General features: G+C 34.9%; 2 protein-coding genes and 1 long non-coding RNA gene across 8 annotated transcripts; all 3 read right to left on the bottom strand.

The window, feature by feature from the left end:
- Nucleotides 1–17,059: 17,059 nt before the first annotated feature.
- LOC133821673 (brassinosteroid-related acyltransferase 1-like) lies at nucleotides 17,060–22,979 on the bottom strand. Its single transcript, XM_062253836.1, has 3 exons — nucleotides 22,369–22,979; nucleotides 19,961–20,458; nucleotides 17,060–17,827 (listed from the first exon to the last, which is right to left on the bottom strand). The coding sequence occupies exons 1-3, from the start codon at nucleotides 22,855–22,857 to the stop codon at nucleotides 17,318–17,320; spliced, it is 1,497 nt and encodes a 498-aa protein (XP_062109820.1). The 5' UTR covers nucleotides 22,858–22,979; the 3' UTR covers nucleotides 17,060–17,317.
- Nucleotides 22,980–37,763: 14,784 nt separating this feature from the next.
- Nucleotides 37,764–39,390, bottom strand: LOC133821672 (uncharacterized). The gene is made up of 3 exons (XR_009887735.1): nucleotides 38,875–39,390; nucleotides 38,670–38,763; nucleotides 37,764–37,961 (listed from the first exon to the last, which is right to left on the bottom strand). It is a non-coding gene; the product is annotated as an uncharacterized LOC133821672 (long non-coding RNA).
- A 9,593-nt stretch (nucleotides 39,391–48,983) lies between these two features.
- On the bottom strand, nucleotides 48,984–56,250 carry LOC133824417 (histidine kinase 4). Of its 6 annotated transcripts, none has more exons than XM_062257297.1 (12): nucleotides 55,527–56,250; nucleotides 54,583–55,003; nucleotides 54,138–54,371; nucleotides 53,861–54,030; nucleotides 53,384–53,602; nucleotides 53,108–53,294; nucleotides 52,959–53,010; nucleotides 52,621–52,850; nucleotides 52,054–52,152; nucleotides 51,131–51,837; nucleotides 49,860–50,363; nucleotides 48,984–49,638 (listed from the first exon to the last, which is right to left on the bottom strand). In XM_062257297.1, exons 2-12 carry the CDS (start codon nucleotides 54,919–54,921, stop codon nucleotides 49,380–49,382), a joined length of 3,000 nt encoding a protein of 999 aa, XP_062113281.1. In that variant the 5' UTR covers nucleotides 54,922–55,003; nucleotides 55,527–56,250; the 3' UTR covers nucleotides 48,984–49,379. The 6 variants fall into 6 exon arrangements, with proteins under 6 accessions (XP_062113281.1, XP_062113280.1, XP_062113282.1 ...); XM_062257296.1 differs by having other exon boundaries at nucleotides 54,583–54,998; XM_062257298.1 differs by having other exon boundaries at nucleotides 55,773–56,250.
- Between the last annotated feature and the right edge of the window lie 15,839 nt (nucleotides 56,251–72,089).

Genomic DNA, 72,089 nt, shown 5'->3' with positions numbered 1-72,089 from the left:
TATTTTGTGAGATCCGGAGCTGAAGCCTGCGAAGCAAGGCTTACAACGGTCGCGGATCTTGCCATCTTTCGCCTTGCGGGACCCGGAGCTGGAGCTTGCGAAGCAAAGCTCTACAGCGGTTGCGGAGTATTCTGCAAAGGACTTGTCAGAGAGTTGGGGGTGTTTCGGCGTAACTCTCTGAATGTGCCCCAACCCCCAGTCCTGTTCATCGCTGGGCTACAGGAGATAATTTTCATGATGCATAGTGGCAGGCATTTCAATGGCAATTTTCACAAAAACACATAATGCGCACATGACACGCAATGCAAGTATGTTTATGGCAAAAACACATAATGCGCACATGACACGTAATGCAAGTATGTTTATGGCAATAACAAATTAACCTAAGCTTAACAATTTAAAAAATGCTAGCATACGAGTGGTGTTCTGCGTATATTTTGTTCAAGGGGCGTATGGCTATGCCTTAGCCATGTATACCCCCCCAAGTGAGGGTGGGGTCCGGACGTCTCCGGACCGCGTGGTCACTTGTTAAAACGCAGCTTTGAACACAGGGATAAAAAGTGCAGTAAAAGTGGAGTGAATCTCTCCGTGTTTCATTAAATTAGCCTGCTAGGCACGTGTTTTATAGCAGGGAGGATTATTTCCACATTTTTCACTTTTGCTAATTTCACCAAGGACTTCCGACTAGATAGTCCGGGGCCTGCTGGTAGTAACGGCGGAGGTGCTCCGCGTTCCAGGCGCATGGGACTTTAGATCCGTCGAGTCTCTTTAAGTGATACGTCCCATGGCCCACTTTTTCTTGTACTTCATAGGGGCCTTCCCAGTTGGGTCCGAGGACTCCCACTCCTGGATCCTGCGTAGCAGGAAATACTCTCCGGAGGACAAGATCCCCAACTTCGAATGTACGGCTCTTGACTCTTGTGTTAAAGTGTCGGGCTATCTTGCCTTGGTACATTTTTAGTTGGACCTGCGACTGCTCCCGGAGCTCTTCGATCATGTCCAAGGACTCCTGGAGAAGGGCGTGGTTCCGGGTAGGGTCGTAGGTGTCCTGCCTGTGAGAGGGGATCATAGTTTCTACTGGGATGACGGCCTCGCAACCAAAGGTCATGGAATAAGGTGTGTGCCCCGTCGAAGTTCTCTCTGTTGTGCGATAGGCCCAAAGTACTCGCGGAAGTTCTTCCGGCCAGTGAGCCTTGCAGGCTTGGAGTTTTTTCTTCAACGTGGTCTTTAATATTTTGTTTACTGCCTCCACTTGCCCATTAGCTTGGGGTCTGGCAACTGCGAAAAAGCTTTTGATAATTCCATGCGAAGCACAGAAGTTCGTGAAATGTTCACTGTCAAATTGCTTCCCGTTGTCGGACACAATTTTTCGTGGAAGCCCAAAACGACACACTATATTCCTGATGACAAAGTCCAGTGCTTTTTTTTAGATGTGACCGTGTTCATAGGTTCAGCTTCAGCCCATTTGGTGAAGTAGTCTACCGCGACTATGGCATACTTCACTCCACCCTTTCCAGTTGGAAGGGAACCTACTAGGTCAATGCCCCAAACGACGAACGGCCAGGGGCTGGTCATTAAGGTAATTTCTGTAGGCGGCGCTCGCGGAACCTTGGCGTACCTCTGGCACTGCTCACATTTTCTGACATAATCCACACAATCCTTCTTCATGGTGGGCCAGAAGTAGCCTTGTCGAAGGATCTTTTTGGAGAGGCTCAGTCCGGAGGTATGGTCGCCACAGAAGCCTCCGTGAACCTCATGGATGATGGCGCTGACTTCGGTTCCGGCAACACACCTAAGGAAGGGTATGGACAACCCCCTGCGGTAAAGCTTTCCATCCATAACCACGTATCAGGGAGCTTGATACTGGAGCTTTCTTGCGTCAGCTTTATCAGTGGGGAGCTCTCCGGTGGTGAGAAATCTGAGGATGGGTCCTATCCAGGAATGGGAATGGTCGATGATGGCATTTACCCTCTGTGTCTCGGTAGTGGGTGCTTCTAAGTGCCCGATGGGCACCAGGCCATATTGTTCGATCTCCGGGTCTGTTGCAAGCTTGGCCAGCGTGTCCGCGAGTGAGTTCTGGTCCCGGGGGACCTGGCGGATTTGGTAGCCTTTGAAATGCTGCAGTAGGCCGCGGGAGAGAGACACGTAGGCAGCCATTTTTTCACCTTTCGTCTGGTATTCCCCGGATATTTGGTTTACCACAAGTAGGGAGTCGCTGTATACTTCGATTTTTTGGGCTCCGACTTCTCTGGCCAGTCGTAATCCAGCTAACATGGCTTCGTGTTCTGCCTCATTGTTGGATGCTGGGAACGCAAAACGGATGGCGCTCTGGAGCTGATGCCCTTGGGGAGATATTAGGATGACCCCCGCTCCAGCTCCTTTTTCATTTGAGGCTCCGTCTACATAGACCTTCCATGTGGGAAATTCCGGGACAGGATCTTCCGGGAGGTCATTCATTCCCGAGCATTCCACAATAAATTCCGCGAGAGCTTGTCCTTTTATGGAAACACGTGGTTGGTAGTGGATGTCGAACTGGCTCAGTTCCATGGCCCACTTAAGCAATCTGCCAGAAGACTCGGGTTTCTGCCAGACTTGTCGGAGAGGGTGGTTGGTGAGTACTTTGATGGTGTGCGCCTGGAAATATGGCCTTAGCCTCCGCGAAGCAATTAGCAAGCAGAGGGAGAGTTTTTCGATCATTGAATATCTGGACTCGGCGTCCAGTAACCTCTTGCTTACGTAATACACAGGGAGCTGGATACGACCATCTTCTCGGACGAGAGCGGCACTCACTGCGTGCTCTGTTACAGCTAAGTATAAGAACAACGCCTCTCCTTCGACAGGTTTGGACAGAATGGGAGCTCGGGTTAAATGTTCCTTGAGGTGTTGGAAGGCTGCTTCGCATTCGGGGGTCCACTCGAACTTCTTGTTTCCTCGCAACACATTGAAGAAGGGGATACACTTGTCAGTGGCCTTGGATACGAAGCGGCTGAGAGCAGCTATCCTTCTGGTAACGCTCTGGACATCCTTATGCTTCCGGGGGGAAGGCATATCTATGAACGCCTTAATTTTCTCAGGGTTGGCTTCCACTCCGCGGGAGCTGACAATGAAACCGAGGAACTTCCCAGACGAGACCCCGAAAGTACATTTCTTTGGATTCAGTTTCATTCCATACTTTCGGATCACGGCGAAAGCTTCCTCAAGGTCGTCACTGTGGTCCCCGGAGGTCTTGGATTTTACCAACATGTCGTCCACGTACACCTCCATGTTCCTCCCCAGTTGGTCCTTGAACATCCTGTTTACTAGACGCTGGTACGTCGCTCCAGCATTCTTCAAACCGAAAGGCATGACCACGTAACAGTAGACACCCTTGTCCGTGAGAAAGCTGGTGTGTTCCTGGTCCGCGACATGCATCTTGATCTGGTTGTATCCGGAGTACGCATCCATGAAGGATAAGAGTTCGTACCCGGAAGTAGCGTCTACCATCTGATCGATTCGCGGAAGAGGGAAAAAATCTTTCGGGCAGGCTTTGTTTAGGTCCGTGAAGTCAATGCACATTCTCCAGGACCCATCGGGTTTCGGGACCAGAACTGGGTTGGCCAACCACACGGGATAGTGTGACTCCTGGAGAAAGCCTATGGACATCAGCTTGTCCACTTCAGCCTTGACGGCTTCGGCCCTCACTGGATCTAACGGCCTCCTCTTTTGGCGAACTGGAGTTGCAGATGGGTCTATGTTGAGTGCGTGGCACGCAACATTAGGATTAATCCCCGTCATATCAGCGTGGCACCATGCCAGGATATCCTGATTATTCTTCACAGTGGCCACGATCTTATCTCGAATGGCCGACGACAGGTTTTTCCCCACCTGAATGACTTTGGTGGGATCTCCCGGGTTGAGGATCACCTCTTCGACTTCCTCCATCGGTTCTATCGCTTTCTCGATCCCCACTCTTGGGTCGAGTTCGTCAAAGTATGCCCCTTGAGCACCCCCAGTTTCTGGTAATTCTTCCGCCAAAGGAACGGCAGCAACCGTCTCCTGGACCGTGTAGACGGATCGGACGGAGACGTTATAACAGCTTCGCGCGCTTCGTTGGTCTCCTCGAAGGGTGCCGATACGCCCATCGTCGCATGGAAACTTCAAGCATAAGTGGCGTATTGAGGTTATGGCCCCACAATCGATTAGGACCGGTCGGCCTAGGATGGCATTATACGCCGTGGGGCAGTCGACCACCACGAATGTGCTGTGCTTGAAGACACAAGCGTCGCTTTCTCCTCTGAGGGTGACTGGAAGTTGAATTTTGCCTAGTGGCATGAGTGCATCCCCATTGAACCCTTGAAGCTGGATGGGGCATGGGGTCAGGTCTGTCTCGGTTAATCCGATCGCGTGGAAGGCCGCTTTGAAGAGGATGTTTACGGAGCTTCCGTTATCGACCAAGATCCGTGAGACCTTCTTATTGGCAATCTGGGCTTCCACCACGAGGGGATTGTTGTGGGGGAAGTGCACATGTCGGGCATCGTCCTCCGTGAAGGTGATGGGAAGGTCCATCATTCGGGGACGTTGAGCAGGTGATTGAACCAAGGCGCACATTTCCCCGGTGTGTTCTAACTCCCTCAAGTACCTCTTCTGGGAGTTGCGGGTGCTTCCGGCAAGGTGCGGTCCTCCGGAAATGGTGGCTACGTGTCCGTCAACCGGTGGCGGAGCAAGGCCGGGCGGATATGGGTTGCCAGGTCCTGGAGCCAACAAGGCAATGGGTGCCGGAGCGGTTGGAGCAGGAAGCGCTGGGAACTGAGACCCGGGAGCTTGGGGGTGACCGGCTCCAGGAGCGCTAGCGGTCCCCCTCTGTCCCGGGGAATATGCAGCTCCGTGAACTACTCCCTGTCCGGGATAGATAATGGGTATCCTCACCCACTGACCGAGGTGTCCCGCTCGTGCCAGGGACTCGATCTCATCCTTCAGCTGAAGGCACTCGTTCGTGGTGTGCCCCACGTCTCCGTGGAACTCACACCTCTTATTGGAGTCTCGCGGACGCCTTCCTCCGTGAGACACTTTTGGGGGCTTCCTGTAGTCGACCATATTACAGGTTGCCCGATAGACATTCTCTCGCGAGTCTATCAAACTGGTATACTCCGTGAACTTGGGCTCATAGTCCTTCCGGGGTTTCTTTGAATGGTCTCCCCGGTTGGAGTTTCTTCCGCTTCGTTTGCTCCGCGATTGGCTCAAATTTCGTTCTGGGCCTTCCGCTTGCGGCTGCGGCAGGCCAGGAGCGATACTACATCTGGTTTGTACAGCTCCGTACCCAGAGAAATGGGTTTGACTCGGCGTCTGAGCAGACGCGGAAGGCCCATACACGCTTGGAGTGAACTGGGCTCCTGGAAGCGTGAGGGCTGGCGCGGGAGCTTGCGAAGCAAAGCTCGGCGCAGTCACGGAAGGCATTGGAGCTGGGGGAACTCCAAAGGCCTACTGGTAGGCATCCTCAAGGTTGATGATTCCCTGAGCTTTTGACATGAATTCGGACAGCGTTTCTGCCCGTCTCCTTTGCATTTCCCCCCATAGCAGGGAGCCGACAGTAAGGCCCGATTGAAGGGTGATCAGCTTCATGTCATCGCTGACCTTGGTCTTTGCAGCAGCTTCCATCATTCTCTGAATGAAAGCTTTGAGGTTCTCATTGGGTTGCTGCTTGATGTTGGTTAAGGAACCAACCTCCATGTCGTGGTCGCGGGCAGCAATGAATTGCCTCCTGAATGCGGACTGTAGCTCCTTCCAACTGTGGATTGATCCGGGAGCTAATCTTTTCCACCAATCCTCCGCGGACTTGGTAAGGGTGAGTGAGAAGCACATGCATTTGGCGTCCTCACTGACGCGCGCCACTTGCATCATTTTGTTGTATTTAGCTAGGTGGGTACGCGGGTCTGTCCTCCCCTCATATAATTCTATGTGAGGCATTTTGAAGTTATCCGGGAGGGACGTTTCCACGATCCTCCGAATACATGGTTCCGGGTCTTCCTCCTCAGAGTCTGACAGGGCCCCACTTTGCTTCCGGACCAGCTTGGTCAAGGCAGCAATCTGTTCCTCGAGCCTCTTTGTATCACTCTCCGGGAGGTCACGTCCCCGGAGCTTGTCATTAATATGATTTCGGAGGTCATCTCCGCGAGGCCGGGCCTTTTCTCCTTTGGCCTTTTCATACTTGGCCTCCAACCTTCTTCTTAGGTCCACCGTGGACCAGCTATCTTCGGAGTGCGAGTTCGCAGCCCGACCGTCCTGGTTGACGGAATCACTGGGGCGGTTGTTCCTTCCCCTAGGCCTGGGTGCCTTAGCACCGGGCCCTTTAGGCACGGAGTGCCCCCTTGGGGCTGAAGGACGTCTGGGCTTAGGAGCGCCAGAGACCTTCTGCGCGCGGGGGGGGGGGGGGGGGGGGGGCAGTCGGCCTGGTGATTCACGCCTTTAGGAGGTGCAGGGGCGTCAGTGCACACAGGCTCCCCAACTTTTTCTTTGCCCTTGTTAGGGGCGGCTTTGGATGGTTCAGCAGCGACTGGATCCGGCACGGGGGCATCAGCTCCACCTAGAACAGAGGCATCCTCGTCCGAGTCGCCTAGATCTCCGAACTTGCTTTGGAGGCGCTCCATCATGCGTTGCATTTTTTCGGAGACGTGCTCCTGCTCAGCAAGCTTGGCCTTAGTGACCACCAGTTCTTCGACTACTTGGACCAGTTCTGGGTCCTTCTCGTAGTAGCAGCCGTCTTTGTAGTAACCGTCTTGGACATACTCTTCTTCGTCTTCTAAGTATGTCGTATCTTCAGTACTGACCCGATCCTGGCGGGATGTCGGGTCTTCACCTTGGTAGTCCAAGGGTTCGTTTTGCACCGCATCTTCCATCATAGTATCGGGGTTGACCTTAGCATTTTTGTCAACCGCGGATTTTCTCGTAGTCACCATCTTTTTAGCACGGAGTGAATGCAAAAAACGTACACAGAAAAAGAGCTGACTAACAACTTGAGTTCAGCTCTCAATGAAAGCACCAAAATGTTTACCGAGTTTTTCGGAAACGAATACGAACGGAATAATAAAAAGACAAGAGCTATAGAAATGCAGAAATATAAATAAACAACAGTGTTTTTACGTGGTTCAGGCGTTAACGAGCCCTAGTCCACGAGTCGATGTTATTATCCCTGTAGAGAATTACAGTAAGATGGCTGGTGTATAAGAACTTCACACACTCACAGTGTTTCTCTCGGGTTCTCTTGAAGAAGATGAAGCTAGAGAGATTTTAGTAGAGTTCTTGCTATATAATTTGTTCGTCCTCCTCTATATCGTAAAATGAGGGGGTATTTATAGCTAGGGTTTTGGATTAGGGTTTTTCTCTACTCACATGAGTCTTAATTACACCAGCCATAAATAGGGAATACAATTACTATAGTAGCATGGCTACAAGACTCTATGTGGGTATATTTACGTGAAAGTATGGGGAATACACAAAGTCAGCCGTCTTTTCCAAGTTGTCAGCGGAACAGTAGGCGAAAAGGTACCCTTAGGCGTGCTGGGATGTGTGCGGCCTAGACCTGTCGGGCGTGTCAGACGGGATCCTGTGTCAGGTGGATATCATTCCAAATATACCTCCTCCATGACTCGACCGCTTGGTCTTGTTCCGTGCGTGGCACGGAACTGTTTCCGCGAAGACCACTTGAAGAGATTCTCCTGGAAGGAGCTTCCCCGAAGGATACCCCTTCGGGAGTCCGGGAGAGTTGACGAGTTTCCGTGTCGTGTTTGCTTGAAAGAGTAATCCGGACACTAAGCAGGAGAGGCGAAGCCTTTCTGTCCATCCGCAAGCTCTGGTCACCTACCGTGAAGGACATTGGTAATTCTGCTTCCCCGAGGATATCCATCTAAACGCTATCCGGAAATCTGGATAACAATTATTGTTCTTGCTACTCAAGAAATGGCCTCATATAATTTAAAAAAGAAAAAAAGAAATAGAAACTCCTTACCAGAAAATTGCTACACGAAGAATTAAATAAATCCTAACAACTAGCAAATCACTCACATTACAAGTTATCATTTACCAAAAGAAGAGCTGATGATATTCAGCACAGCAACTATATATGTATATATATATATAGCAGGAGAGGGAAACGTTTTCAGCACAGCAAGAGCAACTATATATGTATATATATTAATATATATATAGCAGGAGAGGAAAACGAATTGCTTGCTTCACATATATGTATATATGTGTATATATATGTATATATAATATAGCTTAACACTTACCAAGAGAACTTGAGAGACGGCAGACACAGAGCCTCTGACTGGAATGGAAGAGATGAACTTTGAAGATTGAAGAATAGAGAGAGAGGGAGAGTAGGCGTTCTGTTGTTCAGTGAGTGTGTGTGCCTCCGAAAAATGAAATGAAATTTAGGAGGGTTAGGGTTAGGGATACACGGTTGGGTTGGGCTAGGTTGGCCCAAAGAGTTGAAGCCCGTGGCCCGAGCCGTACATGCTCGGCCCGTTCCCATGTGTACCGATTGGGCTTCGGCCTGGTAAGAATCGGCCCAATTTGGTGTGGGTTGGGTTGGGTTGTCGGCCCACTACCATTTATGTGTAGCCCTACTCATGCATGCATACAATTACAAATAAATGACTACTATGTCATAACGGGGGCTCGCTGCCCTGAATAAGTGGTTAATAAGTCATACCGGGGCCCAACGCCCTAGGATCTGGGACTAATGAGTCACCCCGGGGGCCCGTGCCCTATCCTCTGTATCACCAACCTTAAAGCTGGCCCAGCGTACCTGGCGTTGTAATTTTCCCACGACCATTGGGTCAAACATGCGTATATTGCACTCTCGGTTAGGCCTAACCATGTCGACCAGCGCTCAACGCGATATTGCCGCCCTTGACTTATGAGCCAAGGCTTTTCAGTCAAATAATGCATACAAGCACATAGGGCTGATCATTGGGCGGGTTGGTCGGGTTACAAGGCATTTTTACCCGTCCAATGTCATAATCGGGTTAGCAAAAGTGACCCGTAATTTGCCCAATTAAGGAAAAAAAAAAATTTAACCCATCCAATAATTTGGGCGGGTTGGTCGGGTTAACCCGCCCAAACCGAAATGGTATTTTTTTTTCGGCGGGTTGGTTCGGTCAACCTGCCCAAACAAAAGTGGTATTTTTTTATTTTTTATTTTTTACATTTTTGTAATTTTTTTCTTTTAAATACTAGTACTAATAGTGTGAAGTTTATCTTTTTAAGCTTTAAACAATATTTTAAATTTATAGTAAAAAAATTAAAACAAAACTTAATTAATTTATATATTTATTTGAATATATTAAAAATAATAAATTAATAACAAATTCTTAATTGGGCGGGTTGATAATTATTTTCAACCCGCCCAATGTAACAATTGGGCGGTTTAAATTTTGGTCGGTTTATTCGGGTTGCATTTTTTGGCGTTTTTTTCGGGTTGGTTTGGGCGGATTATTCGGGTTGGGCGGGTTGTAAAAATTTATGCACAGCCCTATAAGCACACATCTTTTAATAGTTATCGTAAAGCAGAGCATTCACGCATGCTTAATCAATTAAACACTGACATAATCATAGTCATGTTCTTTCTCAGGGGCCCAAGCCCTATTCATAATTGTTAGGAAAAATAATATTGCCTCAATGGAAATGGTAAGATAATGTTACAACTCTATGCAAAATATTACAATGGACAAGATTGATTAAATAAAGTGTTACAACTCTATAACTGAAAATACAAATAAAACAAAGGAAATGAAGAAGATGATGAAGAAGAGAATAGTAAAGTACAACTCAAAACAAAAGTTACAAATAAAATAAAGTGTTTGGACCAAATGAAGAGATTACAACTCTTAAACAAAATATACAAGTAAATAAAACAAGAGAATAAGAAGAAGAACAATAGAATAAAAGGAAGAACATAAACCACAAACAAACTCTCACTTACACAACCTAAGTGAAGAGGATTGGGGATCACCAACTTGAACAAGGTTTAAAACCTTTGTCCAAAAGCTTATTTCCCCCTAACTCAAGCACTAAGGGATCTCTCTCAGATTTTGGAAATGCTTTCTGGAATAATCAAGCCTCAAGGTGTTTCTAGCCAAGTGCTCTAGTGGATAGAAATGGTGTGTCTTACAAGTGAGCATTAGGCTCCTATTTATAGAGTTTAGAGACACCCTTTGAATTTCAAATTCCACCAACCCCATGGCTGTTACCAATGATTAATTGGGTGTTTTATGGAATTAAAATAGAGAATTGGGAGTTACTAAGCTGTTGGAATCGTTCAAAGTTGGATAAAAAACTGAAATTATAGAAGTTGTCAGGCATTAGGGCCGCGGCGCTAGTTCCAGGCGCCGCGGCCCTCAGTCAATTTCAGCAACACATTTTTCAGTTTTTTTCCAAAACGTTCCAATTTATTCCCACTTGATTTTGTAACTTCCATACACAATATGGGAGTTAAAATCACATCTCTATCAGCCATTTCTCATATGGCTTTAAGAAATTCATCTCAATATTGTGTAACAACAAATCTACACAATAATGGGTGATATTTAGGAGTTACAAATTTGTGATGAATTTGTAACACCAAATATGTTACATGTTCGGATATTTCACATATATCCAAATAATGTAACTCTCTACTATATGTTACAATATGTGACACTCTATGTCACATTTATTTAATCTAAAACATTATGCATACGTATAAATCATGGTGTCTTAACCAATCAAACACAAACACAGTAATAACTATATTCCTTAATGGGGTCAAGCCCTACCTATGCAAACAAGGCAAGCATTCATTAAACAATTATCCAGGCACAAAGCATTTAAGTATACCCTAAATCACATTCATTCACAAGGGTCAAGCCTTATTCACAGTTATAATTAATAATCGGGTCGAGCCCTAATCACATATATCACGTATTGGGTGCAGTTTTCTTACTTCAGGTTCGAGTATAGCGTAATAATAAGAACTACCCTCGAGCACGATCCCGATTCCGAGCCTCTAACGATAACCTAGTCACAATCATAATATAGGATCCCGTCAATAACGAGCAATAAAAGGCTTCTGGACCGAGTCCTAGCCTTTGGGATGTCGAATTCTACTACGAATTCTACTAAACCGGGTAGCAGAATTGATCCCGAGCCCTTAGGTTTGAGTTCCCGTCACTAAAACCCTAAGGTGGCCAAAGCTGCCTAGGCAGGCCGCGACCTACCCCTAAGGGCCACAATACGCCCCTTAGAACTGAGATCCCCCTGTCTGGGGACAAGACACAGGCTACGACTTGCCCCATAGGGTCGCGGAGCGCCTCTGAAACAGAAGCCTTGCTTGGCCCTGGGATCATATAGGTCACAGCGCCCCAAGAACAGGGCCGCGACCCGACCCTACTGATAACTCTACAAAATAGAGTTATTTTACCATATTTTATATGATAATTGTTGCTTAGTTCTTGAGTTTTTAATTGATTTATTAAGTTTTTAAGTAATTTTGAATTTATTAGTCTTATTGTAATTTTATAGATTTTTGTGTAATTTTATAGATATTTTATTATAATATGTTGTAGTTTAATAATTTGTATTATTGTTGTTAAGTTAGAAGTAAAAAGATAAATTTTTGAGCTTAATTGTTTAAGTAAATTAAGTTGTAATTAATATTTTTCAAAGAATTAATATGATTTATTTTATAATTGAAAATATTTAATTATGATTTAATTTATGTTTATTTTGTAGAGAATTTGTTGCATTTTTTGCTCTTGAAAATAAAGAAAAATGAAGGAAAATGTGGCATTCAAGGAAAAGAATGGAGAAAAAAATAGCAATTCTGAAAATTAAGGCCCAGGTAGCTTCGGCCCAACACTCCAGCCCACCAGGCCCAGCCTGTTCCCAGCTGTCCCTGCATCAATCGGCCCAAGCCTCCCCAGCCCGTGCCCCAGGCGCACCACCGAAGCCCATCACCTTCCCAGCCCGCCGGGCCAGCCACACCTGCACCAATCGGCCCAAGCCACCCAACCGAAGCCTTCTACCTCCCTAAGCTTCCTCCTGCCAAACCAGGCCCACGCCACCAGCTCAGCCTTCACCCAGGCCCAGTCCGAGTCCTCCTTCGGCCCAACCACCCTGCCAACCTAGCCAGCCCCCTGCGGCCCAGTTGTCACGGTCGCCTAACCCATTCGGCCCACACGCCTGCCACAGCCCACCTACAACAGCCAACAAGCCCCTTGGTTCTTCTTGAGCCCAACAAATGCCTAAATGTCCCCTTATGTCTAAAAATGTCATTTTTACCTCACTTTCTTACATTTTTCACCGCAAAATGATCATTACACCTAAAATTTACCCCTATATGCCATATTATTATTCATTTCAAATTTAATTTAATCAATTTAATTAATTTAAATTGATTATTTTAAACACTTTTTTGGCTATAAATAAGAGATTTGTGTGGTTATTTTTAGAGGGGTTTTTACTACACAAATTTCTACACTTTCAAGACCACTCTATTCTCTTCATCTTTTTCTTCTTTTTTGTCATTTTTTCTATGAGTTTTTAGAGGAAAAATTTGGGGTTCCTCCTCCAAATTTTCCTATTTATGTTTGTAATTTTTTGGTTTGTAATTTTTATTCTAGTTATGAGTTTCTAATCTTTTTAAGATTATTAAGGTGATGATGAAACAATATGTAACTAGATAGTATTTATGTTGTATGTTGATTTCCCATTTTGTGCAATAAAGTTTATGGATTTTCTTCTTCAAATATTTTCTTTCATCTTAAATATCTTGTATTTTTTTATTGTTAGAACATATTTACACTTTGTTCTTCATTAGTGCAAAATCATAATATTCTTTGATTAAGGTGTGCCATTAAATTGTGCACATCAAATGCTTAGAACAAAAATATTATGTTTTGCCTTATAAATAATATTCATTGATTTATTTGTTATTTCATTAGATTGATTTACATTAAATACTTTGAAATTATAATTTTAAAAATGAAGATAAATCCTACAATTCCATGATAATTTGTGCTTAAATAGAATATCTAATTTGAATAAGTGATAGTTGATTAATTTATACTATTAATGAAACTTGGGAAGCAATGTACTTATAAATATTATTGAACTTATATTTTGTGGATTCTAATACCTTAATAATCTTCTTTTACCATCTTGATTTCTACTATTAATTTATTTTTTTTTATTGTCTTAAATTTCTTTATTATTGTCTCTTATTTGATTTTCTTGTCACAAATTCTCATCAATCTTTGGAGCTAGGTTAGACAACTCATTTGGGTTCGATCTCGTGCTTACACGAACACTATACTTCATATACAATTCGTTATAAATTTTTAAAACATACTCATTTTGGGTCCATCACCTACGAACCTAGAATTCTTTGTTTTTTCTTTAGCCAAACTCAACCACAAACCACCCAAAATAAATCCTAGAACTACAATTAAATCCCCAGAACAGATTCAACATCATACCAACAACAAAACCCCAGCTCAAAACTCCACCCACTCAAATTCATAACCTTGAGCCTCAAAGCTCAAGAACAACCATAAAACAAAAATAGAACACCATTAAAACAAAAATTGAAGCTCACCTCAGCTGTGAATTAATCATCCTAGCTGCAGCTAACCAAATTCTAGGCCTCAAGTCTTCAACTCTAAACCTTAGCCTCCAAAATTTCAAGAACTCCAAGGCACCACCCAAAAAACTTAGAGCGAAAGAGAGAAGCGGTTGAGAGAGAATGAGGGAGAGAGAGGGAGTCAGTTGGGAGAGAGAACCTGGGTGTTTTTGTGTTTTGTTTTCTTAAGGTTCAAGTCACTTAAGCTAATCCCGAGGCTCGGGGTACCAAAAACGTCCCCGAGGCAAAATGGTCAAAATCCCCAATATTCCATCCTAATCTCGCTAACTTCAAATATATCATCAAATATTTATTCTCGTTACCCGATAACCCGGTAATGTACTAATTACCCAAGATACCACTTGACTCGCCCCAAGTCGGGTATTGGGTCCCGTTGTGATTTTCCCGCTAACCTGCTCCCTAAGATCGTCTCGTGCTGAGTAACCCAAATAAACTCACATAGTAATGTAGTTTCTCACATGTATCACATATATGCACATGTATACAACTATGTCCATAACGGGTCAAATTACAAAAATTGCCTTTCTAATAAGAAACAAGCCCACATGCATATTTAATACACATAAACATGCATACCTAGTCATATTATTATATAACTCACATAATCACATAATTACACACAAATATATCTCATATAAGCATATAATTTCATAAATTGTCATCCTGACCCCTAATCAAGGCCCTAAGCCTTATTAGGTAACTTGAGACGTTACACTCTTCTTCTCCTCTAAATCTCTATCTCATGTGTCGAGAAAATTTTCCACACTAGTTAGGCTTGATCAAAGATTGGCGAGGAAGATTATGGTTTCTGAAAAGCATTTCAGTTCTTGGAAATTTCTAGCAAATAGAAAAGGACAAAATGATAGAGAACTAAAATGTTGGAGTCTCATTAATTCTGCTGCAGATAAGTAAGTAATTTATTTTGTCTCCGTTTTATTGTTTATTTCAATAGATACATGTTCTAGGATTTCTATTTTATGTTTTGATTAAATGAGAAATCACATGACAATAAGCAAGATCCTATATGTTTTTTTTCCCTACAATAACGATATTTAAAATTTAATGATTTCTTTAAACCCTTCTTAATTTTTATTTAGTATAAAATTTGTAACGAAATTTATTACTCTTTTTTTTTTCAAAACTTCTTACAAGAAGTGTCTTTGGAGGCATGTGTTCGTCTTGAAACACATGACACATTCAGATGGATAGTTTGTGTAACCCCCTACTAATCCATGACCGTTACACTGTATGTTTAAAATAGTGCTTAACTCGTTAAGCGAGTCATTTGGACTTAAACGTGTAATTAACATTAGCTAATGTTTTAGGTACTAAAAATTTTGGCCCAAAAGAGTAAATACATTTAATTAAAAAGTTTGAGTTTATACATGGGATCCCAAAAAGGGTTTAACAATTAATTACAGATACAAAATGAATACAAAGGTGGCCGGCCTAAGCGGCAAAATAGGGCATAACCCTAGTTCCTCCAAAGTGATCCTGATTGTGGCAGTCGAGCAGGTTGCATATGTACACAACGTCCTGGAAGCTCTCCAACTCGTGGCTGGTCCAGTATCTCTTTTGGCATTACCTGCACCATAAAGCACCCGTGAGTCGAGGCCCAACAAAAAAACCCCACGAGGCATAACAAAAATGCCAAACATTCAAAAGATTTAAACACATGCCTCACAGATAGTAAATGCATTCATTCCAACAAACAAATTATAAACACATTTCACGATTCATAGTTACAAAGATATTCATTTCAATCACATGAATCAATTATACGACCCAGGAGTACAGCCTTGTCGAACGACCCAACTGAGAGAGTTGTGTACTCAGGCACTCAGCTTACGGTTCGTGCCGGGTGAGTGGGGACTGCACCCTTAAACTGGACTTGCCTTTACGACTTGCATTCCACACGCTTGTCGACCAGCCCCACGCTCAATGTGATGGCCGACCGGCTCCACGTTCATCACAATGGTCGAACATAGTACCCATCAATCACAGAGGCAAATCAATGCTAATGAGCATATCAACTGATTAGCTCTATATGCATGAACCAATTTTCTTACCTCGAGTCCTGAGCAATGAAGCGAGGTGACCTGAGCACGATCCTTCTCTCCCGAGCCTAGCAGTACTCCCTAGTCACAACATAAATGGTATCATTGTTAAGAACTAAATCCAAATACTGAATTTGGGACCGATCCCATGCTCTTGGGACCTCCAATTCCACCAAACAGGGTGGTGGAATCGTCCCTCAAACCCTCAAGCTCTTCCCAACCTAAAAATGACATATCTTGAAATAGCCATAGGGCAGGGCCCCCCAAAACTAGTGCAGGGGTGTCCAAATAAGCAGAGGCTCCCCTAAACCTCCCTTGCATAGCGCATGGGTGCCCAAAACTAGCGTAGGGGCGCTATGACACGAATCCATAATTCTGGGTTTCGTTTTTCTGCGATTTCTCCGACCCCATACGCCAAAAATCGACTCAAGACTCTCAAGAGTCATCAAACCAAGTTTCTAAACTCAATTTGACCCCAATACCAGTTACCCAAGAGCCCAAAGACTCATAAACACCCCAAAGTATACCCCAATACACAACAAAACCGCAATCACCATAGTTGAGTGTCAAAACTTCATTTCTTTCCCAAATTAGAAATCATCATACCAAAATTGAATCCCAACAGCAGCCCAACATTAAAAACAAGTAATAATATGATTCTAAACTCATTTGCCCCCTCTGAAACCACCTAGAACAAACAAGTAATAATCTGATTCTAATCTCTACATGATGTTGGTCAATTTAATTTTTCAATAAAAGTCACAATTAACATGATTTTTAATTCAATTAATAAGTTTATATTTTTGAAACTACACAATTAAAAAATATATATATAAAACAAATTAGTTTTGCGTAAATTAATTTTTATTATAATAATATTATTATTATTATTATTAATGTTGATATAAAACAAAATTTAATTATACATGAATAAAAAAAATTATGTTATAATATTATTACTATTAATATGGATATAAAAAAAATATTGTACAGAGTCTCTGTCAATAACCTAAGAGGCTTCTACCGACCACAGATATTATCGTTAGAGCCTATACCGACTACAAAAATGTTGTTGTCAGTAGATGGTGGCGTCTACCGACGAGGTTGTACCGCCACTTAATATCAACACCTTGTCGGTAAAGGGAACTACCGATAACTTCGTGGCTTCTACTGACCGCACATGCCGGTAGAAACTCCATTTTTTGTAGTGATATAGTTCGGCTGAACGTCGACAATTTGACTGTAAACGTTAGCCTAAAGAGTCATTTATAAGATTATACACATATATATGCAGACACACACATATAATTATTTGTACATACAATACCACAAATATATATAAATATTGCTATTAAATTTTCTTAAGCCATGCCAATCACAAACGTCACAAAGTTTTGATGAGTTCACACACTATAGTAGTGTACTTATAAGTACACGCATACAAACATATCCTTACGTACACAGGTACGTAATTACACACAAAAGGAAATTTTCACACACACATACACATACACGACGTGTATATATATATATATATATATATATATATATAACGTAGAGGAGTAAGTTCACGAGTTAATTATAATACACGCACACGATCAGGCTAGGGGTAGTTGAAGCTTTTGAAGTTGGTGATGAAATCAGTCATGTTCTCCTCTCCAATCCCAATCCTAACCAAGAAATTTCCAGGTTCATCTAAGTTGGGCATGAGAAAAGCAGCTTCAGGAACTGGGGTCCCCAGGAGAGCTACACCGCAGAGCATCTTATTTCTCCACCCGAAATCTAAAGCCTCAAAGGGGAACTTCAGCCAGTCTGTGATGATGGTCAGCTCTCTCATGGAAGGGAAGAACTTGTCCGATGAGTTTTCTAGGGCTTTCACGTACAGCTTGATGTAGTCGTTGGCCACTACCTCTTTCGCAGCTTGGATTCTCCCAATTGTGCCTTCCAGTGGTTCTTCAAGGAGCTCTTTCGCCGTGCAGGAGACCGAGCCCAGGACGAAGGCGTTGCCGGTGAAGTCGCCGCCCAGAGGTGGTCGGAGCCGGTTTCGACAGTTTACAGGGAATTGTAGGCATATGTTTGTGTTTGGTTCTAGGGAAAGAGCCTTCACTCTCGCCTGTTCATTAAAGTAAACAGAGATATATCAGTAAATTAAGAGTACAAAATGCACACAGGGATAAATATTCGGTCATGGTTGGGCTCTCGGTATTCTTGACCTCTGAATAATTTTCGGCATGATTTTTTGTTATGATCATGTATATTGTAGCTATTTAGAGTATTATACAAATTTTTAAAAAATTCGAATAGTTTACAATACTGAAAATTAAGTTCAAATATGTTGTTGCACGCGTGATTAATTTTTTTTTTTATGCGCGTGGAAAGTAACATGTTTGAACCTAATTTTCGGTATTGTAAACTATTTGGAATTTTCTGAAAATTTGCAAGATGCTATAAATAACTACAATATTCACGGTCATAAAAAAATCACGTCGAAAACTGTTCACGGGTCAAGAACACTAAGAACTCCAACAATAGGGCTTAAAGTGAAGACTATATAAGATAATTGTACTATATATATATATTTACTTTTAATCTTTATAAATTTTGAAACTACATAATTTTAAAGAATTTTCTAAAAAGAATATATCTTTTCTATTTTTTGTTATTAATTTGTAGCCTAGGCTCTCAATATACACCTAAACATAGATTTAGTAAAAAAAAATTAATACAGAATATAATTTCACCTTATTTAAGATTGGTATGTTCATAAAAATATGATACATAAATATGTGAATAATATTTTATAAATATATATATTTTAGTTTTTCCTGCATATATAGCATTATAGACTTCCCGTGGAATTTTATTTTTTCCACTATAATGGAACAATTATTACACAAATTAATTGTAATGTTGTCATTATAATAAGAGATTTTTTTGCTGTCAAAATATTGTCTAGACTCAACAATGTATGAGCTGTAGCTAATGCATGTGGAAAGCTTGCATTTCACATGTATATAATATAATATATATATATATACGTTCGTTTAAATATATATTTAATTAAATATATATATTTATACGTTCACGGATACGTTCGTTCAAATATATATACGTTCGAATCTCAACTATATAAATAGTCAACATGCATGTATAGGAAATTCACTAAACTAACAAACTCGATTTATTACGTATGAAAATAAGTAATAAGCAGCTCGTAAATTAATTTTAAATTAATACATACGTATAATATATGGGAAGTAAGACACATCAAGTACTTATATAATAAAGTATCCCAACTAGCTAGATTTGCTAAGGTTAAACCTAATATTAATTTTGAACATAAATTAAAGGTACATAATAGCATATCATAAGGCAAAATATTGTGAACGGATCAAATCACCACCTATTTAATTTAATATATATCAATTTTTTATTTCAATAATAGCATATGTAATAATGCTATAATATAATAACAATTCTTAAGGAGGGTTTTAACAACGTATTATTAAGATGACATTTTATATATATCTAGTTGAATATTTAAAATCAGATCTTACTTATTATATTATTTAATAAGTAGAAAAGAAACCTTTAAGGTCTTATATACAGCAATACTTTCCAAAATAAAATAATGTTTTGTAGCAACACTCATAATTTATTTATTTTTATATTATTTATCTGTATATAGAACTGTTTATTATATTTGAAATTACAATGACATTTTTTGGGTTCAAGGAGTATGCTCATCACATTATTGGTACATATTTTCCAAAATAATTTTTGAATCTCACCTAATAGGTGGTATCGGAAAATTTTGATAAAGTGTTACTTTATATTTATATTGGAATAATTCTTTTATAGTTACAAAATTGTTGGAACTACAGTAATAAATAAAAATAATTTTTGTATTATAATAAGTTATAATTATTTTTAAGTTACATGTTAAGAAAATTGTAAAAACGTATAAGTTATGTTACCTTAAAAGTTTAAGATAAAATAAATTATTTATCTAAATTTGTTTTAGACAATAATTTATTATTCAAATTTGTTATCAAAGCTTTCAAAATGTAATAACACTCGCTAAAATAGGCATTTTTAGCTTCATTTCTATTAAGTTATATACTCTTACTCAATTTTAATAATAACTTAATATAATTCAAATATATTTTTAGAAGCAAACATGGTATTTTACTTAAAACCAAGAAGCAAAATTATATATTTCGAATACATATATATATATACATACCTTCCAAACATGAGCACAAAGAACATCAAAGGTAGAGCACTTGGAGAGTGTGCCACTTTGAGCAGCCAGACCTTTCCAATTCTCGACAGCTTGTTTGTCCATGCACAGCGTGAGAAGCTGAATGCCTCGGCGTTCGGGTGATTGGCCGAGCTTGGCGAGTTCTGATTCCCAGCACCTATCATCGGCCGCCATGGCTCGCATGGGGATCCCATACAGATCTTGAATGGCCGCGATGTGTTGTTGTTCATATATTGATGAAGTTGAACCAGCTGCCTTATTAATTAGTGAGCTTGAAGAAGTAGCAGTACTACTTGTGGTCATGATGGCATTGAGAAGCTTTTGTCTCGAATGGTTGGGAACGAATAGCTGAGATTCATAATCTTTGTCGCTTGAAAAATGAGCCCAGGAGGCTAAGAAATTGAAGGCTCCAAATCCGTCGAACAAGGAATGACTTCCTCCAAAACCAATGGAAATTCCCCCACATGAGAACTTTGTTATCTATATGATATAAAAACAAAAAAAATTAGGGTTTCAAGGAAACAAAAGTATGAAAAGCTGTGTAAAGATATATATATATATATATATAGTTGGAGATGTCTGCATGGGTTTGGAGATCATAGTGTTCTCTTACATATATATATATATATTGTATGTTATATCTTTCTATATGGCATATATGGGAATTTAAGCATATCACAATTATATATATTAGGATCAAGAAACACATAAATATAAGATAAAGGGTAAGGTATATAATACAATCTTAATTTGTATGCACATATAAATTGATTGACTATCATGAAGTACTTATTAATATATTATCATGGTCACTTGTATATGAATATATATATATATATAAATGTATATCCTTAGGTGCGTTCATATGCTTTTAATTTTGCACCTTTTGAAGTGGTGGTGGCGCAGAAATTAAGGCACTATGCCTTAATTTGATGGAGGTAAGCTGGAAAAACAATACATTACTTTATAGAGCTTTTGAAGAATTCTCTAGGAAAAATGATCGTGTCTTCAAAATTTGAACATTCTTGACATTATATATCTTTTGTTTCGTACTTTTGTTTCGCACATGACTATATCATTGAACTAATTTTAATGTGTTTTATCAAAAGAACAGCAAAAAGCGGCTAGTCAAGGAGGCAAAGCCAAGTAAAACCCGTAAGAGGAGCTAACCGATGAAATAAAGAATTAAACCACGAATTATCATAAACAATATTAGCACATCTTTATAAACCAACCGAAAATGTGGAAAAAAGTTACAAAAGAAAAAAATTAAAGGACAACAATCTTCCTTTATTATAAAAGTTAACACACAATGAAAAAAACAATTAATTAAGCCAACTTATCTAGAACCATATTGCTAATTCTATGACAAATATCTCGAAACAGAGAAAACTCTTAGAATTAGAAATGAATAAGACAAGTGAAATAAAAATGTGGATATGAAAGCTTGCCCTTCTTCAGATATATATATATATAGCTCTTATTTATTATATAAATTTGTTAAGAATCCATATAATGTACACGATATATAGTATATATGAGAGTATATGCTATCACCACACTCGATCGAGCTAATTAGTTTTGATAAGATAATGCAAATTTCTCTTATTTTTGTATGTATATTATTTGATTTTATCATGATTAATTTTAGCTAATCAAAATTGTCTATTATTCATAAATGCACAAAATTGTCTACCGAATCAAAGTGCCCCTTTTATACACATATATGTACATGTTTTTCAATTGTATTATCTCTATAAAAACGGATCTTTTGCAGTCACAAAGAATTAAGAAAACATTATAAGACATAGTTGTGTAAATATATTTCTTTTTTTTTTTGGAAAAAAAGGGTTATATAGAAGTATAACTAAGTGCTTGAAAATTTTCTGGAACTTTTTTTGGAGAGACTCTTCTTCAAGTAATATATAGCTTCAACAAATTTTTTAAGTGTATATGAATCTAATCTGAGTTAATTATTTTCGCCTCTTGTGTTCTACCAGATGGTGTAATTTGTACTATTAATATTAATCAATGCAACTATTAGCGTGGTCTAATTAATTTATAAGCAATTGATGAGATATAAAGAAGAAAAACAAGTGGACCATGAGTACTCACTAGTAAATTTTAATGAAAACTATATATACATAAAAGAAAGAAATATATAAAACCGTTAGGGTTAGGGTTCCTTAATTAACAAATGAGCAGACATATCTAGCTAATTAACATTAATTATTTTATATATATATGTATACACACACATATGTTTATATAAACGTATGCAAAATAAAGAATACTAAAATGAAAACGCATAAACATATATATATATATATAACAGAGAAATTTATATTATATAATTATCTATCAAAATTTGCCAAAAAGAAAAATTAAACCTGCAAAGCAACGAGTGGATTGTCTGATATATGTGCAGGGTTTTGAGGAAGCTGAGGAACAAGCTTCTCGTAACAAGTCTTGTATTCATGGAGTTTATTACCAAACTCTTCAAGCTTTGAAAAAGTGTCTGCGATTACCAGAAGAACACCTTCATCATTACATTTGATCTCAAGCTTCCCTGTTTTCTCATGAATACCAAGTCTCCCAGCTGCTGGAAACCAAGTAACCAAAACCCTTTGAAGACCTCTTATGACTCTCTCAACCACATCATCACCATCATCATCATCATCATCACCATCATCATCATCATCAACATCAACACTTTCTTCTTTTGTGTTTTTGAAAAAGAAGACTGTGTTGAGAATGGCAGGAGATATCCTGTCCAATCCAGAGAGTTCAATGGTTTGTGATCTTTCTGAATATTGATCATCAGATAATTTTGATGGTTTTAGACATGTTGTTTCCTTGATGAAAACCTTGAGGTCCATTAATATGGCTTTTTTCAGAGATATAATAAAATGGGGTTGTGATCTTTTAGGAAATTATACATGGAAGCTGCCTTAGTACATGATCTTACCCCATGTAAGAAAACCCTAGGGTTTAAATAATAAACTTTCAATTAACAAGGCAATAAGCTATATGATGAGGATCATCATCATCTTCAAATAATTAATTAAATGTTTGGTATTGTCATTAATTATAAAGCCCTCATTTTATAAGTAGGGATATATAGGAAGGCCCACACTAGTAGCTATAGTTGTGTAATTTAGTGGGATATTGTGGTGCAAAATAAATAAAGTTATTTTGAATAAGTTGTATACAGAATCTAGTACCAATATGCAGAGAACATTGTCAAATAGATGTTTATAGAAAGTAGACATTATATGTATAAATATATACATACATACATATATATATATTCTTGTAAAAAGTATATATAGTGACAAGAAAGCTTTATGGTACAATTATGGATTGTGATGAATGGGAAAGCTAGGTATGGCCAGCTAGTTGATGATTTTGTTTTGTTGTTTGCTACTGCTGATGTTTAATTAATTAATTTCTTCTTTATTATTAACTTTTATTTAGTGGCTGTCGGTAATATTGTTCAGGGATTGGAGAGCACAGAGAGAAGAATGAAAGACAGATAACTTAATAAGCTTTATGTTTTGGCATTTTTTCATCCATATATAATAGTTATATATTATATATATGTATGAACATATATAAATTAATATATATCATCATAATCCATTAGCTAGTATTTTTCTGACTATTTCACCACACGTCTCTAATTCCTATACCTAATCCATATTTTATATTTTACGTTTTTGTCTTGTACTAATTAGCACAAAAATACAGTATAAAAGTTAGGTTTTGGTAGTAATACTTTTTCTTTCTCTTTTTTCTCGGTCTATATATGTTATATATTCAAAGTTAGTACAGTATAATGTTGAAGAAGAAGAAGAAGAAAGAAGAGAAGTTATATATTAATCAAAACCTAGGATTTAGTTTCAGTTATATTATTAATTATTTTGATTAAAGTAATACTATGAATTATTAATAAGATCTTATATATATTTTCAAAAGATTGTTCCCTAACTTTTTTTAATGATCTTGTTAAATGATGTGTCCGAATGTAACTAGTTAAACACAAATTTGACGTAAATTTTAGTAATTCTAAGACAATTTATTAATAGGTTTGCAACCATCAGAAGGGAAAACAGAAAAAACCTAAAATATTTATTTGCAATAATCACATGCGTATATGTTTTTCTTAATTCTTTTAACAATATTAAACTAAAAAAAAAATCTCCTAATATTTTATGTGAGCTAATGAACAAAAGATGCTACTTATTTTGAACTTGGAAGCCAAAAAATTGATATTAAAACATGCCAAAGCAGACCTTAGTGCTCAACATACATTAACGACTTTGTTTTTTTCTTTTCTTTTTGTCTTTTGTCTTTAATTTTTTTTCTTTTTTCTTTTAGAAAAGATCAATTTTATTATTGATATAAATTTAATCATAAAGTATAGAGAGGTTATACACTAGGTTGAATTTCTTTACTTATTCTCATAGTCTATCGAAAGTGCATATATAGGTCCATAAGCAGTATTCAAAACAAGAAAGCATCACATATACATAAGATATACTTGGTAGGATAGACAATAATAAGGTCCTAGTAGTAATATAAGGTCCTAGTAGTAATATAAAACAAGGACCAATGTTTTAGGGTCACTATTCACCACACATAAACATCAAAATCCAGATTATTGAGAAGCCAACCAAGACTAAAAGAAAAAGTCATAGCCTAAACTTCCCTAAGTACACTACTAAAACTAATGAATTTAGCGTCAGTAGAAAACCGAAACAACTGTCTGTTGGGAAAACTTATACAGGATCTTGTTTATTTTCATGTAGATCTTATATTAAACGAATTAATATAAGAAAATATAAAATATGTTTCTAAAATTGAATTCATATAGAGATAATGATAAGAACACTTACATTATCTAGCAATGGAATGATTGAGTCATTCCTTCAGTTTCTCTAACCCTTGTATCCTTTCTGTCGCAGAGTATTACCAAGAAATTGAACTGTTCTTCAATTTTCTTCACAGTCTGCCAAAGTATCATTAGAATCACATAGACTAGGATGGGCAATTCTCAACACATGAGATAGATACAGAGAGAATAAGAGAAAAGAACAATGATGCTTAGGGCTTCTCCAATGTATCACAAAAAATGCATATATGTTGTAGAAGGCCTTCCAACGAAGCTGCATATGTATATCAAATTTGTTGTGTTGGCTACAGTACACAACATATATGTCGTGTACTGTAGCACACGGTATACTCATTTTTTTCTTTCATTATTTTATTATATATAATTATTATTATATATTTATATTAATATATATATATATAATTTAGAATTTAGTTTATTATGTGGAGATTAAATTGTATATACCACAAATTATTTTTTTAATTATAATTTAAATAAAACATTATTAAATATTTGTATTTTTTTAATATTACACAATACAAACATTACAAATTTAAAGACACATTAAAAAAATTAAAATTGAACACATTAAACATCACATTCTCATTATAATTAATAGTACACATTCTCAACATTCACAATTACATTACAATTTTTTTTTCCATGAATGTAATATTTTTTCTCTAGTGATGTAATCTTTATGTTACTACATGCAATATGATTTTTTAATTTATCGAGTTTTAATTATTTATATAGTATTATTGTCATGTAATTAATGAGTTGTTTTATTTAAAATATTAATTAGATATAATAATTGTGATGATTTTGATAAATTAATATAATAATAAAAAGAATATTCAATTTATTTAAAAAAATAATATAATAATAAAGAATATTTTTTTTGGTATAGTTTTAGTGTTGTGATTGGAGTGAAAAAAAAATTTGACACCAAATTTGATGTTGGTGTGACACCAAATAAGTTGTCAAGGTTGTAGATGCTCTTAGAAAAAGACTTTATGCAGCAGAGAGAATCTAAAACCTATCAGAAACTTGTGATTCAACTTGTGTTTTTAACTCTCTCTTAGCATTCCTTTTATAGACTCAATTAAGTCACTTATTTAATTAAAAAATCAATAACATAATAGACAATAATCAACCCTAGGTCGAAATTATCATGGGCTTTAGGCCCATGAAATTTCTCTTTTAATTATAAGCTTGTTGGACTTAAAATCAAAGCATATATTATTTTCTATTGATTTAATTAATTAAATAATTATTCAAATCATTTACCAAATTAATTATTTATTATTTGAACCTTGATTTAAACTTATTTATTAATTTAGATACCAATTTATCTTAATTAATAAATCTACCATAATTTCTCTTTTCTTCTGTAAATTGTATAATTCTTTGAAACTATCCAAAATTGACCTTGTCAACTTTGATAATTCTAATTAATAGACTATCTAGATGATTTTATCCAACGTACAGTGGGGACCATGGGCCTATGAAATCAAGCTCCAATAAGTTATCATAAATCTAACAAATAAATTTACTAAATTATTAATTCCTCGTGACTCCTATAAAAACTCAGAATTGCACTCTTGGATTCATAGAACGCTCTATAAGAAATATAGATACGTTATTAATTATCCATTGTTACAACCATAATTGTCACTCAATCCTCTATAGACGGTCTACAATGAGATGAGACTAAAATACCGTTTTACCCCTCATTGTATTTTATCCTTAAAACACTTAGTTCCTTGTAAATGATATTTCAGTAAACTAATATTAATTAATGAAATGAGATTTCTATCATTTAACACCTTGAACCAAACTAAAAGGAAATCATCGTTTCACTTCTTCATCAAAAGCTATAGATGTTCATATCTATGATTAACACTCTCACTCAATTATACTACCGAGTTCCCAAGATGTAAGTATGGGCTAATCCGTAGGGTAAGCTGATAACGAACAAGTCAAAGATTTCAAATAATACAATCAATTAGAATATTAACCACTCATAATTGAGATTGAATTGACTTATGGTCAACTATATGATATGAGTAGAATAGATCATAACGGTATGTTTACTTATCCTATCTACTGTCAATATCGGTCCAGTCTGATGTAACAAATACATCCGATCTTATCTACGTTGCTAATGTTCAGGAAAGAATATAACACTGTGATGTGTAAGTAGATCATATCGTAGATTGACAAGTCAATATATATCATGTGCACTGACTATTTTTAGGACTAACTTATTTTGAACATATAATCATATTTATATTCCATTATGATTACATCACTATAAATACGATTAGCTATATGCCCGGGATTTAATAGAAGTTTATATTAAACAAATAATCATGAAAATAAAACATGTGAACAGAGTGATTGACCAAGTCAAAAAATGATTTTTATTATTTTATTGATAATAAATGAGATTACAAAGAATTTGGATTTTTAATTAGGGCATAAAACCCCAACACTGCCAATAACGTCGGTTTGAAACTGACTTTGTAGAAGGCATCGCGATTGAGTCCATCAGAATCGTCGGTCTGTAATCGATGCTTAGATTCGTTTTTCACCATCAATTGCGACGATTTTGCACTGTCAATAAGATTGGCATTGGTTTTGCATCGACACAAAGCAGTGTCAAAATTGTGTTATGCAGTTGTTTATGTCATTTTCCCCTGCTCTTTAAATATCATAACATAAGCATAAAAACAGGCAAAAACAACAACAAACGCGTGTGTGTATATATATATAAATATATATTTTTATGTAAGAATAGGAAACTATACAACGATTGAGATATATTATTCAAAAAATAATATTCATATACTCGAGCGAAAACAATGACTAAGTTTCTAATTAAGTAACAAAATCTACTAACCTAACCACTGTTTAGAGACAAAAAAAAAGTAAGTTAGTAACAGATCTAAGTAAAGATCGACATATGATTCAAAAAATTATATCCATTGTAATGCCCCAATTTCTTGAAATGTTAATCGACTATTACCATAATTGAGTTTTGAAATAAAAATACTCTTTTATTTACAGAAAATCCATCATAAATACAAACCAAACGTTAAAAAAAATGAAACTCTGGAGTTTCGTAGTTATCATAGATAAAGTAAAATAAACAAACTTTAAATCCAATCAATAAAACTAATAAATTTTTCTAAAAATACTAAATAAATTCCCAATGTAGGCCCGATCCCTTATGATCGTTAAATCTTTGATATGTACGCCCTCTGCCAAAGCTCGCCAACTTATTACGTAGTAACCACATCTTTGTCTTTACTTGCAGCACAGAGTACCCATGAGCCAAAGCCCAACAAGAAGAGTTGTGTAGGACACAACCCCATAACCTTAATCCAGGAGTTCAAATCAATAACAATAAAGAATAAATATAATATAAATCATGAAATAACGTATCCCAAGTTGAAGTGGACAAGTGTCGTATAACGTAAGCATGCAATTTCAACATATCATAAGCATGCAGTTTCATGACGTAGACATGCATTTTAAAAAGTAAGCATGCCAGGCAGTTATCGCATACATATACCAAAACACATAACCACAATTACAAGTAAGCTTATTAAACATAATCATTCACTAGCATATTCATACATTAACTTAAACATATCGCATAAAATACAAAATCTACCATAAAGTACGTCAAGCGTACACCCTGCGTGCAGGTGTCCACTCTTCTTACCTCAAAAGCAGGAGCGATCCACACACCCTAATGTTTCTCTTCAAGTATCCTCAGCAAGCCAGGCTGCACGCGGTCGCGCTAGGCCTTTTTTCTGAAAATCGCAGATGCGATTTTTAAACCTAGGAATCGACCCCAATCGCAAATTTTCACCCCAAACCATCCAATCAACTATCCTAACATGTTTCTAATCCTTGGAACCCAGATATTATCAATCATAAACCTAAAGTAAACATTCATAATCCCATAAACAATTAAAATAGTCTCAAAACTTCAAAACCTGGATCTAACAAAATTTTTAAACAGAAGGTTTGAACACATACAGACCAAACTCCAACCACAAAAACTTAGATCCTTGTCGTCTATGAGATCTCCTAACCCTTCAATAACTCAAATTGATGAATAACATATCTCAATTCAAATAGTACATATAGACATCACATAATACACAAAAATCATACAACCAATCAACATGCATAATTATCAAACCATATGAAACATGTATAACTATCAATTGTTTTATCTTAAAAAAATAGGACAACATTTTCCCTATTTCTACAACGTTACATTTCCTGATTTCAAAAAGTACCTACATTCAACATGGTACACAAATATCAATCAACATGAATAATTCTAACCTTATACCACCGCAACACATAGTCTCGGAGCCTATCTTCACTAATTTTCAATACTAAATTTGATATTATAATCTTTAAATAAATATATTATTTAATTAAGGTTAAGTAAATTACCTCATCCAATACAATATAAGCTCCAAACCATCAAATATGATCACCACTGAATACAATATCAACACAATTAAAACCTAAACCAAATAAAAGATTAACAATTATAACTAATTACATAATTATTTTTTTAAAAACGATTACATTACCTAAACGAGGTATAGGTGGAAATTAAAGGGTCCAATCGTAACTATTTTAATCTAAAACTTAACAAATTAAAGTTAGGTACCATAAAACTAAGAACCTCTACTTAGTAAGCTACCACAGCCAAAATTTACAAATCTAATTTTACAATCCTAATTCTCTAACATGGCTAAAATCAACTTATAATTATATATCTATATATACACATACACATATATATATTAATAAATTATTAATGAAAAAAGAAAAAAAAATACAAACTAACCTTTGGGAGGTCTTGGGGACGATAAGAGATGCTTGGGCTCTGATCCTCCTTCTCATCTCCAGCATCAGAGAGGAAGCCAAAAGGGGCTCTAAGAGTTCTCAGAGATTGGGAAGGGGTGGACAGGCATCGAGGGAAAGGGTCTCGGAGGCAAGGGAGGTGCGGAAGGTCGAAGGGGCGGAGGTCGGACGTTGGGAGAGCTTGGGAGGGCATGAAGTCGCCTGGTTTTGGGATTACACACGATGTTGCCTAGGCCTTTGCGTATTCTATCAGAGGCTCAAGGAGGAATGAGAGGGAAAAGATGAAAATTTTCAATATACTCAGCTTAGCGTTGGTGCACAACCGACACTATCTTCCTTGCAACCGACGTCGTTTTATCATTTGCATCGGTTCTAAAATGACACTGCATTTAGTAAGCTGCATTTCATTTAAATATAAGCGTCAGATATAAACTAATACTACTGAGCTTCCTTAACATTGTTAGTTAACGAAAGCATTGGTGACGTACAGTGACACTAATGGCCAACCAATGTCAATTGCGTCAGTTCTTAATGTTAACCGATGCTAAAAAGAGACGTCGTAGGAGTATTTTGATTTAGTGGTAGTATGTCATATTTTTTTGCATATCATACTAAGTGGAAACATCAAAAACACAAATGGTAGCCCCATCAAAAATAAAACTGTATTTCACATCCACGCAGCTACATCAACCTTCACTATTAGGGATCTACAGTCTAATGGAAGCCAGCATGTATCTCTGACACAAACCATTGGATTGAGAGAGTTTTTCTGTTTGGTATTATAGTTTTCTATAATGATTTTAAAACCGGAAAAAAAGGCAAAATTGCTATAAAACCAATATTATTTTTACATGCGCACTATATATCACAATACTTCTTACACAATACACATTAATAAAACTTTTTACTTTTAGTCGAAATATAATTTGTCAGTTAAAGTAAAACTTTTGTAACAAAAAAGATCATCAATACTATGCTATCCTTATAAAGTCCATAATTAAAAGTATTAATGTGACAAAAAATTATTATTATTAAAATATAAATCACAGCAATTTAATTATCGTTACCCTAAAAAAATATTAATTATTGTTATATATAAAATATTTGACATAAATTTATAATAGTTATAATTTTTTACTAAGTATATAATACATTTAAACTGCAATAATTTATAATAACAATTACACTTTTAATCACAAAAATATCATTAAATAATTAATTTACTTGTTGGTAGGGACAATTCAAAATTAAATTTATATTTGATATAACTTTATATGCTTACATTGTAGATAATCCGCTTCTTACTCATCATTTTTAATCTATTTAAATCTATTATGTGATCATAGCGATATTGGATTAACATAGTTCTTATACATTCGATACTAGATATATTTTACTACTAGAGCTACCAAGGACGAAGGAAGAGTAGTATTGTAGGGGGGCATGGGGTAAAAGAATAATTGAGAAGGGCCAAATATATAATTCTTATATGAGAATATGGTTTATGGACTAAAATTATATAAGAATATTTATGTCAATTATTTATAATAATATAATAAATGAAATATAGAGAGGTGAGGAGAAAAAAGAATAGTCACTCTTTTATTAATTATCATGTATATAACAATAGTTTTGATCGATCTTTCTATACCACAAAGCATTGGTGATTATAATTATATATATATACGTGGTCCGGTCTTTTGTGATAAGTACGTACCTTCCTCATTATTGGGTGTCCACTGGTTTCTATTGGTAACTTTTATATACAAAAGGACAATTATGAAGGTATTCCATGGCTGACAAACTTTGCTGAAAACATGCAATAATGTCTCTTTCCTCATATCTTGTCTTTACGTCGTTTCTGCCCTTATGGGAATTGAAACGACTATTCCAACTCTTATTATTATTATTATTATTATTATTATTATTATTATTGGAGGATTATATGGTAGGGGCTTCAAAAATAGCTATGTGGGTAGGGTTTTTTTATATTTCTGATCCGTGAACAGTTTTTGGTGCGATTTTTTTTATGACCGTGTATATTACAGTTATTTAGAGTATCCTGAAAATTTTCAAAAAGTTCCGAATAATTTACAGTGCCGAAAACTAGGTTCAAACATGTTGTTTTCCATGCGCATAAAAAAAATTAGTCACGTGTGCAACAACCTGTTTTTAAACTAGTTTTCGGTACTGTAAATTATTTGAAAATTTCTTAAAACAAGATGCTCTAAATAATTACAATATACACGATCATAAAAAAATCACGCTAAAAATTATTCACAGGTCGAAAACATAATAGAACCCCACTGGTATGAAGTCCCTAAGGTAGAAATTTCTATTATATATTATTAATTTCCTTCATAATTTTTTTATAACTAATTATATATAATTAAATATAGAGTACTGCTTTTAGTGGTGGCCGGTGGGTAATTATATAAATGCATCTGAGTCTACTTTTTATTATTCACATATAAGAGTACTCCACCTCTCTATAAATGTATAATTTACACCAATAAGCTATTGTTTATTTTTCTGAATATCTATGAGAGAGAGCCTCCAAAATGTTTCCATATATATAAATATATATATATATATTTTGCATGCATCTTGATGATCAGAAACAGAACAAAATAAGTTAATGGATTTGTGACACTACTTAATGGCCAATTTTTTTTTAAAAAAAAAAAAGCAATTTTGTTATTATAGTCAAATAGATATAGAGGTAAATGGCCATGTGTAGTTCTAACATCAAGGAATGAATATTATTTATTGAATTGATTATATAATGTTCGCGTGCAAACTAATAATGTTGTATATTTAGATGATGTTAGGCTGTTTTAGTGTTTATTATACAGTTGCATTTCTCGTAACCTATCAGCCTTTCTTGGCACACTGCTTGTTAAAACTGTTGAAAAATGTGTGTTTAACCTATCAGCCTCTATTATGCGCACAGGAGCTGCAAATCATCGTGGATAGAAAGTGTATGCAATTTGTGTGTGCTTGCGCGTCTTGCAGGGACGAATGCCAGCCCAAAAGCCCTGTCTACGTTGTGCTTTTTTTGCAATTGAGAATTTATTTTCTCCTTGAAAATCAATCGTAATATTCTAAAACACTCTAGAAATGAATCTTAAATATCTTATTTTGTAATACACGAAATTTGCATTTAATTAAATTTATTTAGGGTAGTTACCCAAAATTAATTTTTGAGTTAATGTCGTAATTAATTATTCTCAAGTAGTTACCGAAACTTGATTTTAGACTCTATGTCGCAATTAAATGCTCCTTACCCCCTTGAAGGCTATAAATAGAGAGTTTTTCCTCATTGTTCAAGACACAAATCTCTTTTCTTTTTCTTTTTAATTTTCTCTTCTTTCTTGCTCTGTGTCATTAGTTAAAGCTCATTCTGAGTTCAGTCCTTCTAGTAGTTGAAGCTCTTTATCGCGAGTCAAATCTTGGTGGTGTTCTTAGAAATTATTTAGTTCGTTGGAGTAAAAGAAAATGTGCTTAGCTGCTGCTCATAAATTTTTTCCTCCCACTACACCAAAATATTCATTTTATGTCAGTCAAACGCGTCAGTCAACGCAGTTAACTGACGTCGTTGACTGAGAATCAGCATTTGTGGCAGTTGAGCACTGCCACAAATGCAGGGGCATTTGCGTCAGTGATAACACTGACGCTGTTAATTGGTGAAGTTTGCATCAGTGGCCAACTGACGTCGTTAACGCACTGTTTACGTCAATGGGCAACTGACGCTAACAGCGTGTTTGCGTCAGTGGGGCACTGACACAAATAGTTAAGCAAAACGTGCATTTTGCTTAACCATTTGCATCAATGCCCCCACTGACGCAAACAGTGCACACAGTATTAAATCGACGCCATCGTCCCCTAGCCCCTCATTCTCCCAAATTTGAAAACTTAAGTTTTCTCCCAACAACCAGCGACGCCTCCGACTTTCTAGACCCATTTTGGTGAGTTTTTTTTTAAATTTTTTTTAATTTTAAGGTTAAATTGATGAATATAATATGTTTATGAACCTTCGTAATGACCCAAATTTCCTAATAAGGTTTAAGACCGTGATTAGGAGGTCGAGAGGGTCATAATTGATTTATTATGCCATTAAATTATTATATGCATGTTTATGTGAATTATATTATTATATGATGATAAATGCATGCATATGGGTCCATGTTTCATTATAAGGGCATTTTGGTAATTTGGCCCGTTGAGGGCATATTTGTATATTTTCATGCATGTTGGTGAATTATGAGTAAGACCACATCATAATGTGAAGTTTTCGAGCCATTCGGCATGAGACGATCTTTGAATGCAAGTTATCGGTTTGTTCATAACGAGGTTAATTTCGAGGCTCGGGGTGAGTCTCGGGGTAATTTGGTGATTAGTACATTGCCGAGAATTAAAGGGTAATGGGATATGATTTATTAGCATTTAAGAATATTGGGAATAACGGGAATTGGAGGACGTTAATTATGATTAGCGGGATTAGAGGAGAAATGACGGTTTTGCCCTTGGTGGCTGTTAAGGGTTTTACTTAAGTCTAGGAGCAATATTATCTTTTCACCTAGGGATAGATATAAGCCATTGAAGGCTATAGAAACCTTGCAAAAACAGAGCCTTTTTATTCTCCTTCCGTTCATCGTTTTCTCTCCTTCTTTCTTTGAATTTTGAAGCTCCATTTGAGGAACCAAGCTAGGGAGTTGAACCTTGATGATGTAGGGTTATGTTCTACCATTGAAGAGGGTGTGATATTGAGCTTGAGGTAAGTTTCTAGCCATTAGAACTCTGGTTTTATTCTGTTTTCTTATTGAGTTTCAGTTGGAATTTTGAAGTTGAAAATGGAGAACTGATGGGAGTTTTTGGCAAAGGTTGCTTGGGTTATGATGCCTAGGAGTTGTATGTTGGGTATTTAGGTTCATTTGGAAGTTTGGATGAGGTTTGGAAGCATGTTTTGAAGGTTGGAAATCAAAACTCGAAGGAGGAAGAATCAGGGTTGGTTCAGCCTAGTTCTAGCGCTGTAGCGCCCAAGGGAGGGCGCTACAGCGCTAGCCAAGGCAAATCAATCATGCTTGTAGCGCTGGGGCGCTAGGGGGTCAGCGCTGTAGCGCCACCCTGCTTTTCCTAATTCACATTTTGGGCACTTTTGAGGGTTTTTTACTCGGGGTTTCAATTCCTAAGGTTCAGGATTGAATCTGCTAACCGTTTGAGTACAATTCGAGGTCCCGGGAGTAAGGTTTAGGTCAAGAAACTTTTATTGCTGATTTCAATAATTGGATTCATATTTGGTTATGACTAGGTGACCGCTAAGGCATCAAAGGATTGATCATTCTCAAGGGTCGTTCATTTGTTATTTCTCGCTTGAACAAGAAGTAAGAAAACTGCACCTAGTATATGATGCATGAGAAACATGTGATTAGGGCATGACATGAATATTGAATATGAGATTGATCAGAGCTTGAGTCTCTGTAAATGTGCATGATCATATTTATGCTAGTGATTGTTAAGTAAGCATGCTGAATGTTGATCCTCGAAATGGTCAACGACACGGAGTCAGATAAAACAATAGAAAATAAGATGAAAATGAGATGAAATCAAGACGAAAAGATAAACGACACAAATAATTTATAGTGGTTCGACCCCAATCAAAAGGTAAGGACCTACGTCCACTTAGTGTTCTTATTGATGTACAATGATCAATGAACTAGGGTTCACGAGTTTCACCAGATCTCAGACGAGTACAATTGTGGTGGATAAAAACACTCTCTTTCTCTCTAAAAATTCTGAAGCTCAAAAGCTCCAAGTTCAAAAAGTCCCCTCTCTTGAGCCCTTTCATTCTTATTTATAGGCTCAAGGATTTTTAATACTGACGTATCTAAACAATAGTGGAAATTACAATCAATACATAATAAAACGATCACATATCTGAAGGAAATAAATGAATATATGCGATCAGGCTGGTCGCCCATAACTATGATGTTTGATGAGCCAATTCTCTTCTGGTCGATAGTCGAACAGATTATACTCACTTAAACTGCCACGTGCATCCCACGTGCATCCCAATCCTGCCACATCATCAGGTAGTCCGTTTTTGGGTAAACACTGAATGCCCTACTTTTGGATATTTGACATATGATATATGCATGGTTGCATTGCTTACTTGTGAATGGAACTGACCTATGAGTCAGGAATCGACAATGGTGTCAATATTAACTGTGAAGTTGTGACTTGTTAGTCAAGTTTGGCAGTAGTACTGAGCACTGGTCGTATGGTATTGACTTAAGAGTCAAGAACAGTATTAGCGTGTTTAACGCAAGCCAAAAAGATTAGATCTAATCGACATAAGCATTGAATGATTCATCATGAACATTAATGCTTGATCGACCTCAAGTTCAATGAAAATTAAAAGTGCTTGTCTAGTCTAATGGCTAGTTACTTAGAGCCAGGGCCAGAAGGCCCAGGTGACTGCATCGTTACATGGCTATGGGCTTCAAGCCCTAGTATGATTATCATAACCTCAAGTGTTAATCCACTCATCTGATTAAGGCTACACACCCCAGTATGATTATCAGAATCTCAAGTGTTAATCACTCATCTGATTAGGGCTACACACCCCAGTATGATTATCAGAATCTCAAGTATTAATCACTCATCTGATTAGGGCTACACGCCTCAGCATGGTTATCAGAACCTCAAAGTGTTAATCACTTATTTGATTAGGATTGACTTAATAATCATCCATACAGGAGGGCGGGATCCATCATCATTATCTGGACTTATTTGCATGCATGAATATGGCTATTATTGCTAGGCATGCACATTATGATTTAATAACATGTTATTACTGTTCATGAGCATATTGAGTTTTCTTGCTGAGCTTTGGCTCACGGGTGCTATGTGGTGTAGGTAAAGGCAAAAGAAACCTGGACCATCCTTGAGTTGGAGAGCTTAGGTGACGATGTGTACATATGCGGCTGCTCGACCGCCACGGCCGAGGGTTTAAAGAGGAACTACGATTAAACCTTATTTTGCCGCTTAGGTCGGTTGGTTGTAAATATTTTATTGTAATTAACACCTTTAAATTATATTTTTGGAATCCCAATGTATATAGTAAACATTTTAGTGAAACATTATATCTTAACCAAAAAATTTAACCCTAAACCGCTAATCATACTTAGTTACACGATTATGGCCAAATGACTCGATTAGCGAGTTTAGCACTGTTTAAAATGAACACCATAACGATCCCTGGGTAGTAGGGCGTTACAACCTTATACATAGTTTTTTTATTTTGAAGATTATGGTTTGAAAACCCAAAAACCCTCCTCTTGATTTTTTTCTCTGACTGGGTTCGCAGGGGCATGTAGGTGGCTGGGGTCGCAGGGGTCGTAGGGGGTGGCTGGGGTCGCGGGGGTTGAGAGATGGCTGGCTAGGGACTGGGTACAGGGGGGCTAGGATCGCATGGGGTCGAATAGGGTGGCTGGGGGTTGGTACATGGGGTCGGGGTCCATAGCGTTTTTTTTATTATTTTTTTAATATAGCATTTACATCAGTGCATTTGCGTCAGTTGGGCACTGACACAAATGTCAGACTGGTTTGCATCATGGGATTCTGCGTCAGTTCCAAAACTGATGCAAAAAATCAATTGTGGCAGTTAGGAACTGCCACAAATGACATTTTTTGTTGTAGTGTCCTCAGAGACAAATATCGTAGCTGTCACGACCCGAGCCCTAGGCTGTGGCAGAATTGTAATATCCATAACTTGGGTGGTCAAAGGTCAAACTTTGACCCTTGGTGGAAAATAGTCTTTATAAATGATCATTTAGTTTATATTAAATAATACTATAATTATAAGCCAAAACAATTGAATAACTCATATAATTATATATAAAAATATTAGTGATAAAAGTAGGATCATTTATCCTAATACATAGAACAATAATATCCCCACAGTTATGTAATCACCAAACAGTTAAATTTAATAAGTCATAAAACACCCAAAATAATACTTAGCATCCACCATTCCTTATTTATAACTATTACATAGCAAAATTAGATATACAGACCAATAGGTTCCAAATTAAATGCATATAATGTTCAAAAGATAGGACTATGGCACTAAACACATTAGCTTCATCAATAATTCACCTTATCCACAATTGCGTCACTAGGATCCTGGAATGGGAGAGATATATGGGGTGAGCTTATAAAGCTCAATAGGAAAGCAACTAATATCATAGGACTCAAAAAGTTAAATAAAACCCCTGCATGGTTAGCTTTGAAAACAAAATATATATATCATCATGTATAACCTGAAATAGAGAGAAACCACAAATAATCATAAGAGCATAGATACAAGTGCACATCACACCGTCCACTAGATCCCTAGTTCCTGTTACCCACCATAGAAAAACCGACATCCTAAACCGATAGCTGGACCTGATAACCACCACAAGGGGAGGCTCAGAACACTTCATGTATACAGATGCTAGGTCTTTACACCTACATGTGAGTGGACACATGACCTACCTATGATGACACAGAGACTAGGTCGTGAAACAACAACATGCACAAATCATGATCACTATGGCTCTCATTGGTATAACCAAATGCAGGTACACATGAAAAGAAAGAAACATATTCTCTTTATATTTTAGAAAATTGGGCAGCATAACAGCTGCATTTGAATAAAACCCAAAAATCATAACCTACATAAATAAGTGAACAAAAGTATATTTGGCACTCAGTGCCCTCAGAACAGAACAGAAAACATGCAGATTAAGTTTTCTATTTTTCAAACATTTTATAAATATTAAAATTGGAGTATGTTTAATGCAATTCAATAAGAGTAAAATAAGTCCAGTAGTCAAGTTGAGTCCCTACCTCTTTAGAATTTTCAATCTGAGCCCAAAGCGACACTCCCAAGCTTAATGATGATCCTAGAGTGATTTAATTCGATTTATATATCACGATTTTCCTACGTGTATCAAATGAGCAAACGATTATCATTATTGCATTCCTTATTCAAAATCGTGTCCAACAACATATAATATGACCATAATTAAAATTTCAAGTTCCGGAACCTCACCCAAGCGAAGCACAACAGCGGTTGGTGGCGGCAGTGAGCAGTGTATCGGAAACGTTGACGAAGGTAGGCGTGGCATATATCAAAACGACCACGTCGGCGAGTAGATCATGCTCATGCCAACCATCGGTCCAAAAAGTTCTCAGGCTCACCGAAAAGTCGCCAAAAAGTGGCGGAGATACCCAAAATCTCGTCGGAGAAAAACAATGAGTTGACCGAAATGACTTAGTGGGCGACATTCCTCCATTCACGCTGGTTCCAACGGTGCCACCCACTCACCGAACGGAGGTCTGAGCTCGCCGGAAAGCGCAGTCAAAGTTTTGACGACTAAACTTTGACTCCTCTGTTCGTGTGCCTTAACTCTGATGGCCCTGAGATTTTGGGGATGGGGTTGTCACCGGCCACTAGTGCTCCAGCTCTGGCGCATGGCGGCAAAGGAAACTCCAGCAATGGCTTCCTAGTACCCAGTCGTGGGTTGTTTCAGAGATAAAAAAAGGAGAAGAAAAAGTAGAAGAAGAAGAAGTGTCGGGAGGGAGAAGAAAAAGGAAGGAAAAAAAGTCTGACTATTATTAAAACAAGTGGTTTCCACCACTTAAAATAAAAACTTAAATAATACTATTTTATTTATTTATTTATTTTTCCGAGTCTTCACAGTAGCAATCCTCTAGGACCTAGTGAAGAGGCGCGATTATTTTAAGGACATAATGTGATACAATAGACTCGATTTAATAGAAAAGTGGTATCTCTAATATATGTTCTTTTAAAATATTCCATAATTCTAATTTTCTTTCTTCATTTTACTTCTTTTTATTTGTCACAATATATATATATATATATCTTTAATTATTTTCTTTAATATGCAATATTACATGCATCTTTTGTAATTATTTTTGTGTAGTAGTGGGGCTTGTACTTCCTGCGATCATGACTCTTGGCTTGCTTCCAACCATATAAAAGCTAATTGGCATTTCTTCTCTTTCTACCACCAGCAATGTTGTCAGTTGTGCTAGTACTAAAAGGGCTATGATTCATTCAACTAGACCACAGCTCCTTCTTCATTAAATTGTCCCGCAACGAGGGTTGAAAACCTGCTAGGATAGCCATGAGCTTATCGTCCTTGTTGACCTTCTTTGCCTTAGCTGTTAGGGTTTTATGCCCTAATTAAAACCTAATTTCTTTGTAATCTCATTTATTATCAATAAAATAATAGAAATCATTTTTTGACTTGGTTAATCACTTTGCTCACATGTTTTATTTTCATGATCATTTGTTTAATATAAACTTCTATTAAATCCTGAGCATATAGCTAATTGTATTTATATTGACGTAATCACAATGGAATATAAATATAATTATATGTTCAAAATAAGTTATTCCTAATATTAGTCAGTGCGCAAGATTTACAGTGACTTGTCAATCTACGATATGATCTACTTACACATTGTAGTGTTATGTTCTTTCCAGAACATTAGCAAAGTAGATAAGATCGGATGTATTTGTTACATCGTACAGGACCGGTATTGACAGTAGAAAGGATAAGTATACATATCATTATTATCTATTCTAGCCATATCATATAGTTGACCATAGGTCAATTCAATCTCAATTCTGAGTGGTTAGTATTCTAAATGATTGTATTATTTGAGTTCTTTGACTTGTTCGTTACCAGCTTACCCTATGGACTATCCCATACTTACATCTTGGGAACTCGGTAGTATAATTGAGTGGGAGTGTTAATCATAGATATGAACATCTATAGCTTCTGATGAAGAAGTTAAACGATGGTTTCCTTTTAGTTTGGTTCAAAGTGTTAAATGATAGATATCTCATTTCAGTAATTAATATTAGTTTATTGAAATATCATTTACAAGGAACTAAGTGTTTTAAAAATAAAATACAATGAGGGGTAAAACGGTATTTTAGTCTCATCTCATTGTAGGTCGTCTATAGAGGATTGAGTGACAATTACGGTTGTAATAATGGATAATTAATAGTGTATCTATATTTGTTATAGAGTGTTCTATGAATTCAAGAGTGCAATTATGAGTCTTTAGTGGAGTCGCGAGGAATTAATAAGTTAGTAAATTTATTTGTTAGATTTATGATAACTTATTGGAGCTTGATTTCATAGGCCCATGGTCCCCACTGTACCTTGGACAAAATCATCTAGATAGTCTCAATTAATTGATTTAATTATCTATTAGAATTATCAAAGTTGACAAGGTCAATTTTGGATAGTTTCAGAGAGTTATACAATTCAAATAAGAAAAGAGAAATTATGGCAGATTTATTAATTAAGATAAATTGGTATCTAAATTAATAAATAATTTTAAATCAAGGTTCAAATTAAAAATAATTAATTTGATAAAGGATTTAATTAATTAAATCAATAGAAAATAATACAGGCCTTGATTTTAAGTCCAATGGGCTTATAATCAAATGAGAAATTTCACGGGCCTAAAGCCCTTGATAATTTTGACCTAGGGCTGTTAATTGGCTATTATTTTATTTATTTTTTAATTAAATAAATGACCTAATTGAATCTATAAAAGGAATGTTAAGTGAGAGTTGAAATCAGATGACAGACATTGGTTTTTTGATGGCTTTTAGATTCTCTCTAAACATAAGTCATTTTCTAAGCCTTATTGTTATTTTCTCTTCTTCTCTCTGTATCTATCTCATGTGTTGAGAATTACCCACTCTAGTCTAGGTAATTCTAAGGATACTTTGGAAGGCTGTAAAGAAAATTGAAGATCGGTTCAGTTTCTTTGTAATACTCTGCGACAGAAATGATACAAGGGTTAGAGAAACTGAAGGAATGACTAATTCATTATGTTGCTTATAATGTAAGTATTCTTATCATTATTTCTTTTTTAATTCAATTTTAGAAATATGTTCTAGGTTATCTCATATTAATTTGTTTAATATTAGATCTACATGAAAATAAATAAAGATCATGTATAAGTTTTCTCAACATTAGCAGCCTTCTCATTGAATCTTTTGACGAACTATACTTCAGAGATTTGGTCTGTCACCACTTTATATTAGTGAGATTATTTCCATCCTTCAGGTGAGTTTGAGCAGTGTAAAATTGTTTTTTGAATTATGTTTCTAACTACAACCAGGTTGTGATGGAGTTAGGTTGAAGCTTGAGATACCACGGCTTGGCTACTCCCGATAAACTCATGGGGAAGCACTTTCAACGAGCTTCTAAGGACACATTATGCAAAACCATTAGGATGTTAAAGTCACTAAGGTGATTGATGGGGTCAGTTGTCCCATCATACTTATCGAGCAAGAGCATTTCAAAATTTGGAGGAATTGTTGCATCCTAGATATTACCAATGAAAAGATTGACTTGTTCTTTGTCTGAGTCTAAGTGTTGTTGTGCTCGCAACTCCCTCATCTTGTGGTCTATTGTAACGGCTTGGTTACCCCAGAACAGTTACGGTGAACCAGAAATTTAACTCGCTACCCGAGTCCTTTGGTGAAAAACGTGCTTCTAAGTGTTATTAACATGCTAAGGTGGAAAATCAATCAAAAAGAAATGATATATTTTATTAAATACATAAAACTGTTCATGGGCCCATCAAAAACATTTACAAGTTATTTACAACTCAAAATGGTCATTACTGTTTCAAATTTACAAACCCGCCGACCTAAGCGGCAAAATAGGGTAAACCCCCTAGTTCCTCTGAGAACTCCTTGGCCGTGGTGGTCAAGCGGCCGCATGTGTACACAACACCACCTAAGCTCTCCACTCAAGGCTGGGTGAGCTTTTCTTTCCCTTTACCTGCACCACATAGCACCCATGAGCCAAAGCCCAGCAAGAAAACACAATATATCATGAATATAGTATCAACAATGATCATAATCATTATTCAGGACTCTCAATCCAAAACAGTTGAGTGACAGTCGCAAAAGTCACTAAGGTGGGTTCCGTTCCCATTAGCCATGTGACGATAAGGTCACCGAGGCTTTAGAAATAAGTGATCCTTTCACTAGCTTAAGCAGGTTAGGTGCATGATGACTAGTAACCAACATAACCTACCTCATGACCATAGAGTCATAACCATGGGATTCCGCTCCCTAGCCATGTGACAAGTTGTCACCTAGGCCTTAGGCCCTGGCTCTGAGTAACTAGTCTTAGACTAGTCAAGCGCTTATAAGTTTCATCGACCTTAGGGTCGGTCCAGCATTAATGCTCCTGCTCCTGGATTCATTCAACGTTGATATCGATTAGATCTAATCTTTAATCGGCACTGCGTTCAGGACTCTTATGCCGTTTCTGACTCTCAGGCCAGTAATATGCGACCAGTGTCGTCCCTAACTAATCAGTGCCATACACAAGTAAGCAAGCTCTGCTAAGCATTTAATATGCAATCGATGTCCACATTTATCAACCAACATGCCTCAACAACAATCATGCCTGTCATATACACAGGGTGCAGTTTTCTTACCTCTAATTCGAGCGAGAATGAATAAAAGAACGACCCTTAAGAACGATCTGACTTTTAGCCCTTTAGCGGTCACCTAGTCATAACCAAATATGGGACACCATCAATAAAATGAACATCAAAGGTTCCCAAACCAAGATCTAGCCTCCGGGACATCAATCCATACTAATCCGGGTAGTAGGAACAATCCCGATGCCTAAAACCAAGTTCCTGAGGTCAAAACACTCAAACGAACTCAAAACCACCCAAGAGCCGCGACACTAGCACATTGGGCCGCGGCCCCCAGCCACACCAGGAGCAAGAGCTGCGGCGCCCAGCAAGGCCAAAATGCCTCCACCTGCTTCTTCAAGCTAGGGCCGCGGCCCCCAACCCAGAACCAGCCAAAACTCGATCTCCTTCATCCCAAACACTCCAAAAACATATCTAAACACTTCCAAATCCAAAAATCAAAGTTCCCAAGCTTCCCAATGATCCAAAACCATCAAATCCCGAGGCTCAAGCGAACCAAAAGCTCAGTGATTCACAAAAACCAATTCGAAGCTTAGAAACTCTAAAAACTCAAAACTTAAAACTTAGATTACCTTTGATTAGGTTATTTCTCGTCAAATACTTCGGCCAAGAAGCTTCTAATCTTTCCTAGGATCGATATGCCTCGATCCTCGCTTGATTCCGACTCTTAGAACTCGAGATTTCTTCGAAAATGCCTCGAACAATAAAATGAACTAACGAGAAAGAGAGAAAGGGTTTTCTAATGTACGGTTCTATCTGACAAGCTACTTGAAGCTTAAGTAACCTCAAATGAAACCTAATGCTCGGGGTCCCAAAAACACCCCCAAGAACATTATAGTCAAAACTTCCAGAATTTCCTCATGATCTCAATAACTCCCAATTTATCATCAATTAAACATTCTCATTACTCAATATCCCAATAAAAGACCCCCGTTATGACAAAACCGCTAATTTGAAATATAAGACCGTCTCATGCCGAATAGCTCGAATATATCTCCATAATAATGGGATCTCATCCACAACTCACAATATGCACCCAAATACACAAATATGCCATCAACGGGCCAAATTACCAAAGTATCATAATAATCAAATGAGGACCCACATGCATGCATATAACATCATATTATAATATAATTCACATAAACATGCATATTATCATTTAATGGCATAATTAAACAATTATGGCCCTCCCGGCCTACTAATCCAGCCATTAAACCGCATTAGGGATTTCGGGGCATTACATCTATCCTTTCTAACTACTCCTCCATTAGGTTCCTCTATACTTCTTGCTCTACTCTTGTTGTGAAATTTCTATACGCAAGTGTACGCATTCACAAACAAGTAATAAAAGTGAAAGTAAAGTATACACAGATTTTTTATTAATTTCTAACTTTCGTAGTTTGAATTCTACTTGATTTAGAAATTTAAATAAATCAATTGAAATAAACAAATGAAACTAATTAAAGAAAACTTATATGATTAAACCATAGGGTTTCCAATTTAAAGCCAGGTGCTCAAGGTCGAACACTACCCCATTCTCGGACTATTTTGGTCTTAAAAAGCAAGACGTAAGGATTCCTCAAGTGCTACTACAATTTATCAGCTTATTGGGCTTTAACCCGCTGAAGCTCCTCTTGCACCTTTGTCAGGGTGCGTACATACACTAGCTCGACCAAATATCTCTTATGCAGTTGGCGTAGCAAGTCAGTATATGAAACACCCAAAGAAACGTCATTTGGAAGTAGTGCGACGAATGCAAAGGTATGTAAAAGATACCATTAATTACGATCTCTTATATAAGAATGGTGACAAGGTTAAGATAGTTGGATACTGCGATGTTGATTATGTTGGAGATCATAATACCTGTTGATCAACTATTGGGTATGTATTCAAGCTTGGATCTGGAGTTGTATCTTGGTGTAGCAAAAGGCAACCAACAGTGTCCCTGCCAACCACTGAAGCAGAATATAGAGCAACGACAATGGCCGCTCAGGACAGTATGTGATTGAAGTAACTGATGGAGGATCTGCATCAATTTACAAATTATGCAATGTCACTTTATTGTGATAATTAGACTGTTATTCATCTAGTATAAAATCCATTTTTTCATGCTCGAACAAAGCATGTGGAGGTGCACTATCATTTTCTAAGAGAGAAAGTACTACAAAAGGAGCTAGAAATGCATCAAGTGAAGAGTGAAGACCAAGTAGCAGACTTGTTCACAAAAGTACTCAACACGAAAAGATTCCAAAAGTTAAGAGAACAATTAATTATGAGAATGATTCAATATTGAGGGGGAGTGTTAAAGAATCAACACCGACTCTAGTTCTCTAGAGTTTTCTAGAGATTAACTTGTATCATCTAGCAATGGGCTCGAGCCCATTAGAATTCTCTAGTTCTACAAATTTATAACAAATGGATTAATTAAGCTAGAATATTCTAGCTAATATAATTCGGTTGTGGAAACCGACTTTAGAGCACTATAAATAGGGACCTTGGGTCTCTTTTAAGTATGTCCAAGTTTGTAGCAAAGTGTGTTTAAAGAGTGTCTCAAAGTGTAAGTCTAAGTGAGTACTAAGTAAGTGATAGTGTGAAATATATATATATATATATTTATAAGTGTGTCCAAAAAAAGTGTAAGAGAAGTTATAAGTTAGTGCTCCAAAATTAAGTATGCAAATGTTCAGTGTGCGTTGTAGTCAAATATTGTATCTAAGTTTTTGTGTAATTACTTTTGTAATAATAAAGTAATTATTTTTTTCACATGTTGTGGTGTTCAACATATCACCACTTAAATCAAGTGGACTATTTAGCATCTCCACAACCAAGCTACAGTCCAAAGAAGTCACACATCTATATAAGCTTAAGCCTAATCATTAAAGAGTAATACTAGACACGCACTTAAATTGTATATTTTTTACATACAATGATGTCTGTTAAATTTTAACTATTATTAATTTTAAGTGGGGACCACATCATTGCGTGTAAATAATGTGTGCAATTTAAGTGTGTACCAATCATTACTCATTCAGTAAAACACCAAGTTTAATGGTCATCAATTCAGCAACCAAAAGAGGAAAAGGTTGCTACTTGAACTTACCTTTCGAAGCAAGAGATGCGCTATTATGGTCACGGGCCACCACTCCACTACTACAACAGCCCTTAGACGATCTACCACCGTGTGCACACCTCTAGTCTGGATACGAATACCAACCCTGACTATTACTAACCATAGTAATTATTTTCTTATAAAAATGTGAATGTTTTGTAAATAGTCTTTTTTTTTAAATATTTTGTATACAAAAAAATGAGCATATGCTATTTTTTCATAAAAATATTTTAAAATGTCTATTTTCTAAAAATCAATATAAATTGTGATAAAATCTCCTTAGAAACTAAGATTTAGAATGTAACCGCTCATGCCATATTTGTACAATATTTTTTACTCATCACATTCTTAAATGTGGAAATTATATAGACTTTTAATAGAGAGTGCAAAAATATGGCTTTTTTCAACAACAAAAAATGTTAATCTATGGTTTTTTTTTCAGAATTTTCACTTTAATGGTTTTATTTTCCCATATTTTTTTATAAAAGTTGATTTATGTCATAATTTTACTCTTAATCAAGTTTTATTAATTTGGAAGGGTATGTTTGTAATTTGATTATTATTTTTTTTTAGTTATTTGTTTTTTTATATTATATTTATATAAATAATTTTATATTAAAAAAAATTTGGTTGTTTTGCAAACAATTTTTTTTTGTAATATGAATTGTATTTATTATAAACATTTTTTTCCTTTTTTCTTAGATTGTACGTTTGTTTTTTCAAATTTTGGGTAGTGTAACCAAATGCTCGATTGATCTTTGACAGTTATGTAAAAAAAATCCTTAGAGCTAGGTTAAATAACATGTACCAGGAGGGGTAACTAGTTACCCTGAGATGAGTAACCTTCTGCCATAAAAGGGGTAACCGGATACCATAACAGGGGTGACGAGTTACTCATATTAAATATGAAAAGAAACATCAAATTTGAAGGAAAAAGAAGAATAACACTTCATTAAAAGAGAGAGAAGAAGTAACTATGATTTTAGTAACATAGGTAACCAGTTACCATAAAGAACCCATAAATATACACACAAAGAACGGGAAGGTATCCAATTACCCCCAGAATATACACAAAAAGAACGAGATGGTAACCAATTACCATAGACCTAAAGATAGACGAAGAAAAAAAACTGATCCAAAAATGGCCGGTAGTCGGGGCTTAACTCGCCTGGGTGCGACGAGGCTATGGTGGAGCTTTCGGATTCTTGGTTCTTGGCTTGGAGTGCTGGGTTTGAGGTCGGGTTGCAGAGGGGTGGCGATGGATCTCGGGATCGACGACGGAGATGGAGATGAGGAGGGTGGTTCGCGTCTAGGTGTGGGCTACTGTGGGGATGGGCTTGGAGTTACACCACGGAGGAGGTGCGAATTCACACCTAGGTTCGGATGGTGGGGCTGGGACAGAGCTGGAGTCTCAAACAGTTGGGGCTCTCGAACGAAGGGTCGTCGGTGATGGATGGGGTTGCGATTGGGGTCGCCAAAGCTGGAGGGGATTGCACCGGCCGAAGCTGGAAGGGATGGTGCGGCTGGGTTTTGGAGAGAGAAAGAGTGTGTGTGGCTGAGGTTTGAGAGAGAGAATAATGGAATGCTAATTTTACAATATTATCATTGTTTGGATATGTGTTTTGGTTTTAAATATAGCTTTCATATTTAGTTAGATAGTAATTGTGTTCATAGTTTGTTTTTTTTTTTAATAAATTTTCTCATACAAATTGGCAAAAGTATAATTCTCATATTTTTTAACAATGATAGCATAAAAGTCATATTTTTTTTTAAATTCCATTCTTAAATTTTAACCTTAGTGGGCAAAATTTGTACTGCCGAAGAAATCATTAGTTTCTATTATTTTAAGGATCTTATTGTATAAATTATACCATAAATCTATTTACTGTTGTACTTATTGGGCTACTAAATCTTTAGGGCTCTTTTTTCAATTAAAAAAATGATATCCATAAACTCCCTTTTAAATGATATTATTATTAGTTTAAACAATTATTAAATGATAACTTGGTTGTCATAAATATTAGGAAAGATGGCTCTGTAATTTGTCTCACTAGTTAATTTTTCTCCTAGAAAGTAAAGGTGGCCTTCCCTCACCTTAAAATACCATATCATAATCATTTCAATCTGCAATTATATTACATTTATTTTTACTTCAGAAGATCTACTTGCCATATTATACCTATCTAATTTTACAACAAAGAGTCTCGATTGAGGACGAGCTCTTATCTCAGACTAGTGACTTTTCTTTATTAGCCGGCCAAAGAGTATAAAGAAAAACCACTTGGTCCGAGATGGACTCAAAGAATGTTACTATTCAATGCCAACAGCAATAATCAAAGACAACAAAAGAGACTTGGGTTGGGTTGGGACAACAAAAGAGACTTCAGCTGAAAGAATCTAAGTTTCAAAGGTTGATTAATCATGTATGTCCCAAATGGAAGGACATGACATGAGTAATGTTTTCCAGTCATAACATCTTTTCTTCTTCTCATACATTCAATGGGGGTTGAGAGCAAGTCTAGTACAGGAAACAATTGCAAAATCAAGGTATTGAGAGGACACTTTTCTTAAAAGCATAGTTTCAGTGAAAGCATACAAAAAATAATATGATTTACATGTTTTGCTCCTCCCCCCTAAGGATCCTATACATACAAGTGGGGGATTTGGAGGGTTCTGTTCTGTAGTATACATGTACTCAGATTCTAATCAAGTTAAGTTGGAAATTTGTTAGACATGAATGTGCAAACCTGTATCTCATGCCATCATCATCTGAATCCTTGGGTATTCTGAGAACCAACTCATTTTCACCATTTTCAGCAGGAAAACAATAATGCCGACGAGACATCCAAAATTGCTGGTAATGGTCAATCCAACAAACTTTTCCGGTGATTCGGAATGTGCTAGGTTTGTCTGAAGTTGGGAAACTCTTGTTATGACTCCAGAACAGGTTTAGACTTGAAGATCTTAGCAAGTGCTTGATGGAGATTCTCATCCTCGAAAGGTTTCGTAACATAACCATCCATCCCACATTTCACGCACTCCTCGTAGGTAGCATGAATAACATCAGCTGTCATGGCTAGTATTGGTGTGTGCCACTCACCTTTTCTGGGAATTCCTTCAACAGTGGATCCATTCATTTGCTGATTTGCTTCGCTCTCCCTCTTTCGAATTCGGCGGGTCGCCTCAAACCTGCCATTAGAATATGAACTATCAAATCCGGAAAGTTCTTATTGAAATAAACAAACATTAAACTTGAACAAAATAGCAGAACAAAATATTCAGTTAGGTATGAAAGCCATGGAAGCTTGCTCTTCAAAGTTTGAATTAAGAAAAAAAACATACAAGCAACACAAAATATTCAGGAACACACCATTCGACTAAAAAATCAACCTATGCCACTAAAAACATACCCATCCATTTCAGGCATCTGAATATCCATGAAGCAAGCATCAAAACCGTGCGGTAGTTGAAGCAATTCTAGTGCTTTTTTTCCGCTGTCTGCACACTCTACATGAGCTCCGAATTTCTTTATTGCACCTGCAGCAACTCTCCGGTTAACAATATTGTCATCAACCACCAAAATGTTCTTGCCACAGAGCATGTTCTTGAGGGCACAAGACTCGTTTGGCATGTCCTTTCCCTCCAACCTCTTCTTGCCTATACCCACTTGCTGAAGACATGCAGCCACCATACTTGCTCTCAAAGGTTTCATAATCACAGTATCTACGAAACCTGTAGCCTTTGCCTGCTCAAATTCAGTGCTACTAATATGGGTTGCAAGAAGAATCATCTTGGGCAACTTGAATATATTTCCATTCTGTTTCCGGTCCAACAATCTTATGTTCATGCCACCATCTTCAGCAGATATCCATGACTCCTTCTCAACTAGGATTAAATCGGGCTGCATTACATTTCTGTAACATTTGAAAAAGCAGCTTCAGTGGGAATTGTCAAATCGTACAATGTTTAAAAAAAAAACTATTTCTATTGTCTGTCAAGTTCATGTCTTCTGGAATTTTCATTACAAGGGCACAATTGTAAAATGTTCAACAAATGCAGTACAAAAGTAAGAAGAGTCTTAGATAAATTAAAGAGATAATATCTAATTAATTTTTTGTAGCATAATTACAGCATTATAGGTAATTGACTAAACAATGTATCTAAGCTTTTACACCTTCCCCTAAACTTCTTAACTAAATGTTGGGAGAAGAGAACAAAATTTGACATAGCTTATAGAACTAAAACTGGAAGGAACTAAATCTCTAAAAATGTGTTGTTCAAATTTTGGACATGAAATAAATTTGGACTTAAGCAAGCCATAAAAGACCAAAATGTAACAATTTTTGAAAAATACATTACTTTGTTACTCAAGCCTTAAAGCTTCCCTCTTGAACACAAGTAATAAAAGCAAATGATCATATAACTTTATCTTCTTTTTTTCTCTTTTCAAATCCTTGTCTTTCAGCATGGAGACATTGCCTAAAAGTTTGACCATAGTCGGTATCATTTGATCGAAGTAAAAGGCTACAGGCACCACAAGTGCCAAGCAAATGCTCTTGATTAAAAGTTGAAGCTTCACAATTTTGTTAAAAATGGCCTTTAGGATATCTGATTAATTCATTTTAACAGCTGCACTTGAACACACTAAATATATACAATATATCAATAGAAAGAAGCTTACCCATTTATGACTGAACCATTTTTTGCACATAAAGAAACCGCTATTTTTATGCTACTAGCAACTTCAACCTGGATACCAAGTCTCTTCAAATGGTAACTCGATACAGCAGCTCTAACAGGTTTCCCGTCAACTAATATTGCTTTCAGTCCTCTAAAACCAGAAGGCAGATCTTCAGTAATAGGTTTTTTCACTTCATTGAAAGCATTTTTCTTATACCTCTCAAAAGTGGCAGTGAATGAAAATGTACTTCCAACCTGAGGTCTGCTTACGAAGCTTATTTGACCACCCATTCGTTCAACCAAACACTTACTGATGCTCAAGCCTATACCAGTTCCTCCATAGTGTCTGGAGGTTGAGCTGTCTGCCTGCATGAATGGTGTGAAAATGCGATCCTGTGCTGATAAAGGGATCCCTATTCCTGTATCCTCCACACATACCGTCAAAGTGACATGGTCAGAAGTTTCATAAGTGGCTGATCTGTTACTTAAAGGATCTGGCCTGAATTCTTCATCAGCAATTAGATGTCTAAAGCTCTCCCAGCAGTTCTGCTCATCGGCTGCTTCAAGACCACTTAATGTTTTAAACTGGCGACCACCAGGTGTTAGTGCAATATTTTCTAATCCTCCATTCAAACAAGAATCATTTATCATAGTCTTTGCAGGTTCAGCTAGATGAACTTTGACAAATATATGCCCCCGTTCAGTGAACTGCGAGTAATGAATCTAATTAGTATCATTGACATCAAGAAGTACCCAAAAAAAAAACAGCTAAGAGAATAACTTGACAAACTCAAAGTTCAGGTCAGTAAGTTGTATTTGAAGCTGGATCAATTGTTACAAGTCATTAAGTAAACAAAACAAACAAAAGATTCCATGCATCCCAGTTGTGCACATTGGTTAATGAGCTTGAAACCAATGACCTACCTTTACAGAATTGCCCACAAGATTAGTAACAATCTGTCTGAATCTTCCAGGATCCCCCATAACAAGATCTGGAACTTTATCAGAGACGAACACTGCCAGCTTTACTTGCATGAAAAGACGTTATAGACACCGTTGTGGGTTGACATCATTACCCGAAAAGGTAAAAAGGAAAGGAGAAAACAGAAAAGAAACATAAAATTAGTTCCATTGTTTTAATATGGTTGAGCATGCCAATAAATCTACAAGAACAATATGTTTTTGCAAGCCAAAAATGGTACAATATGTGAGAACCATATGCAAGAATTCATAGCATATCAGATAAAAGGAATTAGAAAAGAAAATAACAATTTAACTTGTATATATATATACATGATAACCTACAAGGCCATAATGCGCTGAAAAGTTTTATATGAATATACGTGTGTGTATGTCAAAATTTTAAAAAGCTTACTGGGAAACCTTGGCGATGCGTAACACGCCTCAACTTTAACAGAAAAAATATCATAACACTTAATTTAAGATTCTATGCTACCATATATTGATTCTCAAGAGTAAACTCGATCTTACCTCTACACCTTTGTTTCTAGACGTCTCAGAGAACAAGGAAAGAACATCATCTAGAATGGAACGAAGACTAAATGGCACTGCTTCGAGTTCTAATTTCCCAGCTTCAATTTTTGCACGATCAAGCACCTCATTTATCAATGCTATCAGTGCCCGTCCACAAACTTGAGCAGTTTGAGCAAAATCCCTCTGGGTTGAACTTAAATCTGTATCTAAAAGCAGACCAAGCATTCCTGCAATTACATGTGGTCATAAATACATAATTTACAGAAAGCACAAAAAGTACTGTCAGTACTTAATCTTTAATAAGAAAGATGTCAAAAGTAGAAACTATAACATACCAAGGACGCCATTCATGGGTGTCCTAATCTCATGGGAAACAGTAGCAAGAAACTGCAATCAAGAAAACAAGACATACTTGGATCACAATACTGTAGGATGAGCATACTCATATAAAGATGAACATAATTCAGAAATGTTGTAACAGTACTTGGGATTTTGCAACATCAGCAGCTTCAGCAAGGACTTTCAGTTCTTGCATTTCATGGAAATCATCCTCAACTTTTACGATGTGAGTTACAGCAGCATATAAGATATGACCAGCTAAGTACCAGATAATAGAGAATATAGCTACAGTGACAATCGCCGAACGTGGCACCGGTGCCTTCTGATGATATCTATTCACAATTTAATATATAGCATCAGTGTGAAAAAAGCCACTAAAATTTGTCTATACTTTGAAAATACCAACAAGACTGTGACCTACCTGCAAATCATCTTATGCTTTCTGAACGGATCTCCAAAATCTAGTTTACTTTCATGCAGAAGAGACATGTCTTCATCTTGATTTTGGTGACCATACATGATTAGTTTATCAGACGAATTTGTGATATCATATACATAGACCAAAATTTCTTCATTCCCAGCAAGCTGCCCAAGTAACTTCTCCACAAGAGACTCAACATCAAAGGCTCCACCAAGGTACCTGCGTTCAGTGTTAAATTTCATTTTTTTCATACACAAAATCTTCTACAATTTCACATTCACTAGTCACAAAAGTAAAACTGGGAAAACTCCTACTTATTCTTATTATGAAACAAATTGTTAGAAGTTACTAGTGAAAAAGGCCAAACAAGAAAGGTACAAGTGAGGTGATAAAAATGGTCATTTCGAACTCACAGTATTATCTTACACTAAATCATTCCAACTCAAGGAGAAACACATTCTTTTGACCAGAACATACCCTGCAGTTGCTTCAATGCGCTCTTTTACAGTTGGGTGCAGAGGGAGTTTTGATTTGTAAACAGGAAATGTCAACACCACACCAAGATGATGAGAACCAAGCAACCTGAAGGGACTTGTAAGAACAGCTTTCCCAGTAGCCCTGGACCTCAAGATGTTCTCCCTGTCTTCCTGCACACGCAGGTCCAAAACCATGGATCAAAACGAAAACTAAGCATGAAGTTAGAACGCCTGAAGAAACAAAAAACAATACAAACAACTGGAACAAGAACACACACCTCGCCAGACATCATGTCAAGAGACTCAATGTAAGACACTGTTTCCTGAGAGAAGATCACTGGCGCATACTCATCCCGGAGTGGGGATGGCTCCTTCTCCATTGTCTTTATAGTCCAACCATGTTGCCTCTCAAAACTCTCTCTTTCAGAATTAACTACTCTTTCTGCATAGGCCACTCCACTCAGTAGAGGTCTCTCAAAGGAGGTACATGCTGTATATTCAGCAAAAGTTTCCTGCATTTTTTTCCACAATCATATAAGCACAAGTACATATATAAATAAATAAATACAGACAAAACAGCAATGCCATAAATTAATATTTGGTTCCAAGTGGTACAAGAATCACCCGGTTAAAAAAACAGTAAATAAATCATACTAAACCAAATAAATTTCCCAATTAATTGGGGAAATAAATAAAAATAAAATAAAATAATCAAGCACAAACCTGATCAATTGCTGATGGGTTCTTGTAGTAGTGAAAAGTTGAAACAAGGAGGGCAAGGGCATGGACATGGTTAACACTAACACTGAATTGATCTTGCAACATCCTGGCCCTCTGATCACACATGCTGGTCAGCACTTCTTTCCTTCTCTCTACGTTTTTCGCATCCATTATGCTGTAGATGACCCCACCCACGACGACCATAAGCACCAACCAGAATGTAAATAAATTTCGAAACCAAGTTCTGTAATTCTGAACCCAAGTGTACCCTGTTTTGGTCCCCATCTGCTCATTCAACCTCACAACCACAGAATGGTGGTTCTGCTGCATCTTCAGACCCATTATTTCAGAACAACACCAAAAGACTCTTTGCTTCTTCCTCCTCTTGCTCTTCCACTTTCACCCACAGCATATCTAATCTATGCTTAAAGATAAAAACCCACCTCAACAAATCAGAACATTTTCATACACAACAACTTATATATGCTTATTAAGTTAATTCTCTCAAAAAGTACTGACTAATTTTCAGACTCCACTTTTTTTTTTCTTCTAAAGTTAATGATGAGCTCCTAGAAAATCATCATTATTACAGTATTGGTTTCTTGGATTCAATAAAACCCAGCTTAGAACCAAGCAAAACTAATTGAGATTTTTAGACAAAGCTCTCACCTTCCCTTCTCTTCCCTCTCTATCTAAAAGGAAACAGAAAGAAAAGCCACTTCTTTGTATTCTTTGAAGAAGAAGAGAGAGAGAGAGAGAGAGACCCAGAACTCAAAAAGGGAAAAACTTCAAATTTCAGAGACAAGCATGGCTGTCAAAAGATGCAAAACCCCAAAAACAAATTTTTTTTTTAAAAAAGCTCAAATTTCAAAACAAGCTTTCCCATTTGTCTGTCCAAACAAAAAAATTGTGGTGTCTCAGTCTGTGAATGTTGAAAAGGAAGAAACCTGGATTAAAAAAATAGAGAGAGAACTCTAATCATGTCCCTCCCAAAGCGTGATGTTTAGTTGAGCTTTTGAGGCATCCAGACAAAGAAGAAGCACGTTCACTGTTTTTCTTTCATATAATAATAATAATAATAATAATGGGAAACCAGAGATTGACCCGAAAACACACACAGCTAAGCACACACAACCAACCTTGAAACACTCAAGAGAGAGAAAGAAAGATAAATATATGTTGTTGTGTCTTACCTTACTGTTAAGAGAGAGAAAGAGAGGAGAAAGAAGAGTTGGGTGTCATGGTGATATACAATGAATGAGAAAGAAAAACAGAGTATTGGGTTTGGGTTGGATTGGGTTGTTTTGTTCCAATGTGAATCTCTTTCTTTCTTTCTTTCTCTCTTTCTTTTTCTTCCTCTTTTTTTTTTTTTTATTTTAATGCAGTCTTCCTATGCTTTGCTTTTTAAAGGAAACTGAATCGAATTTTTTGGATTTTCACAGATACGCTCTTGTCTCTCCCCCTCCTCTCCTAAACTACTCTCTATTCTATTCTATTCTATTATACACAGTCACACCATAACCTATTTTCTTCTCTCTCTCTCTCTCTCTCTCTGGCTTTCTTCTTTAAAATATTACGTCTTTCTCGCACCACTGTCTCTCTTCTCTCGGTGTTGGTTTTTCTACTCTCTCTCTTTCTCTGAGCTCAACTCACATTTTAACAAAAATGGTGGTACTTCTTTTTCTATTTTGGCAAAAAAAAAAATATCCAGCTTTTGAAGAAATAAAATTGAAAATTTAACTAAAAACAAATAATGGGTCTTCTTGACTTTAAAATAAATAATAATAATTAAATTGAATTGAGTTCAAGGCATTATTTTGGCCCGTTTAACCTTAGAATGTGGTAACTTTGAGTTTTTTTAATGAGGGGAATAATCACATTTGATTAATCTTCATTTTCTTGTATTCTATTTTTTTTGTTTTTATACACCATTAAATTCTACTCATATTTATTCTACAACTCATGCACTCAACCACCTTAATTAACCTCAATTGATTTTTCACATTTTATTCTTATTTCGAATTAATGCTATTTTTAACTAATTTATTATAACTATAAAGTTTTCAAATTTTATCTGATCTAAATCAATCTGTCCTATTAAACCCAATCCAAAATGATCCTAAATTCTAAAGTGAAAACTATGAAATATGCACTTAATCCATATTTGATATCCTTTATATGTTGAAATTAGTCCAACAAATTCAATCCCCCACTTATTTATATATAAGTTAAAATTATAAATATATAAGAAAAAATACATTTTTTATTGATAAATTATTAAAGTTAATAAATATTCTAACATAAATAAAATAATCAAAACAATTCGCAATAAAAAATTGGATTGATTTTTGACCTACAATATAAATTTTATTAAAAGAGTTCGGTAGAAAATAACTCTTAATGGTCTGTGAAAATAAGTAAATATTCATATTTTTAATTTTATAGTAAAATAGTCTAACTAACTTTTTAATATTACATATTACCAAATATGTCATTTAACATGTTACTATTTATTCTAAATATTTTAATATTATAGTATATGTATATTAATTTTGTTTAATTATTTTTTATTTTAAAGTTATTTTTATATGAATATATACCATACTACAAAATACATATACTGAGTTCAAGAATAATATGCCAACAAAATTATTACTCAAAAATGTATATACTATGCTAATAAAATTATATATTACTATTAAAATGTATATATCATGATACAAAATTATATATTACCATTATGTATAAAAAGATAGACACTAACTATCATAAATATATATATATAATACCACAAAAAATGTATACACTAGTTGAAAAATGATATACCAACAACCCATAAAAAACTTAAAAAATCAATATAACTTTAAAATAAAAATTAATTAAACAAAATTAATATACATATATCCCTATATTAAAGTCATACACTTCTAAATAAATAAATAAATGATAGAAAAAGAAAATTTAGATAATCAACAATGCAAAAGAGTCATTTCTCTATCATTTTTAAAAAAAAGACATTATCTTCTTGATGCTAATATTTTGGATCATTTACTATAATTTCTCTTTATTAAATCCTATGAAATTAAATTGATTACGACAAAAAAAAAATGGCAAATTGGATTAGTTACACCTTTAATTGTTTATTGTTTTTATTCTTATGTTTGTTGAAAGAAATATTTTTTTTCAAAAAAAAAAAACCTCTAATTATCTATTATTAGAAAGAAGACAAAAAAAACACAATTTATATCCAACATTTAGTATAAAGATGAGTCATATCATTTTCAAATCTAGCTTAAAGTATTAATTTATGTGCATTTAATGATATGGTTATAAAATTAAATGAAACTATTTTACGTGATTAACTATCAATAATATATAGTACTTTAGTCTAAAAGAATCTTTAAAACCAAATTTCATTTATTTAGTGGTTATCAATTTTTTTTCCTTGCTTAATAATTTGCATTATAAACCATGAGGTGTAGCAGTAGGGATGCTTTTCTTTGCATTCCTTGATTGGAACCTGTTCGAATTTCACCATAGCCTTCTTGAAAGGGATATATGTTGTGGCGCTTCATTCTTCTTAACGGGATTGAAACCTTAAGATACAACTAGCGATGATTCAATCAAATAAAAATGAAATACGAGTCTCTTATAATTGACGTGTGGTTTTCAGGGTTACTAAAAGCTGAATGAGTGGGAGTGAGATCTGCACCATGTGATCTTCTTTTTTTGAGAAAAAATAAATAAATAATTGCAATATAGTTTTAGTTGAATAAATTATTACTTTTGCTATCACCTTGATATATGGATAATCAATAATTAATAAGGCATTAAAGATTTTAATGTTTCATTTTTATTCAAAATAAATTATGAATAATAACAAAAACAATGAATTTGTCAAATTAAAAATATAGTATTGCTATTTTAATTTTATCATTTATTTTAGGAATTATAGTTTACAACTTTGTTGTTTGTGTCACTATTTCATTACACCCATATGGTGTAATTAATAATATTACTATATGACACATCAAGCCCCCATAAAGTAGCATTTTATGTATTGGTAGATTTAAAACAAATCTCTTTGTCAAAAAAAAAATCTCTTATTATAATTTAAGATAATTGAATTCAACTAATGATAAGATATCATCTCATATCTCATATGTAGTGTAAGATAGGTTAACGTGTTTTATAACAATTCTAATTAGTACTAAAACATTTCACATATATTTGACAAAAACTAATATTAAATTATATTTTAATCTCGTTTTTATCAACTAAAATTGAGTAATAATTCAATTTCCAAAACATATATTGATTTTTAGTTAAATATTTAAAAAAATGTAAGTGATATGCATTTAAACAAAAACATTAGGGATTACCATATTTAAAATAAATAAAAATAGCATTTAAATGCCTAATATTTTAAATTCACATCACATCACTAAATCACATATATTCCTAAAAACCTATTTCTTAAGTATTTAAGTCAAATTCATATTTTGTTATGTTGTAAAAATTATTGAAATAAATTTACTTGTTCTGCTATTTTATCTCAATTTGCACTAATAATTTATCATACTTTTGCTATTATTTGAATCTTAAAAATTTTAGAGTGCTAGATAAATTTATTCGTGTTCTCCTTTTGTATCTCAACTTACTCTTATAATTTAGGAAATATACTAATTTGATCTTTGTATTTTTTCTGAGTATGCGACCAACTCTTGCGTTTAGTTAACTGACAATCATGATTTTGTATTTTACAAAATTGATCAAGATAATATCCTAAACTCGATTTTGGCTAAAATATTTTTAAATATAATATTTCATTTTCAGCTCATCGACCACCTTCTTCGCTTCTCTGGACTTATCGCATCACCAACAACTCAAGAATTAAACTTATAATTAAAAATATTTTAACAAAAATTAGGTTTATGGTACTATTTTGATCCACTTTATAAAACAAATGGTCCGAATTGTCATTTAACAAAACACATAAGTCGATTGCGTATTAAAAAATACAGAGACCAAAATTGTATTTTTCCTACTACTACAAAAAAAAATGTTTTTTAGGACTTGCGAGACGCGAGTCCTCTATTTGAGAGCCTTAAAACCCGAGATTTTTTAGGAAATAACATTTTTAGGGCTCGCAAAGAATTGACGTGAGCCCTAAAAAAATGGCCAGAGTAAGTGGCGGCGCCACCACTCCATGGTGGTCGTTGGGTCTAATTGTTTTAGTGGATTTTGAAGCCCAAGATGCAAGGAATATGGTGGTGGTGGTGGTGGTTCATCTCGTAGTGGCTTAAGGTGATCAGAAAGTTTGGCAAATCCCAAAATTGCAGAAACTTCGACAAGCACTTTGAGGGCCTTAGATCACGCGTGAGGGGCTGAGCTCCGGGGGTTGGAGGTTTCGGGAGGTGGCACGTCAATTGGGGCAGCGTGTGGCGTTCGGGCGCGACGGCAAGGTGGGTGTTTGGCCTTGGTAGAGACGAGCTAGAGAGAGAGAGGGAGCTTCAAGAGAGAGAGAGAGAAACGAGGAAAGAGAGAGCGATTTAAGTGATTTTTGTGTTTTATTTATATTATTGAGTGATTTGAACGATTTGAAATTCAATTTTTTAGGACACATAAGTTTTTAAGGTTTGCATCGCGTGTCCTAAAAAAATTATTTAAGGACTCGCAATAAGTGTCTTAAAAAGTCCAGGAGGTGTTTGTTAAAAAAAATTCAAACTTTTAGGACATACGTAGTTTTGTGTGAATCCTAAAAAGTCCAGGAGTTGTTTTTAGAGCTCGCATCTAGATGAGTACCCTAAAAAAGTACCATAAAAATGGTATTTTTGTAGTAGTGTACAATTTATCATACTCTTGTCATTATTTAGCACCCGAAGAGAAAATAAAAAATGGACAATTGATGCTTGGATATTTCTAAATTTTAAAATAGATGAAATAAATTTTAAGATCTAGGTGATACAATGTCATAAATTGGGTATATAAATATAAATATACTTCTTGCAAAATATATATATGTAGGGAGAGTCTTCGGTGGGATATGCTCTTTTACTCTATTGGTACAACAATTTCTTATTTTTTACACATTGATAAGTTATAATCATAGTTTTTTTTACATGACATTATTCAGTGTGATCATAGTAAAGTCCGGCAAGTTTTTGAAAAAATATGAATAATTTATTGTGCCTAAAATAGAATTTTAATAAAAATTCCTAATAGTGACATAATGGTAAGGCTTAATTATTTTTACTCTTTTTTTAGCACAATAATTTATCTTGATTTTCTAAGAAACTTTAAGAAGATTAGCTATGACTATAACAAACTCAATCATATATAAAAAAATAAAAAAAACTAGTCATAACTTGTTCATGGGACGAAATAGGTTAGTGTTGTACTGGTAAAGTAAAAGAGTCTAGCCTACAAATTTGTTTGTTTAACCATTAATAAAATTTTCATTGTGCCTAAAAAAAATATAGAGCATAATTAAAAATATATATTTGAAATTAAATATAATTATTAAAAATTCTCTATGTTATTATTCAAAATACATCATTAAAATTTTACTTTTTCACGTTTTACATTTTAATATATCAATTTCTTTATTTTCGTTAATATATCATTTAATTTTTTGTTTTTAATTTCAAATTTGACATAACGAGGAAAGAGGATAGAGATGTTATTAAAAAAAATTAAAAGATGATAGTAATCTATAGATATAGGAAAAAAATACTATAATAATATGTAAAATAAAATATAAAATAGAGAATGGAGTGTTCCTTTAACTTCTTTTTTTCATATATTTAAAAAAAAATGATCATAAATCACTTAACCTTTTCTATTTCTTAACTTTTATAATACATTGTACACTTTTTTTAATTTTTTTCTTTATATTATTCAAATATTAAATTTTTTAAAATATTTTTTATCCATTTAAAATATAAATTAATTAGGAGAGAAAATAGATATTATTAAAAAATAATGTTTAAAAAATAAATAATAACAGATAAATATGAAGAAGTTACTGTAACATTATGTAAAAAAATATATATTTTAGCTAATTTATTGGAGTGGTATTTTGATATTTTATATATATATACATATTTTACATAAAAAATATATATTTCAAGTGCTCTAAAGTAGTCAAAATAAATAAAAAAATGAGATTTTAGTGGTCAAAAGATCTTTGACTCTCTCTATATTATATATTTAGTTTGGGAGAGAGAGTCATAGATCTAAGAAACCTCATTAGTCGGGACAAGGCAAAGCAAGGAGAAGTTGTAAAAAAATCACAATCACAAATCTCTGCGATAATGACAGCCCACAAGGCCCAGATCTTATTCCTTCCTAATTTACCATAATACCCCTACTCTTTTCTTATAATTCCCAATCTACCCTCCTCGTCTTCGTATTCCTAATCCCATTGCCAACTCACCAACCATTTCCTTTTCTCTTTTTTGATTTCTTTTCTTTAAGTACTACATTTTGGGGAACTTAATTAGGATAAGAAATGAAGGACGAAAAAAAAAATGTATTAAAAAGTTACTTTTAGTGGTAATTCAAGAAGACAGAGGTCAAAAATAACACATAATTATGTACTTTGTTTTGGGTTAAAACTTTTCCAAATTTCTAGGCTTCAAAAGGAGCCTTGTTGGTGAGATTCTTTCGTGTTTTCAATCTGTGAATAATTTTTTAGTGTAATTTTTTTTATGATTGTGTATATTGTAGTTATTTAGAACATCATGTAAATTTTTAAAAAATTCTGAATAATTTACAGTGTCAAAAACTAGTTTAAAAACAAATTATTGCGCGCGTGACTAATTTGTTTATGCGCGTGAAAAATAGCATGTTTGAACATAGTTTTCGATACTGTAAATTTTTTAGAATTTTCTGAAAATTTACAGAATTTTCTTTTCTAAATAACTACGATATATACGATCATAAAAAAAATCGTGTCAAAAATTATTCACGGATTGAAAATACAAAAAAAACCCCTACTAATATAACTATTTTTGAAGCCCTGCTATAGAATAATCCAAAACTTTTGTCTCTAGTTAAGTTACATAATTTTTACTTTTTTGGTTGTTAAAAATAAATAAATTAATTAATTAAAAAAAACCTCACGTCCTAACTATGATATTAGTCAAACTACTATTATACGACACATATATATAGATAGATATATTCAAATGGGTATTAATAAGAAGCGTGGACTACAACAGTTTCTTGTACAATTATTATCTACATTTATTATGATCTACATAATTCGCCAAACTTGAGATTTTAAATTAATGAAACTTATTTATAACAAAATCTATTGATTTAATTATAACCCTATTCTGTTAATAATTTTTTAATAAATAAAAGCAGCCCCATTTATACGTACATGTGGACTTTTTTCTGAATATAGTAAAATCTCTATATAAAAATATTTTATTATAAAAAAAAATTGGGCCTAATTTGGACTAATTATAAATAGAAATAATTTCTAAATTGTAATAAGTTATAAAGTTTTTAAGTATGGCAATAAAAAAACATACATCTATATAATAATAATTATATATACAATTAAGTATCATAATAATTATATATACAATTAAGTATCATTTCTTACCCTTATGAGATTAATTGTACATATAAATGTGGAACCACTTTACATAAATATTTTTTTAATAATAGTTATTATTATTGTTATTGTTATTAAAGTTGATAAAGTTGATGTTTTTGGGTATCAATAAATTTTTTTTTATCAATACATCTATTAAGTTATAATCTCTCAATTATCATATAATTAATTTTGCCCAAAATTATTCTTATATGGAAGCTTTAGTGTGTAGATCATTTTTTTTTTTTAAATCAAAGTAAAAGACATGTACTTAAACCATATAAAACACTTTTTAAGCATAAAGAAAAAAATGGTAATGGTAACTTTTGTAAAGTAACAAAAGAATTGTATAATCAGTTTGTAAATATATATGTATTATCAGTTTGTAAATATCTCTTCTACATAAAAAGTGTGTAGATAATAGAAATTTTTTGTTTTAATGATTTTTTATTTTTTTCCGTTAATTTTAACAGAATATTTTTATATTTAACAGAATATTCTTATATTTAATGGTAGATTATTCTTATATTTAATGGTAGATTGTAAACATGACTTAAACTTAAATAAATAAATAATTAAACAAATTACAATAGGATATTTTTGAGATATTTTACAATGATCATTATTTTAAAATAATAAAATTATATATTTTATAACTTGAATAAAACTTAATATTATATTAAACATATAATATATAATCTTTTGTTGTCACTACCAATTCAAAAACTATAACAAATATAAACTTAAACAAAAAATAAATAAATAATTAATTAAAATAACATATTTTAAGATATTTTATGATAATTTAAATAATTAAATCATATTTATTTAAAAAATAATAAAGGCATACATATCATTTTTTATCTTATAAATTTGTGTGATGGTTTGTTTTTTATGAAGTGATTGTAGCTCTTTTTCTTCATCAAATTCACAAAATGACATTATAAGATAGGCTATTTAGGTTTTTTACCCCCCGAACTATTACCACTACCGTATCGTGCCCCCTAAATTTTTTAGGCCGTTAAAAATTCCCCCCAAAATATTCACAGTAATGTAAAGAAGAACTTCCGTTAACTTTCAACATATGTGGCTAACAGAAGGCTGACATGGCTGTTTATATGCTGATGTGTCTTGGCCATGTGTGTAATTTTAAAATTAAAAAAATCTATAATCATATTAAAAATTAGTGAATTAAACACTAAAAAATAGAATTAATAAATTAAACCATTTTTTATACATTAAAAAAAATAAAAACCATATTTAAAAATAATAAAATTACACACATGGCGCTGACATAGCCAAGACACATCAGCATGTAATGAGCCATGTCAGCATTTTGTGTTGAAAGTTAACGGAAGTCCTTCTTTACATTACTGTGAATATTTCGGGGGGAATTTTTAACGGCCTGAAAAATTTAGGGGGCACGATACGGTAGTGGTAATAGTTCGGGGGGTAAAAAACCTAAATAGCCTATAAGATATATTAGAAACTAAAAATAGTTGATGCATGTATACTACTGTCTACATTATGACTTTTTCTATTCTTATTTTATTTTTATTATTAATTTCTTTTTAAATATTATTGTATTTTATATATATGTCATGTAACTAAGTAAATATATATATGTCAATATTGTGTTTAAATGTCATATATGTAGAGATTATTGATATAAATATTTATATATACTATAGAACTATAATTCATTATATCATATATATATATATATTAAATAATGAACCAATTTTTATTAAAATTATAGACAATTGTTATCCCTACTTTCCACCCATGACACGTGGTCTCACTCAATGGGTCTGTAGGCCATCTTAAAGAGGTCTGGGCCCATCTTGAGCCCAATGAACGGGGAAGGAAGAAGTCCTGATAGCCCAATCATCATCGAGCCCCACAACGCTCGATGGGCGCGACCATAACGAGGGAATCGAGACTAAGATGCAGGCCCAACTCATTTTCCTGGTCCCAACCTACTTGTATTCTCCGGGATGCTAATAGAGGTGGCAGACTAACTAGTCAATTGAAATAGACCTGGTCAAGAATCCATGGGAGATATTCAGCGTCACAATGTCCGTCTTGGCGAATGAACCCAAGTCCTGGTGAACGAACCAGGACTCCAATAAATAAACCGGGACATTAGTAAACGAACCTGGACCAAACTTCCAAATAGGGTGAGCCTGATCTTCTCTGACGCTGACATGTCCCGGAGAAACATGAAAGTTGGTCTCCTCAACTAACCTGCAAAAGAGATTACACACGGAACGTACACTATTCCTAGGAAACAATATTGCCACTACTCTGACAGATCCTATCCCCAAGATCTCCTTAGAAGCCCATGCGGACCAGTCCGAGCTAACGTACTATGGGCAGCTGTAAGGCTTGGTCATGCCCAAGTCGGCCCAATGGGCCCAGATTATTACATTTTATTATATATCATTCTTTGTATTATAACTTCATTAGCGAGCAAACCGTAATTATATCTCTATTGGGCCCGGATTAGTCTAGCCCAAGCCCACAACACCTGACTGCCTATAAATAGGGCCAGTTGTGCACTGTAGCGAGGATTCCAGATTTTCTCTTGTAAGGAATTACTCTGCTAAAACTTACAGAAAACTCCATTGTCAAAAGCTCTCTAAAATATAATACAATAGACTCGTGGATTAAGGCCCATCAATGCCCCAACCACGTAAAAACTATGTTGGTTCATCTTTTATCATTTCTTTCGAACTCTTATTTCTTAATGTATTCCTAGTTTCTGAAAAACTCAGTAAACAACAATGTTTACAACTTTAAAACTAAGCAAACATGCATTGCACGTTACTTCTACCTAGTATATGTATGATCAGCTTGTAAATGAAATTAAAAGTTATAATAATTAATATTACATGATGAAAGTAAAATATAAAACAGAAGATTTGGGAAAAAAATAAGAAATTAAGAATTTGAAGAAATTTTTTTAAATCAGTATTAGTGTCGCAATAAAAATGATAATGACGGTGATCTTGCAACTAACAACAGAATCATTAATAAATTTTTAATTAACATTCAATGAAAAAATCATCATTATTCTTTTATAAATTTATATTTATATATGAACGTGAGTTGTGGATCCTAGAATTTATTACATATTTACATTTATATTATATAAACGTGTAACACGATACCATTTATAAAAAAAATATTTTTGATCAATAACGACATGAGAAAGAAAAAACCTTAGGTAGAAACTAAAGTAAAAATGTTTATAATAAATAGGTATTTGATGTTAACACTTGTTGCATTTGGTACTAAAATTAAAATTATCGAACTTCGAATTCTCAAATATATTAAGTTATTTTACCAATAAAAATGAAGTTTTTTACCCCAAAAAAATATTTTTTTTTATCATTGGATTTAAATTTTATCAGCTAATATGATTTAATTTTTAGAAAATTAGAAATTGACATAATTTCCAATTCATAATAAATGATATAATTGAAAGGGACCAATAACACCAAACATACAATAGAAATATTATATTTGTATAATTCTAGAAACAATTATTGTTGGTTCGATGAAGTGAAATAAAAAATATAATGGTTGTTTTAGAAAAATTGAAAACAAAACAATAATTGATCTACAGTGTACGAGAGATTTGTTGTGGATGAACAAAAATACTCTAAATATATTTCAACGACTAATTTTATTGTTCCCATCGTAATTGATGGAATAGATAGGTGTACCTTATATGAGTCCCACTTTCACAACATGTGATCCCATCCAAAATTTTCTATTTATTACTTAAAATATTTTCCATTCTTTGCGCATCTAGCTATTACTACTATTTATTTTGTATTTATAGATCAAGGTATCATATATAGAAAAATATAGTTTTTTTTTTTTTTGAACAGCTTCTCACATGAAGCCATTTTATGTGCTTACCAAATTTGTATAGTATATATTAATGGACTTTGAATTAATTATTAATAATAAGTAGGGATGTAAATGGGGCGGGTTGGCCCTGCCCCGCTAAAAATCCGTCCCGACCCACTAAGCTTTTGCCCCGACCCGACCTGCCCTGTTAAGGCTTTTGATGCGGGTTGGGTCAGACCACCCCGGATGTGATGGAACGGGTCAGACCTAACCCGGTAAGGCTTTTTTTTTTTTTTGTCTTGCATACTAAAATAAAATAAAATTTAATATACTTCAAAACAAAGTATTAATTTTCTCATCTAAATAGTTGTATACTTTATCTTATTTATATATATATATATACTTTGTCTTATTTATATATATATTTGGATCGTGGATCACCCTAAATACTTGTAGTAATTAGTTTTTAAAAAAAATTATTTATTACCAAAAAAAAAAGAAAAACAAGAACAACAACCGGGTCGGGTCTTGATCCGACCCACTTCAATTGCTAGCGGGTCAGGTCGGATCTCGACCCGCCCCGATTTTGCCTCGCTTATATTCAGATCATAGGTCGCTCCGTCGGGTCGGGACTCCGACCCGACTCGATCCACCGGATTTTTTTGCCATCCCTAATAATAAGTTGATCATGAAACATTTATTAATATATCCACTTGCTAGATTGATTGATTAATTAATTAATTAATTAATGGGGTGCTTAATTTTATCTTTTAACCATTGTTTAAGTTCAAATTGTAACGTTTTATTTAATATTTGAAGTCTAATTTCAAAACTCTCTAACTAACTCAATTATCATCATTGGATTATGAGAAAGTATCTTAATTATATAAGAAAAATGCTAAATATACTTTATGTTACACTTGAAAAATGATGTGTATTTTATTATGATCTATAATATTTTTAAATTTTAAATAATTTAATAATGTTGACAAAGAATAGTGTAAAAAAGAGTACAACAAGGTGTTTCAATAATTAAAACGAATCTCATAATTTGAAAAATAAATATATTCTTATATCTTAGACTCTCTTTCCATTGTATCTAACACCTTTCAAATAATCTATTAACAAGATATATATATTTCTTTATATAATTCTCTTTTTTTTTTCCATAACAAAATTTGGGCTTCACAAAGTTTTCTTCCTTAAAATCATTACATATATTTGTCATTTCAATAATTGATTTCAAAATATTAATAAAACACCTAGTACAAATGTGTTTTTTTGTTTTTGAATTTTATATACCTAGTACAAATGTTGATTGATGCACCCAAAATATATACTCAAAATCTCAAATATACCTACAAGTTAATTTTTAACATCTTGCATCACCCCTTGCTCTAAACCTTCTCAAATTTATAAAGGAAATAAGCCCAAAATCTCTACCATCCCCCAAATAAAGAAGAGAAGATGAAACAAGAATGACTTAAATAAAACATCAAAACCTATTCCCTTTTGTTTGTGTTAATTAGGGCTTACATAAGTGTTTCAACACATGGTGTCTTGAGAAACTAATTCCAAATGTGAACACCAAAAAAGAAACAATAATATAATCAAACCCCAATACTTTCATACATAAATAATTACTTATTATTAGGCGTGAACATTGAGCCCAAAAAAACCTGCAAACCTGTAGAACTTGACTGATGTTAAGTCTAGTTTAGGTGTGTTTTTAGAGTTGTTTTAGGTATTTATTTTTAAGGTTTATTGTTGCTTTGTGTGGAATTACGCTTTGTTTGTGTTGTTTTAGGTACTTTGGACTTGACAGGTGAATTGGAAAAGAGATAGGAAATTGGAGCAAGAAACAGTGATTTTCGAGGAGTTTTTGAAGTATTTTTTAAGTTGGATTAGCACAGCCGCGCTATTGGATTTTTACGCATTTTTCGCTCCAGGCATTAGCGTCCTTGCACTAGATTTAGTGCTCCTACGCTATCAAAAAATCATTAATAGCGCTCTTGCACCATTAATAGCTCCCCTGCGCTATGCAAAGTCAGAGAAGCCTAAAAACCAGTTCGAAGTAGCACCCCTGCGCTACTGATGGCGCTCCTGCGCCACTTCGAAGGAAATTTCTATTTTGAGCATTTCAGCGAGGGTTTTTTGGTCTTTTCACGTGTAATCATTAGGGCTCTATAAAAACACATTAAGAACGTTGTTTATTAGTCTTTGAACCCTTGGGAATTGTGAGAGCCTCTACGGAGTTTGACATAAACGCTTCAATCGTCTTCAATTCTTCTATTTATTTATCTCTATTTTCTGGTTTTTATGTTTTTCCATTTTATTTGGATGTTGATTATTAAGATGTTGAACAACTAAGTTATTTTTTCTAGGGTGTTAATGGATTATCCTAAACCTTTATTTTAACTTAATGCAATTTTTATGATTTCAAATTTCTCTTGTGATTTATTCAATTTGAATCTAATGCTTGTGAATGATTGATCACCATTGACATGAAATATATGATTTTGATTTGAAATCTGAGAAGTGAGAATTGAATACGTTGTAATTGAATGAACATAGATTTCATATTAGGACGAGAGTACCTGTAACTCCCACTTCTTTCTACAAATGCATTATAACAATTATGAAAAACAAGATAAGATATTTTTATTCATACTTTTGAGTGCAATACAATGTTAATCAAAAGCTAGAGCTATTTAGTAAAGTGGAAGAATAACTAATGAATACGCAACTATAATATCCATGGGCATTTCATTAGTATAATACTCATAGAATGATGCAAAGTACAAGCAAACAATCACTAAAGTTATGAACAATAAAGAGAAATTCATGATTAGATGATGAATTTTATCTAGAAGAGTAAGAGATGAAGAAGTCGTTGCAAGTAAATAGTTGAAGGAATAAGTATTTATAGGAAAAAAACTAGTCGTTATGACTGTTGGTGAATAGTGATCCGACCGTTGGAAACAATAACCTGACCGTTAGGAATATAGCTATATTCTACTGTGAGATTTTAACAATTCTAAGTTGTTGAAGTAACTAACACATGAGAATAATAATTTATGGATGTTAGATAAACTTTTCAGAAAAGTTTGTGAGTAAAAAATGTTGGACTAAGTAATATAAGAAGATTGGGAAGTTTTCATTTTTTTTTGTTACTATTCACTGAGTACTATTCATAGTGGGTCCCACAGTGAGGTCCACATGGGTCCCACAACGGGGTCCACCGCATGGTTCTCATTGTTGTTGATGCAGTAGTGATACAATGATGACTTTAACAAACTACTATGCTTGATATTTTGAATATTTTATTATTCCACTATGCTTGATATTTTAAATATTTTATTAGCATAGTAACCCAAGGTTTTCCTATAAATAAGCTCTTCCAAAATTTATTTTGAATTACAAAAGTTCATTTTATTTCTCTCACTCTGCCTAAAAATCTTCTTAACACTCTTTTAAAGTTCTAAATCTCTAAGATCTAGGCGAAGTTCTATTTGTAACGCTAGCTTATAAAAACCTTTTAGGTAAGCTCCTTACCGAGCCTTTCAATTTAGTTACTTAGCTATTATATATATAGATTATTTTACTATGCCAAAATTAATATATAGATTATTTTATTATGCCGCTATAATGCCAAAATTTATATACAGATTATTTTACCATGTTGTTATGATACCAAAATTTATATACAGATTGTTTTACCATGTCGTTATGATGCCAAAATTTATATACAGATTGTTTTACCATGCCGTTATAATGACAAAATTTATATATAGATTATTTTACCATGTCGTTATAATTTACAATGCCAAAATAGAAATATAAACTATTTTTTTATGTGTCATTATAATACTAAACTTATATAGGCTATGGTCACACTTTGGGCTATTATGGACTTTTATTATATGACCTTATTCCCTATTATTATGGACTGATATTATGACCTGGACATTTCCGTATAACCATGACCACGACTTTTAGACCGGGATCTTTCCATGGACATGACCATACGCCTGGACATAAAATAAACAATAAAATAGGAAAAATGGAATAATAACAATTATACACTAAAATTACATCATGTAGATTTTATGTAAGTTAATAGCTTGTGATTTTATCAGGAAGCTAACAATTTCAGTTGTTTTATCAAGACGCAAGGTAAGTAGAATCCTCATCTACAACACAAGTCTTTTATGTGTCTTATGTGAAATTATATGCTTTACATGTTATTCTGACATATTGTATTTATGCATAAGTTATTTTCAAGCATGTTATATTTATTATGCATAAGCACGCTTAATGTTTACAGATAAATTATTGAAAGCATTAAAGTAGAGGTGTTGCGTAGGAGACCTATGTCCCAAAATGTAATAAGGGAGACGTACTGAACGCCCTAAACTCCAGGGACCGTTACGGTGTGCATTTTAAACAGTGTTGTAATGCCTCAAAATCCCTAATGTGGTTTAATGGTTGGATTAGTAGGCCGGGAGGGCCATAATTGATTTATTATGCCATTATATTATTATTTGCATGTTTATGTGAATTATATTATAATATGATGTTAAATGGATGCATCTGGGTCCACATTTCATCGTAGGGGCATTTTGGTAATTTGGCCCGTTGAGGGCGTAATTGTGTATTTTTATGCATGTTGGTGAATCATTGTTGAGGCCACATAACAATGTGGATTTGTTCGAGCCATTCAACATGAGACGATCTTAGGATGCAAGTTAGCGGTTTTGTCATAACGGGGTCAATTATTGAAATATAGGACAATGAGAATGATTATTTGATGATATATTGGGAGTTAGTGAGATCAGGAGGAAATTCTGGGAGTTTTGACTATTTTGCCCCCGGAGACGTTTTTGGGACCCCGAGCATTAGGATTTACTTGAGATTACTTAAGCTTGAAGTAACCTGTCAGAAGGAAAAACTACGTTCAAACACCTTTTCTCTTGCACCTGTTATCCCTATTGACCGTGCGTCGCATTTTCGAAGGAAACTTGAGTTTTAGGACTCGGAA

This window comes from Humulus lupulus, chromosome 3 (assembly GCF_963169125.1).
Source record: "Humulus lupulus chromosome 3, drHumLupu1.1, whole genome shotgun sequence".
Lineage (NCBI taxonomy): Eukaryota > Viridiplantae > Streptophyta > Magnoliopsida > Rosales > Cannabaceae > Humulus > Humulus lupulus.
Note: the sequence above shows the minus strand (reverse complement) of the source record. Positions and strands in the feature narration are given on the sequence as shown.

Coding starts and splice junctions, on each gene's coding strand:
- LOC133824417 (XM_062257294.1), bottom strand. CDS start 54,921: ATGGGTCTGAAGATGCAGCAGAACCACCATTCTGTGGTTGTGAGGTTG. Junction 52,153..52,620: donor CTAGAAACAAAGGTGTAGAG/GTAAGATCGAGT, acceptor ATGCAAGTAAAG/CTGGCAGTGTTCGTCTCTGA. Junction 51,838..52,053: donor TTGTGGGCAATTCTGTAAAG/GTAGGTCATTGG, acceptor CATTACTCGCAG/TTCACTGAACGGGGGCATAT.
- LOC133821673 (XM_062253836.1), bottom strand. CDS start 22,857: ATGGACCTCAAGGTTTTCATCAAGGAAACAACATGTCTAAAACCATCA. Junction 20,459..22,368: donor ATCCACTCGTTGCTTTGCAG/GTTTAATTTTTC, acceptor TATATCATATAG/ATAACAAAGTTCTCATGTGG. Junction 17,828..19,960: donor TTTGTGCTCATGTTTGGAAG/GTATGTATATAT, acceptor TTTAATGAACAG/GCGAGAGTGAAGGCTCTTTC.